At 39.8% G+C, this 72,089-nt stretch overlaps 2 protein-coding genes across 5 annotated transcripts; both read left to right on the forward strand.

The window, feature by feature from the left end:
- Window positions 1–5,896: 5,896 nt before the first annotated feature.
- Window positions 5,897–28,291, forward strand: LOC124279185 (apolipoprotein(a)-like). Of its 3 annotated transcripts, none has more exons than XM_046714984.1 (5): window positions 5,897–6,233; window positions 7,306–7,368; window positions 11,728–11,790; window positions 12,040–12,249; window positions 27,960–28,291. In XM_046714984.1, exons 1-5 carry the CDS (start codon window positions 6,113–6,115, stop codon window positions 28,220–28,222), a joined length of 720 nt encoding a protein of 239 aa, XP_046570940.1. In that variant the 5' UTR covers window positions 5,897–6,112; the 3' UTR covers window positions 28,223–28,291. The 3 variants fall into 3 exon arrangements, with proteins under 3 accessions (XP_046570940.1, XP_046570939.1, XP_046570941.1); XM_046714983.1 differs by lacking the exon at window positions 27,960–28,291 and adding an exon at window positions 12,720–14,076 and having other exon boundaries at window positions 5,915–6,233; XM_046714985.1 differs by lacking the exons at window positions 7,306–7,368; window positions 27,960–28,291 and adding an exon at window positions 12,720–14,076 and having other exon boundaries at window positions 5,915–6,233.
- Window positions 28,292–33,580: 5,289 nt separating this feature from the next.
- On the forward strand, window positions 33,581–37,583 carry LOC124279181 (fibrinogen-like protein A). 2 transcript variants are annotated; one of them, XM_046714980.1, is made up of 6 exons: window positions 33,592–33,843; window positions 34,622–34,746; window positions 34,856–34,952; window positions 35,599–35,763; window positions 36,130–36,238; window positions 37,533–37,583. In XM_046714980.1, the coding sequence occupies exons 1-6, from the start codon at window positions 33,675–33,677 to the stop codon at window positions 37,537–37,539; spliced, it is 672 nt and encodes a 223-aa protein (XP_046570936.1). In that variant the 5' UTR covers window positions 33,592–33,674; the 3' UTR covers window positions 37,540–37,583. The 2 variants fall into 2 exon arrangements, with proteins under 2 accessions (XP_046570935.1, XP_046570936.1); XM_046714979.1 differs by lacking the exon at window positions 37,533–37,583 and having other exon boundaries at window positions 33,581–33,843; window positions 36,130–36,459.
- The last annotated feature ends 34,506 nt before the right edge of the window (window positions 37,584–72,089 follow it).

A 72,089-nucleotide genomic window follows, 5' to 3' on the forward strand; every position in this document is an offset into this window, starting at 1 on the left:
GGCTAACACCATGGACTGGCGTATATACGTCTGCCCAGAGATTAGAAATGCCCAGAAAAAATCAGGAATTTGGGCTCATCGTTCATACTCCCCGACATCGAGTGTATGAGGTCTGAGACAGGTCTATAGTTGCCCAGCATGTCAGGATCAAGATGAGACTTCTTTAGTAAAGGTTTGACTACTGCTGATTTGAAGCCTCACGGCATCTCTCCGTGTATGAGGCTGAGATTGACTATGTCCATCATAACTGGGAGGAGGACATCCAAGTTGCTCAAAACCAATGATGTTGGTATGGGTCCGAGTGCACATGAAGTTGGCTTTGAGTTTTTAATCAACTTCAGAATATCAGACGTGGTGAGATTCCCTGAAAGTAGTGAGGTTCTCACAGAGGTCACTCGGATTTACATCTTTGAAACAAGAGGAGCTTGAGTCTTCCTGTTGTTTGGTATCACGTTGAGCAACATGCCGATCCATTTGTGGCTGCTTTGTCAGATATAGAGGGAGCGAACTTTGGAGATCTTATCTGTGAAAATATTACAAATCACCAAGTACCACTAATTAGTCTGGAGCGTGTTGTACATTTAGAGTCTAAGAATGATGAAACTCATCAAGGAATTGAGGGAAAGAGAGCTGGTTCCTTTTGGATGGTGGTGGTCTATATAAGGCTACGATGTTTGATGAATTTTTTCCAACTGTCAACAAGAAGTCAAGCGTTTCAAATGAGGGAAACAGTCTTCGGACTGCCATCAAGCTTAAAATGGGGAGGTGCAGCAATTCCCAAAACCACCGTCTCTCCGCCATAAGCAAGGTCGTTGACTGGGGATGACGTCATCAACGTCAGAACCTGTAATCAGTAGTCGTCAGATCTGTTGTGTGTGGGGTATGCTCGATCTGGCGGGTCTTGGGCAGCATTGGCGCCACGACCAAGAGAGTTAGGGCAGCATTTTTATTATTTTGTGTTTCTCATCGCCCCTTCTAATTTTATTGCCCATCCCCCTGACTCTTCCCACCCCTTTTCATTCCAACACCGCTGACTCGAACCTAAAACGTACCGCCTCATCATATAAAATCTTTATCCAGCCACAATGTTTTAATTCAGTCGATGCCACAAGTCCAAAGAACGCAAGAAATTGTAATGAGAATTACAATCAATGAGAATCAAAACATTATTCGGATAATTAGGTCTTTATTAAGTTTTAGTTTTCCCCGGCCGACCGACCCATGTTCAGAATTAGGTGGCTATGTGAAACACATAAAAAATCATGCCCTTACATCGTATGACTTGTATTGGGAATGTCGCCGCACAATGTGAAAACAATGACACGTTGGCTTCATTTATGATATGGATTTCGGCACTCCCGTGATGAGCCACCTCCTCGTAGTGGGTGCTGGGTAACGCTAAGCGCCCCTTCAACCCCCGTTGTGGACCCGGGGTATATTTGGTCCACCAACCGGTTGCGCCCCTGTGTCGGTGGAGGACGGGAGTCTGGTGGTTGAGGGCCAACACACCACTTCGGCCCTTTACTTCACCTAGATGGGTGGTTGAATGGGCCAGTTCCAATAATAGAGCAATGGATTTAGTGCTCAGGGCTCGGTACGACCAGCCGGTGGCTTATTTTACAAGGACACAATATTGACATGTTTTGTTTTGTGTATCTACTATGTGACATGAATTTTCAAATTTTGTGAAAATTTGCCTTTGATGCCGGTGCCAGAAGGCGGTGGCTCATGGGCCAATCTGGTAGAATGATTGATTTTTCATTTGTCTGCTGGAGTATGTCATCCGGGTATCCATGGTGCTGCAAGTCGGAGATCCACTTGTTATTAGCATCTGTCTCTTTGTGATAATTCGTGGTGGGAAGCTCGGATGTTATCTTAATCACAACTAAACACATTGTTTAATAATTGAGTTTAATAAATCCTATCAAGATGGGGGAGGGGGGTCACTTTTTAGTTTTAATGGGGCAGTTGTCCTTGGGGCATTTAGCCTAGGGGCAGCTTGTCCGGGGCACACAATGGACGGGGGGCAGATAGCCAGGGGCAGTTGTCGGGGGCAGTTGTCCGGGGGCAGTTAGCCTGATACCGCTCGGATGATGAAACAAGTACTAACTCAATATGGCTTGCACCAAACTCCCTCGAAAAAGACCAAACGACAACTCGACAATGACAATGAAGAGAATGATATATACTGAGTCAAAAAGAAACTTCACAAAATGTAATTTGAAAAATAATGAATAATTTTTCTCTGATGATACATCTATGTATCCGAAATGGGATCCCTATCTTTCGACTCTAGAAAACGTTAGCAAAACCCACTCAAACCCATCCATTCGTCGTGCAAATGACGTTAGTGCCAAATCAGGTTTTGCACGTGCAGTCGATCACGTGATCTTCGCATCGAAGTTTCTTCATATGCACGTGTTTGCATTGGCCTCAAGAATTGAAAAAACACTTTTAAACCACAGTTCTAACGGTACTTGAAATGCCACGATTGTCAAATGTGCAACGTGAACGTGCCGTTGGCATGTTGCAAGCGGGAAGATCAGTTATTGACGTCGCAAGAGCAATGGGATGCAGCCGTCGTACTGTGTATGACTTGCGAGGTCGTCTACAACAAACTGGCACCACTTCTGATCGCCCAAGGTCGGGTCGTCCACGTGTGACGTCACGAGCAGAAGACCGTCAAATCGTCCTACGTCACCTACGTGACAGATTTCTGCCGGCTACACGAACCAGGGCTGAGATGTTTAGAGGTCGACTGTCCTCACAGACCATTCGAAATCGGTTGCGGGCTGCCAATCTCCATTCTCGACGTCCATATCGTGGGCCAATATTGACGCTGTTTCATCAACGTCAACGTCTGCTGTGGGCCCAACGTCACCTCCGATGGACCCAGAGAGACTGGAATCGAGTCGTCTTTAGCGATGAATCCAGGTTTACCCTCAGATTCGCGGACGGCAGGCATAGAGTCTGAGACGACGTCGTGAACGGTATGCCCAATGTTGTGTACAGGAAGTCGACAGATTCGGGGGCGGAAGTTGCATGGTGTGGGTGCTTTCTGTGGGAACAACCGTTCCCGACTTCTGGTCATCCGTGGAAACCTCACAGCTGCTGCTTACCGCGACCAGGTGCTCACCCCTGAACTCGTTCCTTTCATGGCGGCTCATGGCCCAGGTCTACAGTTCCAGCATGATAATGCTCGGCCGCATACCGCGATGTTGACACGAAATTTCCTTCAAAACGCTGGAATCAACGTCATGGACTGGCCATCGAGGTCCCCTGACCTTAATCCAATAGAGCACGTTTGGGATGCACTTGGGAGAAGGCTTCGTGGTCTTAGGAACCAACCTCAGAATTTGCAGGAACTTGGCGCTGCCTTGCAAGAGCAATGGCGCAGAATCCCCAACCACGTGTTCACAAGCATCAGGCAGTCGATGAGGAGACGGTGTTTGGCAGTGGTGAATGCGCGGGCGGCCATACACGATATTGAACTGAGAAATTTCTGCATTTTTATTCTTGTGACTTGACATTCTGTATACCCATGTTTTGGAACGGCGGTGTAGCCTAATGGAACTGATTATGGCACTGTCAGTGTATCGAGTACATCACACAGATCTCAGCAATGAAATAATAACAATTTAACCATCTTACCATCTCTTGTTCTTTATAGTGCCCTGAAGAAAGAATGTGAAGTTTCTTTTTGACTCAGTATAGATTTATACTGATTAAAATTAAATTATAAACACCTGTCAACGAAGGACAGTAAACAGCCAGGATTATCATATATATATATATACCCGTGATAATCTAGATGTTTACTATCTGTGATAATCTAGCTGTTTACTGTTCTTCGTTGACAGGTGTTTATAATTTAATTTTTAATCTGTATAAATCTATATCTTGTTTTAGTCACGATATGGTTGAAAACATTGCCGATGTGACTTTAAATCTTAACTCACTCACCATGATATAATTTCAACACAGCATCGTAGATAGGTACAGTAGGTGTCCTCCCATTTGTGAGAACTCCCAGTTGTGAGACACATTAATTAATGGTTCAGTGCACATTCCTACAATGAAAGTACTGACAGGAGGCATAGTTCATTGATAAGTTGATTAATGAAATAGATTATCAAAGATTATATTTACACAGAAGAAATAGTTCATTGAATATTTTATTTATTCAGAAGAATATGTAATTATGATAACACATTTTCATTGACTATTAAGAAGTTTGAAAGTCAAATTTTGGTTTAAACATATTTTATTATTATTTATGAAAATGAATTGGGATTGCTGGAAGTATTACAACTGCTTATGTTAACACCCGCTCCCATGCAATATAAAATATAAAATGAAATGGAGGATGAGACGTCATCGATATTGACTATTGCATAAATATATTGGCGTTTGGGTCGCTAGGATCCGAGCCTGAGGCAGCAATGAACGATTTGACAAAAACAAGAGCCATAATTAAGATCAATATAAATCTTTGTTTTCGGTGTTTGTAATTAGGTTTTAGAATTCTTTGAGACTGCATGACTCTTTTGGTATTTGGTAGGGCATTCCATAAATTTATTGTGTCGGGTAGAAAGGGTTTGGCATAAGGGGCATTTCGACTGTAAATTTCATAGTTATTTCAGAGTTATTTCTTAAACTATTGCTTGTAGTTTCGGAGACGGAGTAAATCTGAGTACTAGGTAAATTAATTTCTCTTTGATCACGAAGTTACCTACACAAAGTGTTTAATTATTAAAGACATTTACCTGAGTATGTTAATGAATGTATCTTATAACGTTTCATTGACCGCCTCCGTGGTGTAGTGGTTAGCTAGAGCGTCCGCCCGGAGAGCGGAAGGTCGCGGGTTCGACCACCGACCACGTCATACCAAAAGACGTTAAAATATGGTACTTGTTGGTCCCTGCCTGGCGCTTGGCATTATTGAGTACAACAAGGACTGGTAGGCTCGGAGTCAGTATAATGTTTCTGGAGTGGGGTATTCATATGCTTCACTGCGGCATGGTATCTCAGTGGGCTAGCACTACAAAACCAGCTTAAGTCTTGGCTTGCCGCTAGCAGCCGCACATACACACGTATGCACATCGTCATATGAGCGAAATATTCTCACCTCACCTATAACGTTTCATTAAGTTACCTCCACAAGATTCAGTTACATAGCAAATCAGTAATTAGCTAGGTGAATCCATTCCATCAGACAGGGGTATGGTGTGTGTTTCGTTGTTAATTACCTACTCCACTGTCTCATAACTGGGAGTCTCACAACTGGGAGTTCTCACAAATGGGAGTGAACCGTACAGTATGTACATGACCATCACTCTGAGTGTATATTCCTACCCACAACGTATATTCCTACCCACAACGTATATTCCTACCCACAACGTATATTCCTACAACAACGTATATTCCTACAACAACGTATATTCCTACACAACAACGTATATTCCTACAACAACGTATATTCCTACAACAACGTATATTCCTACCCACAACGTATATTCCTACCCACAACGTATATTCCTACCCACAACGTATATTCCTACCCACAACGTATATTCCTACAACAACAACACCCGCACACTCACAAGAAGTGACACAAGCGCTCAAACCCAATATTTATTGACTGGTGAATTGTAAATAAGAGCAAGCGACCTTTAAACATTTTGTTAGATGTTAGTCAATGATTATACAAGTGTTAGACAAATGTTCACAAAGTATAGTTAGACAAGTTGGTAGACAAGTGCGTGGGCCATGAGGAGAAGGATACCAGAGAGGGCCGGGCGGATGGCCTACTTCAGTTACAGCGGAGGTCCACTTCACTTAGTATTTTATTTGTCAGCTCAAAGTACAAGTACCACTTCGCGTGTAATGCAGCATATGGCACGACAAGAGTTAACACTGTGTTGAGTCATATTCCTGTAACAGATGCAGAGTATTTTGATTGACAGAGAAGTTTGTCTATAAATGTATGAGTACTCCACACGCAAGCACACATTCACCCGGATGACATACAGTCCGTGCAGAAGAAGGGACTCTTTCCACAATATGGTGTTCCGACTCTGTCTGTGTGTAGTGTTGCTTATTTCTTGTGGACATGCTAACATATCTGGCGACTACTGTCGAGTTTGGGACAACTACGACACATTTAAGACATCCATGGACCAGTATCTGGCTTCCAGGGATAAGGTCTGTGGGGAACAAAGACATGGACATTGGTGAGTATGTAGCAGTTGTTACTTAGTCACCCAACACACAATCTTCATACTTTTGTTTCCTGGTTTATGTTCTAGTTTGTCACCCATGCTTGTCGTAAGAGGCGACTAACGGTATCGGATGGTCAGGCTCGCTGACTTGGTTGACACATGTCATCGGTTCCCAATTGCGCAGATTGATGCTCATGCTGTTGATTACTGGATTGTGTGGTCCAGACTCGATGATTTACAGACCGTCGCCAATAGCTGGGATATTGCTGAGTGCGGCGTAAAAATAAACTCACTCACTCACTCTAGTTTGTCAACCATTTGTTTGTCCAGACCTGTGTACTCACAACCAAAGTGCAATGGGACTGAGTGTCTTTTCAGAATGAGTTAAAACACACACAGTTAAATGACAATAATAATAGCTCGAGTACTTATTTAATTCAGGACCGCCTCCGCGGTGTAGTGGTTAGAGCGTCCGCCCGGAGATCGGAAGGTCGCGGTTTCGATACCGACCGCGTCATACCAAAATACGTTAAAGTATGGTACTTGTTGGTCCCTGCCTGGCGTTCGGCATTAATGGGTACAACAAGGACTGGTCGGCTCGGAATCAGTCTAATGTGTCTGAGTGGGCTATTCATGCTTCACTGCGGCATGGTATCTCAGTGGGCTAGCACTATAAAACCAGCTTAGGTCTGGGCTAGTACAAGCAGCCGCACATACACATACACACGCATGCACGTCGTCGTATGAGCGAAATATTCTCAAGCACGACGTTAATCCCAATTTCACCTCACCTCACCTCACCTCACCTCACTTATTTAATTCACGTGATCTGTGAGTTGGTGTATACATTTTGGACAAGTGGTTGGTTCGTTGGTTGGTTGGTTGGTTGTGTTACGCCGCATATTGAATTAATATGCTATTTTGTCAGCTCTTGTACATATTTGATTTATTCTATTCATGAGCACAGGCTTAATCGCTGCCTCAGTTATTGCAAGTGTGGATTGTTTGGAACCAATTCTAATCCTGAATCTCCAGTAATTATCAAGGTTTTGCTGGTTTATTGCACTGTGAATTGTTTTTTCAGAGAGCAGAGCAGCAAACCTAACAAGTATGGACAAGCGTATAAATAACCTCGAGAAACAAATCGGTACGCAATACTTCTCTCAAACAGCATTATGTTGTTCGTTCCTACTGGTCTACGATCGTCACAGTAGTGTAGTGGACAGAGTGGAACCACTGCTGTTCAGGGTCGTTTGTCTGGGCGTTGGGGTTCGCTATATACTGGAACTTAACAATAATGACTACCTCTTGAGTATGTCTCTTTGATGGGCATTTTAGAAGTTGAGTTGATGAAGAATGATGATAATTTTATGCATATACGACTTCTTTTATTGTGAAAGGACACGTTTCGACATAGAATCTAATGCCGTTGTCAAACAAGTGATACATGAGAAACAAATTGAAAGAATACATATATGAGTTGTTATTACAATAGATATGGAATGAGTTGTTACAACGCTTGTATAGGAGATTGAGTGAGTTGCTTGGAAGCCAGTTGGCTGACATACAAGGACTGAATTAAAGCTTATACAAGTGACAGAAAGTCAGATGAATGTTTACACAATAAATGGGGTTGATGTACATATACTCAGCAGCATAAACAAACGTCAGTACGAATTCAAAATTAGATAGCCACTGTAATCAAACCATTACAGAAATGGACATAATACGCGGATCAAAAACATCTTTTCGCGTACAATATCTTGACACATCAATGAATAACTCAGCACAATTTCAAGACATTTAAAGAACGTTTGCAGTCCATTCAGACTCTTGCCTTTAGTATCTAGTGTGACCACCACGAGCGACAATAACTGCAGTACAGCGTCTATGCATGGATTGATGAAGACCATTGGCACCTGGAACCACACTCTGAGAGAAAGGCCTGGCTCAATAAATCGGCTGTGTTCGGCCTTGGTATGACATTATTCAGTCTCCCCACAATTTCATGCCAAAGATGTTCAGTTGGGTTTAAATCAGGACTAAATGCTGGCCACTGCATAATGTCGACACTGTCCCGTGTTGCTCTTGCAGTATGGGCCCGAACGTTAACATGCTGGAAAATGTTGTTCCGGTGACGCGAAATGTGGTATGACGTGGGGTCTGAGAGCTTGGTCGATGTAGCGCACCGCCTCTCCCTGGACCAAGGTTCTGGAACACCACAGGACCTACTCTCTGATTCAGGCCTATTCCACCCCATACCATGATGCTTGCACCTCCCCATAAGTCTCTTTCCATAACACACTGGTCTGAGTAACGCTGGCCACATCGTCGCCATATTCTTGTTCTGTCATCTGCAGTTGATGCGCAGTACCGACTCTCATCTGTGAACAGAACAGGTCTCCATTGCCTGTATCGCCAGTTTTGGTGTTGTAGGGCAAACTGTAGACGTTCACGCCGATGACGAGGGGTGAGGATAGGTCCACGGTAAGGTCTACGACAATGAAGGTTCCCTGCTGTTAAGACGTCTTCGTACTGTATCAGTACTGATTGGTCTTCCGTGTGTTCCCACTTCGTCTGGCGTGCCGTTTCGGATGTCTGCATGAAGGGATTCTGTATATGCTGTCGCACAAAATGGCGGTCTTGTCGTCTTGTGGTCACCCCTTGGTCTGCCAGTACGGGGATCATTTGTGGTGTTGGTAGCCCAGAAACGTTGCTGCAGTCTGTAGATGGTCCGAAGTGATTGGCAACGGCTTCCTAGCGCCTGATTCCTCTGAGCTGTCGTGACTCACGGCATCCTGTTGACGTTGTAATGTGAATGTTTCAACCAGGTTTGGGGTGCATTTTATAGAGCTGGTCCTTGTGAACAGCACGTGCAGCATGAGTTGCATGAAAACATGGAGAACACCGTACCATCGATCTCCGAGGTCAGGGTTGTGTTTTTGAGACCACATCCTGGGTTCAGTTCTGAGTTTGGGAAGGAATGTCTTTGCTCAGGTACAGTTGAAGATGTTGTAAAAATATCCAATCAACACATTAAACGAGTTTACAGTTATCTGTTTCTGCGAAGGAAAATTCCAAACTGACGTTTCTTTTGCTGCTTAGTATAGTTTGTATGACATGTTGCGAAAGGTTGTATTGAAACAGATAATGTTCACAAGAAATATGATTGATGATTACTTTATCAAGTGATGAAAGATGAAGGGTACGACATTCCTAATGCCTACCGTCACGTGATAAGCTCTAATTCAGTCCTTGTATATCACCCAACTGGCTTCCAACCAACTTACTCAATCTCCTATACAAGCGTTGTACATCAAGATGTTTGTAAATGTAGTATTTTGTCAGTTAAAATTTGGCTAAATGTGACTACAATCGCCAGCTGTTGAAGGGTTGATGCAAAAATCCGTCTAGGGTCCATGCAGGTAAAAGTACTGTAAGTCCCCGTGGTCCCTAGTATGGTGATCTACCTTCAGTTGCTTATGATCTATAGCCCGCTTTTATATTGTATTGTTGTCTATAGTGATATATGTTTATGATAGCGTACTAGTTTTGAATAAGAGCTGTGATACTCTAGTAGTTTTACTGTCCTTCGATGACTGGCCTTTACGTTTTAAATTTATGGATTTTGATATTGATGTAAATTAGATTGTTCTCGTCACGATATGGCTGAAATATTGCCAATGTGAAGCTAATTATTAACTCACTGACTCACTCACTAATTCTGCTTTGTACCACACATGATACGGTGGTTTAAGGTGAACACCGACTTGATGTTACATGTGTTTGTGTCTCCGGAAGGGCAGGACATCTTCTCCTTTGTGTGAATACAGGATATCATAGTGTTATCATATTTGGTAGTGATTCACAAAGTCAGAATCGAAAAAAATGGTATCTACCGTTTGCAAATATTTCAAAAGATTATTTATCTAAATCTAGAGTCCATATATACTGAGTCAAAAAGAAACTTCACAAAATGTAATTTGAAAATAATGAATATTGTTTCTCTGGTGATACATATATGTGTCAGAAATGGGATCCCTATCTTTCGACTCTAGAAAAACGTTAGCAAAACCCACTCAAACCCATCCATTCGTCGTGCAAATGACGTTAGTGCCAAATCAGGTTTTGCACGTGCAGTCGATCACGTGATCTTCGCATCGAAGTTTTCTTCATATGCACGTGTTTGCATTTGGCCTCAAGAATTGAAAAACATTTTTAAACCACAGTTCTAACGGTACTTGAAATGCCACGATTGTCAAATGTGCAACGTAAAGGTGCCGTTGGCATGTTGCAAGCGGGAAGATCAGTTATTGACGTCGCAAGAGCAATGGGATGCAGCCGTCGTACTATGTATGATTTGCGAGGTCGTCTACAACAAACTGGCACCACTTCTGATCGCCCAAGGTCGGGTCGTCCACGTGTGAGGTCACGAGCAGAAGACCGTCAAATCGTCCTACGTCACCTACGTGACAGATTTTTGCCGGCTACACGAACCAGGGCTGAGATGTTTAGAGGTCGACTGTCCTCACAGACCATTCGAAATCGGTTGCGGGCTGCCAATCTTCCATTCTCGACGTCCATATTGTGGGCCAATATTGACGCCGTTTCATCAACGTCAACGTCTGCTGTGGGCCCAACGTCACCTCCTATGGACCCAGAGAGACTGGAATCGAGTCGTCTCTTTAGCGATGAATCCAGGTTTACCCTCAGATTCGCGGACGGCAGGCATAGAGTCTGGAGACGACGTCGTGAACGGTATGCCCAATGTTGTGTACAGGAAGTCGACAGATTCGGGGTGGAAGTTGCATGGTGTGGGGTGCTTTCTGTGGGAACAACCGTTCCCGTCTTCTGGTCATCCGTTGAAACCTCACAGCTGCTGCTTACCGCGACCAGGTGTTCACCCTGAACTCGTTCCTTTCATGGTGGCTCATGGCCCTGGTCTACAGTTCCAGCATGATAATGCTCGGCCGCATACCGCGATATTTGACACGAAATTTCCTTCAAAACGCTGGAATCAACGTCATGGACTGGCCATCGAGGTCCCCTGACCTTAATCCAATAGAGCACGTTTGGGATGCACTTGGGAGAAGGCTTCGTGGTCAGGAGCCAACCTCAGAATTTGCAGGAACTTGGCGCTGCCTTGCAAGAGCAATGGCGCAGAATCCCCAACCACGTGTTCACAAGCATCAGGCAGTCGATGAGGAGACGGTGGTTGGCAGTGGTGAATGAAGCGGGGCGGCCATACACGATATTGAACTGAGAAATTTCGCATTTTTATTCTTGTGACTTGACATTTTTGTATACCCATGTTTTGGAACGGCGGTGTAGCCTAATGGAACTGATTATGGCACTGTCAGTGTATCGAGTACATCACACAGATCTCAGCAATGAAATAATAACAATTTAACCATCTTACCATCTCTTGTTCTTTTAAAGTGCCCTGAAGAAAGAATGTGAAGTTTCTTTTGACTCAGTATATGTAAAGTCATTGGTTTTGTTGCAGAGAAGCTGTTAAATGACAACGAAAACAGAGAGGATCGTCTCGGTCACATGGAGACTGCACTAGGTAATGCTTCTTTACATCAAATAATGCTGATTTCACTTCATATGTAATGCTTACTGGGGTTGGGACGGAAGGACATTTTGGAGCCTTCATCAGCAGTTTTAGACGTACAGACATTACTAATACGAACTGAAGAAAAGAAACGTGCAAATCTAGTAACACCATTTGTACTCATATCGATAATCCTAACAGGTGCTCGTTGTCAAAGCAGCGCATGCCTTTATAACGTCTATATGTATAATTACATTACAGCCAACCTGACGTCGGTACTGACTGTGGATTGTGGTTCTCCAACTCCTGTAGAAGGCACAGACGTTGTCTACACTTCAACAGGTCTTCATGCCATCGCCAGCTACAGATGCGAGAAGGGTTTTTATAACACCATCCATCCTGGTCAACGGATAATGAGCGTGTGTGAGAAAGACGGGTTCTGGACCATGGTCAACGAAAAGTGTGTCAACAGTAAGGGTGCAACCTAGTTCAATATCAAAATGAAAACTTCTTGAACTTCTGTTCTAAGCATCTCTTTTCCTCTTGATGTATCAGTTTCCCTTTTCGGTCTCTTCTAATAAACATAATTGCAAACTGAACGTCTTAAAGTCTGGTCCTTTTACTACTACTACAGCTACTACTTCTACAACTAGAGTTGGATGTCTTCTATAAAAGGCCGGGGCGGTGGGGTAGCCTAATGGTTAAAGCGTTGGCTCGTCACGCCGATGACCAGGGTTCGAATCCCAACATGGGCACAATGTGTGAAGCCCATTTCTGGTGTCCCCGCCGTGATGTTGCTGAAATATTGCTAAAAGTGGCGTAAAACCAAACTCAGTCAGTCTTAAAGGCCCTATTCCTCTTCACGCATCAATTCCCTTCCTCAGTTAAACTCGTGATGATTGACACGTCTGTATTCACTGTTTCACGTTTTCCTTTGACAGTATCTGGCTGTTGGACGTCACATGCTGGAAGTGTGTTCTATTCCGGAACTCGATCAACAACCAAAACCGGCAAGGTCTGTCAGCGATGGGATTCTCAAGAGCCACATGGACACCCCAATACGAACGACATGAGGTTCTTCATCCCAGGATTTGACACACCCCAAACTGTCACTGGATCTGCTAACTACTGCCGTGACCCAGATCGTACAGGGTCTGTATGGTGTTACACAACGGATCAATCTACACGCTGGGAAAGGTGTGATGTCCCCAAGTGTAACATCTAGAGTTGATTTGGTTTCAGACATGAAACTGGCCTAACTGTTCTGGTCCACTCTCCTACTAACGGAATCAGTTTTGTCAATACTGCCAGCCGTCAGGTCTATCAGCTCAACACTCCAGCTCTTTGTTTTCCCATCTTCTTCTTCTCTAGGGTTTCACAAATATTTTGTAAATCTCAGACCTGTAAATTCGACCCGTGAAGATCCGGGTTAGAATTGATCATTAGTAACCCATGCTGGTCGTAAGCGGCGACTAACGGGATCGGCTGATTAGGCTCGCTGACATGGTACACACATGTCATCGTATCCAAATTGCGTAGATCGATGCTCATGCTGTTGATCACTTGATTTTTGGTCCAGGCTCGATTACTTACAGACAGGTGCCAACATACTAGTAGCTGGAATATTTCAGAGTGCGGCATTAGACTAAACTCAATCACTCTCTCACTCACCTGTAACTTCAAGTTTCTTCGCACATTGAGGTCATAACCTGTGATATAACTAGAAAACAGTTCAAAGGGGGTGTAAACTCTGTCTTTTAATGGTAATGCTTACTTTGAGATTAGTTGATGCTATATTATCCCATGGGAAGTTGGTTTGATGCACTAAGAAGCAAACAAATGTCAGTGGGGATTACAGGTGAGAACAGTTGTAGGGAACCACTCCAACCTGGCCTGTACTAAAGAGTTGATATCCAGAATTGGGTGAGAGCAGCTCCTCTTACCTCTATATAAGATACTGTTGCTCACAATGTGAGTCACCGGATTCTCTAGTTCAGCTCGATTGTTCACAGGCCTCGGTCGTATAGCTGATTCATTAACATATAAATGAATGTATACTCATGAAATTAATAGGGGAACACATGAAAGTACATATGTTCCTTTATATATTTCCAGAATCTTATACACTGTGCAATACATACCCTGTGAAGAAACTTAGGTAAAGAACAAAGGAACCCTTGTACTTTCATGTGTTCCCCTGAGAGAATGAGAATATATAATGCGATGATGTCACACATACTGTGATGGAAAGACTGTCTGTCAATCATTGCTTGATGAATAAATAGTATCGAAATACGGTATCATGTTAAAAATTGTTGTGTTCAATATTACTACAAATTCAAAAGTTCAAAATTTCCACTTTTGTTAAAAAATCATTCTCAACACTGTCATCCCTTTTGCTGTCTCCTGGCAGATAGACGTGTAGCCAGAGATGGGATGGTCGGTTGTTCTATCCCTTTTGCTGTTACAATGCATATGGGATGGCAGATAGACGTCTAGCCAGAGCTTGGACGGTCGGTTGATCTGTCCCTTTTGCTGTTACCATGGGATGGCAGACAGACGTCTGCCCAGAGATTGGACGGTCTGTGTCGGATATATTGCCTATCTTTCTGCACAATATGTTCCCAACATCAGATCAGTTACTGGTAATGTGTTACACAGGTTCCACGACAATAAGTAACATATAATAATTGTACGTAATTGAGTGATGTACCCATAGTTGCAAGACTCGCCCGTAAGTAATAGAGTGAAGTACCAATAGGAGCATGACTCAATGTAACAGAGTATGTAGATTGTGTGAAAGGAGTTTCCTGTGAGCAGGTCTTAGATGCCTACCACTTTTATGAAAGCCATTAACCTAAGTATAATGCTGACATACGAAGAAACAGAATCAACGCGAAGTGGAACTGGAACCAATGGTCAAAGGTTTATAATATTCAAACATTCTAATATTGCAGCTCAACACCGAGGGGGAAAAAGCGTTACAGACATAAATCTACAATGACTACAAAGGACCAGTCAGTGACGATACCTTCTCACTCATGATGGATTTACCAGCATTCTCTGTGATTCTAACAGCATCACCGTAACTTTCAGACTCCAATTGTTCTGTGATCTCTTGAACAGTTTTACTCTCAAACAACATGTTTCCGCTGTTACCCATAAATCAGGTCACATCTTGGTCTTGGTTCTCACCAAAGAAGACTGTGGATTAGTTAAGAGTCCGACAGCTGCTGATGAGAATATTTCTGATCACTTTGTTATTAGATGTATTTTTGATCCGAGTAAGCCAATGCCACCACGCAAGGTAATCTCATATCGAAAGACTAGAAACATTAATATCGATGATTTTGCATTTGATATTGACACCTCGGAAGTGTTTGACTGCGTTTCTGAAGCAACAGATGTGAATGACAAAGTGTTTGATGAAACACTTGAGCAGATTCTTGACAGTCATGCACCTCTGAAATCCAGAGTAGTTGTTAAACGCCCCAAAACAGGATGGTATAATGACAATATCAGTGACTTGAAAAGAAGCGCCGTACCGCTGAAAAGATATGGCGAAAAACACACCTAGAAATTCATCGTCAAACGGATTGTAATGCTCGCAATATGGTGAACAGTGAATTACGTTCGGCAAAGCAGGCATTCATCTCGAAAACATTAAGCAGAGTAAAACAATCCGCGGCAACTACACCTTCTCCTCAGTACCCTCCTCAAGCGAAATTCTAACTGTTGTCTTCCTGAACACAGTGATCTGAAGAACTTAGCAGTAAAATTGAAGACATTCGCAGTGATTTGCAAAGTAGACAGGAACTGTGCACCATGGTCTTTGTTGAGGTTGATTTCACCGGAAAAACACTCACCACATTTAGAACTCTTACAAGTCCTGATTTGAAGCTGGTCGTTTATGCAGCAAACGTGAAAACATCATCTCTTGATGTTCTGCGAACCTGGCTCACAAAATCCACGCTTTCTCATCTACTTCCAGTTGTGTTGGACATTTGCAACTCTTCTCTCTCAGTTGTGGTGAAGTACCCAGTGTCTATAAGCAGGCTGTGATCACACCACTGTTGAAGAAACCAACACTTGATGCAGACAATTTCAGAAACTACAGCCCAGTGTCAAATTTGTCCTTTCTGTCTAAATGTCTCGAGAAGATAGTTGCAAACAGAATTGTGGAACACCTTCAACAATATGACTTGATGGAGCCCTACCAATCAGCGTACAGGTCAAAGCACAGTACAGAGACTGCGCTAGTCCAAGTACACAATGACATCATGACTGCCATGGACCAACGTTAGGTGACTCTCCTTGTTTTTGCATCTCTCCAGTGCTTTTGATACTGTTGATCACCAAATTCTTCTGCAGCGTCTGAGGGTCAGAGTCGGTATTGATGGAATTGTCCTTGAGTGGATACGTTCTTACCTATCTGATAGGTCTCAGTCCGTTAAAGTGGAATCATACTCTCCAGTCCATTACCACCTTCTCTATGGCGTTCCCCAAGGATCTGTCCTCGGACCTTTACTGTTTATTTTGTATATTCTTCCCATTGGTGACCTTGTCCGAAAGCACTCACTGAAATTTCATCTCTATGCTGATGACAATCAGTTATATCTGTCAGCGGAGCCTAACCTTGCTGAGGATTGTGCACTGAAGATACAACAATGTATTGCTGAATTAAGAGACTGGATGACCTTGAACTTTCTGAAATTGAATGACACCAAGACTGAGTTTTTGACCATCGGATCCAGGCATCAACTTTCCAAAGTGCCTGACAGTTTATCTCTTGAAATTGGACAAGATGTTATCACGCAGTCTGACTCTGCAAAAAATCTTGGTGTCATCTTTCAATCAACAATATCATTAGAAAATCAAATCAAATGACTCAACAAAAGATGCTTCTACCACATCTTCAATATTAGCAAGATCCGAAACCACTTAGACTTCAACACCGTCCAGCTTCTAACGACCAGCCTTCTTCTCTCTAAACTTGATTACTGCAACTCCTCTATTACAACATTCCTCAACAGCTCAAACTACAACGGATTCAGAATTCAGCCGCCCGTGTTGTTGCCCGTGCACCACGCTACCAAACTGTGACACCTATCCTCCAAACTCTTCACAGGCTTCCTGTATCAAGCAGAATTCAATACAAACTTCTTACACACAGCTGCATCTATGAAAACATGTTTTCTCAATATCTTAAAAGCCTCTGATTATACATATTGCTCCGTTTATCAACATCCTACTGCTTACACCCTTCAATAATAGCGTTGATCATACATATTTACTGATCATACATTAATACATTTACTGATTATACATATCTACTGATTACACATATTTACTGATCATACATATTTACTGATTATACATATTTACTGATCAAAATATTTACATATACATACTGATTACATTATATTTACTGATCATACATATTTACTGATCATACATATTTACTGATCATACATATTTACTGATTATACATATTTACTGATTATACATATTTACTGATCATACATATTTACTGATCATACATATTTACTGATTATTTTTACTGATTATATACATATTTACTGATTATACATATTTTCTGATCATACATATTTACTGATTATACATATTTACTGATCATATATATTAACTGATCATACATATTTACTGTAGCATATATACGTAACATAGTTTTAATGTTTTTGTATGTTTGTTGTTTAACGCCACTTTCAGCAATATTCCATTCAGCTAATATATTAGCTTTTATGTCGGCGGTCTGTAAATAACCGAGTCAGAAATGACAACGTGGTTAAGAGACCATCTGACAAACTACTGGCACGTCTTCACAGCACGCATGTGATTCGTTCAAAGAGGAAAGCGAAGTGGAATAGTCTTCTTACAAGAAAGAACTAATATCATCTTAAGAAATACCTTGATGACTACGATCACAGAGGCTGTAGCATGATCGAATCCATTAGTTTATTGTTTTGTTGAAGTTGGCAACACATTTATGCTACAGAACCTTGAAGATAAACAAAAGATATTTTACAACGCATGACCAGAACTAATATCGGCGGGTAACTCTGCCTTTACCGGACATTCTCAACGTGATTCATGCAGATATGAACAAAGCCCACAACGATAGAAGTACAATATTGGATGATCTTATCTTCAGTTCTCAGAGACATGGTGTGTTTTTAACAAAAGTTTATGAATCCACAAACCTATCACTTCACGTGAAATGAAATGTATAAATACCCCAATGACTCGTTTTCGATTTCTGTTGATTCTTGAAGACATGAAGAAGATATTGCTCTGCGTGCTCATGGCCACTGAGTGGGCGTTTGCCTTTGAAATACCTGACCTGTCTGCGAAGTTCCAGGCACCATCTTTACCAAAACAGACCAATGTCTTCTCCAGGATTGGGGGACTCCTGCTAGGTAATATTTGGCTGAAGTACTCATCCAACAATTCAAACGCAATTAACGGGTCTTCACTTCATCTTATAGAATTTCTCATACTTGTCAAAGTCATCTTAAATGCTCTCTGCTATTGTGAAAAACAAAGTAAATACTTAGTGCACGAAAAGTACTTGTTCCAGGAGCGGCGTCACATTATATTATTGCTTATAGACCTTGTTAATATACCCAGGTATATGGACAAGCTTTTTTGAAATGCCACTTAGACTATGCATATTTTCGCATTTAGACACACCAGGATCTGCCTTTGATAAGATGAACTCATCTGTATCAAACTTGACAAAGCGTGTCAACGAACTTGAAAAAGACAGAGAAGATGAAAGTAGGTGTTTCAAATATTTTATTTCAAATTTTGACTGTTAAGACACAATAAATTGTTCACAATTTTTGTTGTTGCCATATCACCTTTTTACGCACAACACTAAATATATAGTACACATATAGCACTCATGGGACGGTCACGTTTTCAATGTAAATTTGAGTGAATGAGTGTGTTTAGTTTTACGCCGCACTCAGCAATATTCCAGCTATATGGCGGAGGTCTGTAAATAATCGAGTCTGGACCAGACGATCTAGTGATCAACAGCAGTGAGCATTGATCTGCACAAATGGTAACCGATGACATGTGTCAACCAAGTCAGCGAGCCTGACCACCCAATCCCGTTAGTCGCCTCTTACGACCAGCATGGGTTTCTGAAGATCGATATCCTAACGGGTAATATAATGTACAGGAAGGTGAAACGAAAACACCATTTTAATACATTTGATGGATTGCGGGGGACGGATTAAAGACGTTCTGGTGGAACAGAAATAACCAGTCAATATGTCCCTTGTGGCACATTTGTTTGGTGTCCGCATAGAAATATCATGAAGTCTAGGTCGCATATTTGGGTGGCGTCCACATAGAAATATCATGAAGTCTAGGTCGCACATTTGGGTGGGCGTCCGCATAGGAATATCATGAAATCTAGGTCGCACATTTGGGTGGCGTCCGCATAGAAATATCATGAAGTCTAGGCCACACATTTGGGTAGCGTCCGCATAGAAATAGCCTGAAGTCTAGGTCGCACATTTGGGTGGCGTCCACATAGAAATATCCTGAAGTCTCTGTCGCACATTTTGGTGGCATCTGAATAGAAATAACCTGAAGTCTAGGTCGCCCATTTGGGTAGCTTCTACAGAGGAATGGCCTTTGGTCTGGCTGTCACATTTGGATGGCGTCCACATAGAAATATCCTGAAGTTTAGGTCGCACATTTAGGTGGCGTCCACAGAGGCCTGAAGTCTAGGCCGCACATTTGGGAGGCGTCCACATAGCAATAGCCTGAAGTCTTTGTCGCACATTTAGGTGGCTTCCACACAGAAATGACCTGAGGTCTGGCTGTCACTTTTGGGTGGCGTCCACATAAAAATATGCTGAAGTCTTTGTCGCACATTTGGGTGGCGTCCGCATAGACATAGCCTGAAGTCTAGGTCGCACATTTGCGTGGCGTCCACATAGAAATAGCATGAAGTCTTTGTCGCACATTTGGGTAGCGTCTACAGAGGAATGGCCTTTGGTCTGGCTGTCACATTTAGATGGCGTCCACATAGAAATATCCTGAAGTTTAGGTCGCACATTTAGGTGGCGTCCACAGAGGCCTGAAATCAAGGTCGCACATTTGGGTGGCGTCCGCATAGAAATAGCCTGAAGTCTAGGTCGCACATTTGGGTGGCGGCCACATAGAAATAGCCTGAAGTCTTTGTCGCACATTTGGGTGGCGTCCGCATAGACATAGCCTGAAGTCTAGGTCGCACATTTGGGTGGCGTCCACATAGAAATAGCATGAAGTCTTTGTCGCACATTTGGGTGGCGTCTACATAGCAATATCCCGAAGTCTAGGTCGCACATTTGGGTGGCGTCCACAGAGGCCTGAAATCAAGGTCGCACATTTGGGTAGCTTCCAGAAAGAAATGGCCTGAGGTCTGGCTGTCACATTTGGGTGGCGTCCACATAGAAATATCCTGAAGTCTAGGTCGCACATTTGGGTGGCGTCCGCATAGAAATAGCCTGAAGTCTTTGTCGCACATTTGGGTGGCGTCTACAGAGGAATGGCCTGGGGTCTGGCTGTCACTTTTGGATGGCGTCCACATAGAAATATACTGAAGTCTAGGTCGCACATTTAGGTAGCGTCCACAGAGGCCTGAAATCAAGGTCGCACATTTGGGTGGCGTCCACATAGAAATATCCTGAAGTCTGGGTCGCACATTTGGGTGGCGTCCACATAGAAATATCCTGAAGTCTAGGTCGCACATTTGGGTGTCGTCCACAGAGGAATAGCCTGAAGTCTAGATTGCACATTTGGGTGGCGTCCACATAGAAATATCCTGAAGTCTGGGTCGCACATTTGGGTGTCGTCCACAGAGGAATAGCCTGAAGTCTAGGTCGCACATTTTGGTGGCTTCCACAAAGAAATATCCTGAAGTCTGGGTCGCACATTTGGGAGGCTGTCATTTTTGCATCGAAATAATGTTGGCAATATCTTCTTCCCTATCAATTATGCCAAATATATAAAGTAAAAAGCTTCGCTTCCTACCCCCTTCAAAGTTTATACATAGGTACTTTACAACATGGGTTCACATCGTGTCAGTTTCAGTAATGAATGACAGTGAATGTGTTTAGAAATGTTTTTATCATGAATTGTTTTGACCCTTGAGGGAAGTAATAAAATTTGAAAATGAGTTTTGAACCTGTGGTCCTGTGGTATTGTAGTCACATTTCGGTTTGTGAGTGCATGCAGATATTTTCTGTGCGAAAGGCCTCAAACTCAACACTCATTATGGAAACGTACGAACCGACGACTTCTTTTTTCTGAGTTACCACAAATGAGGCCTGGGTTGCATTATTGCGCTGCGTGAAGTCACTAATGTCGTATGGTTGATTTCAGGTACATAATGTTAACAAGTTACTATGTAAACTAACTCTCTCTCTCTCTCTCTCTCTCTCTCTCTCTCTCTCTCTCTCTCTCTCTCTCTCTCTCTCTCTCTCTCTCTCTCTCTCTCTCTCTCTCTCTCTCTCTCTCTCTCGCTCTCGCTCTCTCTCTCTCTGTGACCTCTTCAATACATTTGATATGATATCTCTGATCTCGGCAATATATTTAATACGTTTTCTGTGAGTTCACCAAAATATTTCAACGTTATCTGTGAGCTCTTCAATACATTTGATATGATATCTCTGATCTCGGCAATATATTTAATACGTTTTCTGTGAGTTCACCAAAATATTTCAACGTTATCTGTGAGCTCTTCAATACATTTGATATGATATCTCTGATCTCGGCAATATATTTAATACGTTTTCTGTGAGTTCACCAATATATTTCAACGTTATCTGTCAGCTCTTCAATATATTTGATATGATATCTGTGAGTTCGTCAATATATTTAATACGTTATCTGTGAATTTGTCAATATACTTGATATGTCATCTGTGAAACTCGTCAATATATTTAATACTTTATCTGAGAGCTCATTTTATTTGTCATCTTTCATGACATCCGTATTTTATATTGTTTGGTATGTTATCTCTTAGATCGTGTGTATATTTAACACATTAATTATATGTGAACTCGTCAATATATATTATAATTTTTTCTATGAGTGCGTGTACACGTATTAGACCTTTTCTCTGTTAGCACGTGTATATGCTTTATACATTTTCTCTGTGACCAAACATACCAGCATGACAATGAGCAACATCAATTCTTGGGCTATGAAAATGATGGGTTTTTAATTTCTCATCATATCTGTACAAGTGAAAACTGAAAACATGCCACAACTGACAGATATGGAATACTGTACGGGACATTCTCACGATCTCGCATTCTCGCGTTCTTTTGACAAAAAGTGCTATGTACCAAAAACACGAGAATGCGAGATCACGAGAATGCGAGATTTTGGCCAAATCTCGCGTTCTCGCGATCTCGCATTCTCGCACTTTTGGCATTTTAGCTTGTTTCCAAAGGTCGAGATCGCGAGAATGTCCCTTACAGCATTCCATAGATAGAAGCTCAACGCAACAACACCATCGGCTGACTGCAGGCGAGTGCGAGTGAGTTTAGTTTTACGCCACACTCAGCTATATTCCAGCTATATGGCGGCGGTCTGTAAATAATCGAGTCTGGACAAGACAATCCAGGGATCAACAGCATGAGCATCGATCTGAACAATTGGGAACCGATGACATGTGTCAACCAAGCCAGCGAGCCTGACCACCCGATCCCGTTAGTCGCCTCTTACGACAAGTATGGGTTACTGAAGGTTTATTCTAACCCGGACCTTCACGGGTGCCGACTGCAAGCAGGCGACTTGGTATTATAGCTTGGTATTATAGCTTGGTATTATAGCTTGGTATTATAGCAGCTTTATGTGCACAGTTAAAACAAATGTGACAAAACGGCTTCGGTGTGATTAAGTTTATTCGATGGTCGAGTAAATACTTGTATGCATTCTGTGAGTGACTCTCTGTGGTGAATGAGGTTCAAGTGAGGGTTAAAATGCATGCAAGCAAAGAAGAACAAAAGGGTCAGCCACTCAACCAGAACATTTGTCCTGGGTGAAACAAAGGAAGTGACAGGGTAGTGACTGACCCAAGCATAACCAAATTAAAATCTTTAAGGTGAAGCATCAAATAGTGATATTAGTATTAATACTTGTAACTTATACTAATACACTGTTATCAAGTGCTACCCTTGAAGGTCCGGGTTAGAATGAATCTTCAGTAACCTTTGTTTTTCGTAAGAGGTGACTAACGGGATCGGGTGGTCAGGCTCCCTGGCTTGGTTGACCCACATGTCAACGTATCCCGATTGTGGAGATCGATGCTCATGCTGCTGATCACTGCATTGTCTGGTCCAGACTTGATTTTTTTATAAACCGGCTGGAATATTGCTTACAACTAACTTCACTCACTCATTATAACCAAGTGCTAATATTAATATTAAAACTAATAACTAAGCTAAACTATTACTAACTACACTGAGTAGTTTATCGTTTAGTTTAGTTGACAGTGACATAATTATATGTGACTGCCACTGTATATCTACGTATCGCAAGGCACCATTATAATACTATCGGTCCTGTATCAGACGCAAATGTCAACACGTGACCTACCCACGTCCGGTCGAGCATGTGTCAGAACTGAAGCGCAGGGTAGGTTCATATAGGTACGATAGCATTTGTCAACCACGTCAGCCAGACTGAAACCCCGATCCCGTCAGTCGCCTCTTACGACAAGCATGGGTTGCTGAAGACAAAAACTACCATTTACAAAGATGTGATCAACGAACATGAAAGAGAAATCTTTCCTCTTTACCGTAAACTACGTGAGAGACTCACCTCGGCCACCAGGATTAGCAGGATTTGTATGAAGCCCATGTCTGGTGTCCCCCGTCATGTTATTGCTGGAATATTGCAAAAAGCGGCGTAAAATCCAACTCACTCACAAGTCGATTTCATAAACACTTACTACTTGGAAATATCAAAATCTTACAAGGTTTTGGACTCACTCTCTACCGGGATCGACTGTCTATCGTGGAAATAGTAGTTGATGATGGCAAACTTCCGGTTGAGCATAGACAGGGCTTATCCCATGTCATTCAGTGTTACCTGGTTGTGTCGCTCATGTGGTTTTCTGATGCTGCCTCGGTGTTGACAGCTGCATAATATCTCAAATAAGCTATTTTCTCGGCCTTTCCACAAGCATATTAATAGAATCAATTTTGAACACCTTCCACACTGGGCATATGGAGACGGTGGCTGTAATGGAATGAAGGGGTGTCCCCGCCATGATATTTCTAGTCACGTTGGTTATGTTTTGTTTCCCTGTAAAGACGTAAAGATGTCATGAGGAACGTGATGCTCGAAACTGCATACAAGAGGTGGACAATTTTAATGTCGAGAGTGTCATGATGTGGGCCACAATCTACCATACCAGTAAAAAAGACTCGGTACACATGCAGGGCAATTTGATGGCACAACATTACACAGATGAAAATCTGTGGCCACACGTCCTTCCCATTTTGAAACAATCATTTTTTCAGCCCGACAATGCCCGACCTCACGGCTAGACTAACGAAGGCCTTTTCAGGAACTGCTACGCACTACCATGTCCCTCTAGGTCTCAAGGTCTAAACCTCAGCGAACATTTATGAGATGCTCTTGATCAACATATGCAATCACCTCGGCAACAGCCACTCAACCTCCAACAGGTGGCACAAGCACTGCAGGAAGAGTGGGTGAATATTCTCCAGGCCAGAATTCGTATTCGACGTTGCCAGGCAGCTATGGACTCGCATGGCGTCTATACAAGATATTGAGAACAGATGTCTAAACCTTCAAATTTGATCAGCATTAAAGAACAGGCTTAATTGTTATTTATTATAGGATATTTATGTAGTCCACATATCCACGCAATTGGTACATGCTCAAGGCGCTGGTATTTTTCCCTTGATCACTGGATGTCAATCTCAACGGCTCATCGTAATGTCAATCTCAACTCCCTGGGGATCATACGATCCTTGTCACTAGGCGCACCGAGTTATTGCGGCTTTCTCATCCTAACGAGGTACCCATTCACAGCTGAGTGGACTGGGACACATAGTCACAGTACTGTCCAAGTTTACTGCATAGGTGTTTGCACGTCTTTATGTGGCCGCCATCTGGCCAAATACCAACGGATTCGTGGGTTCTTTTAAGAGCACACGGTTGTGTAATCTATACTAGGGGTTGTGACAACACTGAAAGAGTCTGCACACAAAGTTGACTCCAAGGTTTTTACTACCGGTCACAGGTGGGCTCGATCCCGACACATCAAGCTTGCTGAATCACTAGCCTGGCGCCTCAGAAAGATCGCCCACCATGGCCCCCAATCCAACGGGAAAGCAATCAACATGATTCTTCTTGCTTTACTGCATTGTAAATTCTATTTTCAGAAAGCAAAGACAAGCATGTTAATGACCTCGAGATTAAAGTCGGTAAGTACTTGCAACGTTTCCTCAAATAAAATTATGTTATTCGTTCATACTACTCTACGGTCGTTGCAGTGATATAATGGTTAGAATGGCAGTGCTGTGCACCCGTCCACTGGTTATTTCATCCCAATGGACTTTAAGGTGGAACGGTATCAGTCTGGCACTAAAACAATACCAAACGGAATATTACACGGAGCCATTGTTCTGCTCTCACCTTCCTGCAACTGCACAAAGTTTACAACATGACCTCGAACGATGACATTCTGGTGGCGTAGGTCTTTCAGTTTGCCATTAACAATGTTGAGTTTTGTTATCGAATCAGCTGTGATGCCAGCCTGAAAGACTGCACACTCACCCGTTAACTCCATATTTATTCCGCCATATAACTGGAGTATACAGCAAAACATATTATTATTTGCACCATACGGTAAGGTGTTTTCGGGTAATAATTGACTTGCCGTTGTATGTATTTGTGACGGATGCCACCAGTTGAGCAGGATACCTTTTCCTTTGTGTTAACACATGATATCATAGTGTTATCACATTACTTAATGATTCATAAGGACCTGTAAATGATATCGTCGACATAGAAGAATAGTATCCACCTTATAAGATGTTTCCAAAGATGAAATAATGTTTTTCTTGTTTATTTACATGAAAATAGAGAGTCCATAGATCGTTTTTGTTGCAGAGAAACTGTTAAATGACAACAAAAACAGAGAAAGTCGTCTCAGGGACATAGAGGCAGCTCAAGGTAATGCATCTTTAAAATATAGTTTACAGTCTTACCTACACATTTAGTTACTACTCCTTAATACTTTGGGTTGGACGTGTGCTCGAGCTTGTATGGTTGTGGGAAAATTTGCCCTTGGGCCCGTGGAGTAGGATGGATTTTCATCACTAGGAACTAGACATTTCTTGACACGTCAACTTTTGTAAATATTTATATTTTATAAGTAGTCATTACATCCGTAATGGCTTGTTTTCAATTTATGAGTGAAATGTGAAACAGCTATGTTTTCGTGTGAACGACCAAGAATACTTTACAAATGGGTTTTTAACCTACCTTTGGGACATGCAATTGAAGCTACAAATCTTTTATAATTTGTTGTGATGCTGATATTGAAGGCTCTGTCCAGGAGGTTAATGTTATGTAGGATCAGTAGTGGTTGTATCAGCAGCAATTGGTCTGACATATGGTACACACATATCGATAATCATAACAGATCCTCGTTGTCAAAAGCAAACCCGTACCTTCGTAATGTCTATATGTAAAATTACATTACAGCCAAAATAACGTCTGAGGCGAGTGTAGATTGTGGTTCTCCAATTCCTGCAGAAGGCACAGATGTTGTCTACAGCTCAACAGGTCTTCAGGCCATGGCCGACTACAGATGCAAGAAGGGTGTTCTTGACATCCACCCTGGTCAACAGATGATGAGCTTGTGTCAGAAGGATGGGAACTGGACCATGGTCAAGGTGAAGTGCGTCAACAGTAAGGATGCAACCTAGTTTAATGTAAAAATGAAACCTTCTTGAACTGTTGAAATTGTACGGTCTATCCTCTTGGTGTATCGATTTCACTTGCTCATTCTCGTCCAATAATCACGATTGTAAATTTACGCTGTGACTATGTCTGGTATATAATATTAACATTTGTAATAATGATTACTACTACTACTACTACTACTACTACTACTACTACTACTACTACTACTACTACTACTACTACTACTACTACTACTACTACTACCTACTGCTACTACTACTACTCCTGCACTACTGTTGTTGCTACTCTTACTGTTACTAAAACAAATATTACTACAGCTACCACGATTACTGACTGACTGAGTTTGGTATTACGCCACTTTTAGCAATATTTCAGCAATATCACGGCGGGGGACACCAGAAATGGGCTTCACTCATTGTACCCATGTGGGGATTCGAACCCGGGTCTTCGGCGTGACGAGCCAACGCTTTAATCACTAGACTACCCCACCGCCCCACCACGATTACTACTACTGCTAATGCTACTACTACTACTACGACTACTACGCTTAATACTACTACCATGACTACCACTAATCCTAATAACATTTAGTTTATTGTTTGTTGTTTTCTCACCTTCACAGATTTCGAAAATAGAAACGTAACATACTACAACTACTTCTACTGCATTTTAGACCTGTGAAGATCCGGGTTAGACTTGGTCTCAGTAACCAATGCTTTTCGTAAAAGGCGACTAGCGGGATCGTGTGGTCAGGATCGTTGACTTGGTTGACAGATACCACCGGTTCCCAATTACGTAGATCGATGATCATGTTGTTGATCACTGGATTGTCCGGTCCAGACTCGGTTATTTCGCCGCCATATAGCTGGAATATTGCTGAGTACGGTGTTAAACAACAAACCAATCAACCAACCAATTTCTACTAACTCTACTTCTATCATTTACTATTACTACTACTACTACTACTACTACTACTACTACTACTACTACTACTACTACTACACGATAAGGCTGAAACATTGCCGATGTGACGTTAAATAATAACTCACTCACTCACTACTACTACTACGATGACTACTGCGACTACGATATCATCTATTGGAAATTAAGAAGAAGAGCAGGATACCTCCTAAAAGACCCGTAATGATTTGCATGTCTCAATTCACTGCTTCATCTTTTCTTGGCAGTCTCTGGCTGCTGGACGGCACCTGCTGGAAAAGTGGTATACACCGGTACACGATCAACAACCACAACCGGCAAGGTCTGTCAGCGATGGGATTCTCAGACGCCACACACCCACACTAAAACTGAAGATGTGAAGTTCTGGATCCCAGGATTTGATACACCCCAAACTGTCACAGGATCTGCTAACTACTGCCGTGACCCAGATCGTGACGGTTTTTTTATGGTGTTACACAACGGATCGAAGTTCACGCTGGGAAAAGTGTGATGTCCCCAAGTGTAACGTCTAGGGTTGATAGGGTTTCAATACGAAACTGACCCAGTTGATTTCTGTCCTCGTCCAATCTCCCATTAAACAGTATTGTCTTTACTATGAGATGTGTCTATGTTGTGGGTTAGGAGGAATTCGTGATTTTGCAACATTAAAATCGGTCATTGTGAAACAAATAATAGTTCTTCTGTCCTTTTTAAATGTTTTTGTATCGGTTTCATTAATTTAGCCAAAGATGGTGAGTGTCGACCTGATTGTAGGTTCACGGATCTGACAGCAATACTCAATTTACATCACTGTGTCTTGAAAAAAATCACGTTTTGGTTACGTCTTATTACCTGTTCACATAGGTATTATGTTATGCTTGTGACAAAAAAATCAGAGTAATGGTTCATTATAGTTCTTGGTGCAATACATAGTTTAAAACAGACGAATGTGAAAAATAATCTTCGACAGTACTCTGACGTAACACGCAAACAATTGGCGTTCACACAGTAAGATGGAATCGGATACCAAGTTCAAAATCAGTACTGTTCATTACCTTTAGAAACATATTTTATAACTATCAAGTGTTATCAGTTCCATCGTTTTTGCATATTACTTTGCTGTGCACTCTTGAGAAATATGACCCGTGAAGGTCCGAGTTAGAATTGATCTTCAGTAACACATGCTTGTCGTAAGAGGCGACTAACGAGATCGGGTGGTCATACTCGCTGACTGGGTTGACACATGTCATCGGTTCCCAATTGAGTAGATCGATGTTCATGCTGTTGATCCCTGGATTGTCTGGTCCAGACTCGAGTATTTACAGACGGCGCAACATAGCTGGAATATTGCTGAGTGTGGCGTAAAACTAAACTCACTCACTAACGTTTGAAATATGATAACTACACATACTTACATGCAGAATCGTTGATCTGTTTACAACACTATTAAGTTTATTAATACCTCTTTGTTATCACTTGACTGTAAGTATTTTAATATAAGTCCAAAACATCTACTGCGTGTTGTTTGTTGATGGCTTAACTGATGACAATTCAACAACAGAAAAAGACAAGTGTGTCTACTTGCATATGTGTGTGAGTCTCCTAAAATTACCTCTGTAATAACGTAACGTGACGGGTGCATCTTTTCCGTGTCACACGCGACTGCGAACACATACATACACATAATTTCCGTGAGTGGCACTTAAGAAGTTGGGAAGTGCAATAATGACAAGTTCTTTTATTTGGCGAATTTGCAGCGTTTTGTAACAGATGCGCGTACGCTGTCGAGCTGGAATGGTACAATAACTGTACAAGAATCTGTATCGAAACGTCGCACTCACGAAAGGTGTCAATAAAATATGTCATTATTGCTTAAATTGTGACTTCTAAATCAGTACCAACGACCTTTAACTGTGATCTGATTGTGTTGTAATGATAGCCAATGGCAATACAAGTGATAAATAAGTAACACTATGGATATGCAAGTAGTAGAGAAGTAGTGGGCAAGTGCGTGCACCACGAGGAGAACAAATACAAGAGAGCGTCTTCTTAAAGGCCTACTTCTGTTACAGCGTACAGCGTGGTATTTGCACGACGACGGGTACATCATTTCCATGTTCGGCGAACACATACTTACACATTAGATCTTCCATAAACAAACAAACTGTAACCGTTGATGTACGGGTGTAGATATACTATGATACTTATTCACCATCACGATGTTTAGAAATTGCTTAAATGATTTCTTTGAGTGTCACCTTAGAAGTTGGGACGTGCAATAATAATATGGTTAACAAGTTCTTGTATTTGGCGAGTGCGACGTTTTGATGCAGATTCATGTGCGTTGTCGAGCTGGAATGGTACAGTGACTGTACAAAAATCTGTACTGAAACGTTGCATTTAAATCACACCGACCTCTAACTGATCTAATTGTGTTGAAATATTAGCCAATGACAATATAAGTGATACATAACTATTACACAATGGATATACAAGTGGTAGGGAAGCCGTGCACCATGAGGAGGATACAAGAGAGGGCGGTTCTAATATCCTACTTCACTCATGTACAAGTACCGATGTACGACGACTCATCGATATCTCAATATGTGCCGTCAAGCTAATCATGTTCATGTTCAAAGTCAGCGTTTTGCGGTTGACAGTCAAATCTGCCTATAAAGATAATGTGCACCAAACTGAACCACACATCCTCTTTGATGAGATTCACTCCATGAATACTATTACATGAACAGAGTATCGTGATTGCCGGTCACGTTGTAGCTATACAACGGGGCTTCACGCCCAATCTCACACTGACTCGGATGACATGTGAGAAACTGCCATTTACCTGCCCCATAAATGCGTCACTCGTTTCTTGTTCCCTCGATCTTTCAAGGGGTGCCGTCAAGCAAATCTTATACATATTCCATGTCAACGTTTTGTGATTGGTAGCCAGATCTGCCTATAAAGATAAGGTACACCAAATGTACCCACACATCCTCTGTGATGAGATTCACTCAGTATTTTGATTGACAGTCACATTATAGACTGGGCTTCACGCCAAAGCCATCACTGACTTGGTAACAAACAGTATGTGCAGTTAAAGGCTCTGTCGACAACATGGTGTTCTGACTTTGTGTGAAACCTTGCTGTTTGCTGGTGGATATGCCAAAAACTCCAATGACTGGCTGGTTCTGGTCAACTACGACAACTGAAAGACATCCTTGGACCAATTTCTCGCTTCATGGAATGAGACTGATAGGGGCACGGGTATGGGCAGCGGTGAGTATGTGGTAGCCGTTAGCCACCCAACACACAACGTTCATACGTTGTTAGTATTGTTTCCTGGTTTGCGTTCCAGCTTGTCAACCATTGCTTTGTCTAGACCTGTTTTACAAATTGTATACATTTTGCGGTAAATATAAACCACATAAAGACCCAGAACTATTTTAAATGGGTCAACTTTGAATCAGCACAATATAACACAGACAAGTCTAAAGTATTGAATAATACATTGAACAAACAATATGCAAGCTACAATGAATGACTATACAGATATCTAGTACAATGCATTTGAATCACAAATCTAAAATATTGGGTCACAAATATCAAATATTAACTCATCAGAGTCCTGACATTTACAGTGAGAACAGATATACTGATTTAAGGTTGCTTACAATGACAGCAGTTGAATAGACAAGCATGGTCGGTTTTGAAACGTTGATCAGTTTGATGATGGCAGACAGATGTGAATAAATCCAGTCGTGTGAAATTTCCGTGCACAACTCAACAGCCAGGCCAGGCTCCATCATTATTCTCTCATAACGAGTTGAGAATTTTCTCGAACACACGACATGATGAAAGCCAGAAGTCAAAGCAAATACTTGCCAAGGGAGGCAACTCTGAAGCACTATGAAAAAGTCGTGCCGCTACAAATACTATTGCCAATGAACATATATGAAGCGAAATGTGAGCCACAACCCACACTCAACATTGTCACCTCCAATAATTATCACTGATTTAATGTGTTATTAATTTTTTTGACAAAAACCCACTCTCATAACAATGTTTTTAGGTTACCCAGGTATACAAGGAGCACCTAGTACATTAGAAGGGGGATGAAATATAAGAGTTGCATTACCGAATGCCGATTGTCGAAATCTGCAAAAAACACCGAATATTAAAAATAATTCAGATAAAGGATTCGAATCCCGAATGTGAAAAAAATATTCAAACCCCGAAACCCGAACGTTAAAAAACTCAGATTTGAGGTTCAAATATCGAAAACTGTGGTTCGGTTGTTTATGTGCGTTTAAGTTACCCAGGTATACAACGAGCACCCAGTACATTAGATTGGGGATGAAATATAAGAGTTTAAATACCGAATGCCGAATGTCGAATCTGCAAAAATACCAAATATGAAAAAAATTCAGATTCGGTAATATCCCGAAACTTGAATGTTAAAAAACTCAGATTTGAGGTTCAAATATCGAAAGCTGTAGTTTGGTTGTTTATGTTTTTAAGTTATTCAGCCAGGTATACAACGAGCACCTAGTACATTAGAAGGGGGATGAAATATAAGTGTTTAAATACCGAATGCCGAGTGTCGAATCTGCAAAAATACCGAATATGAAAAGAAATCAGATTCGGGATTTGAATTCTACGGACATTTCTGAGTATACCCGAAACCGATGACCACAGCATCCTTGTTGCCAGATCAAGAGTAATGTCACAGTGCAGTGTTCAAAATGTGTCCTCTACAAACACATGACTCTAAAATCATCCCGCTCTGTATTAACTATGCACTGCTGTTCCTATGTACTACAGCCTGGACTTTCATCCAGAAAATCAACACATCATCGTGACAACATTGTCGTGACAATCGTCATAACCATCTCGTTCATGTTGTTTAACTTATAGAAATGGACTTTTAATCAAGACCATTAATTTTTAATTCAATTCATATGAAGCTTCACATTTCTTTCCACATATGTAAACATGTGCGCCAAATTTCATTGATATGTCTGTCAGCCTGTACCCTAAAACTTACATAAACTCCAGGTACGTCATTACCTTGACCTTTGTAAGGTATTACGTCCCACAATAAGCTACCTGCATTCTCCGCCAACAGCGTCAGAATGAACATCAGTAGTGTTAATTTCTAATGTGACAGAGCATTGAACATTGTGAAGAGGTTGCTATAGTGGAACATAACCGATCTGGCGGGTCTGGTGCGGCATGGAGGCTACGGCCACGTCAGTCAGATTGGTGTTGCGAATGTCGCCGCACGATGTGAAAACGATGAGGTGTTAGTTCAGTTATGACTGATTTAAACATGTTTACGCAACGAAAAACATACAATACATAACCTTTCACTGAGTGTAGATTGTGATGCACATAAAAACACCGGCACGCAAACACGCATACACACATGCACAGACGCATGAGATAATACATTTAGGTGTGTTCTTAGATAAAAAAATAAAATGTACGAGTGTTGATATGTTATGATAGTTATATTGTGCCACACTGTTTAGATATTACTTAACGTTTGGGATATAAATTAGGACAAGCGACCTTTAAACATGTTGTAAAATGTTAGACAATGATTATACAAGTACTTGACAACTGTTAGACAAGTGAAGTTAGACAAGTGGTAGACAAGTGTGACTACCATGAGGAGAAGGATACCAGAGAGGACCGGGATGATGACTTACTTCAGTTACAGCGGAGGTCCACTTCACTTGGTATTGTTTGTCAGTTCAATGTACAAGTACCACTATGCGTGTAATGCAGCCAGTGAACACCACAAGAATTATCATTGTGGGACTCGTATTCCTATTGCATATGCTGAGTGTTTTGACTGACAGTGAAGCTTGCCTATAAATATATAGTACTCCACACTCAAGCACACATTTACTTGGATGACATAGAGGCCGTGCACAAGAAGAGACTGTATACACACTATGGTGTTCCGACTGTGTCTGTGTGTAGTGTTGCTGGTGGCGTGTGGATATGCTAACATATCCGGCGACTACTGTCAGGTTCTGGACAACTACGACACTTTCAAGACATCCATGGATAACTTCCTGGCTTCCAGGGATGAAACTTGTGGGAACACGGACATGCGCAGTGGTGAGTACCGAGGAGGATAGGAAGTTAAGGCACTGTTGACTTTGAAGCCTTGCCGATACTCAGGCCTGTCTACCACGTGTTTTTCTGATCCAGATACACTCACCTCCAACATGTCATAATCTTTGTGTACTGCACAGTAAACCATAGAAAAACGTACCATTCCACGCTCTTTCGTATTTCTAAAACATAAAATACATGTTGCATTTGTGTTTTCTATGTATTTACGCACATGCTCTTTGAGTACAATTTTAAGGAGCCTCATATTCCTCTTGATGTGTTTCTTGATGAGCGTTACAACGTTCAATGTAAAACGCCATTCAGCTTTCTCGTATTCCAAACCTTAACATCCACTTCTCACGTCGATATCTATATGGTTTCTATGTTTTTAATGTAGCATCAACAACAGTTACTCATTTTGTAGCCCACGTTTGAACAAATCATTACTTAAAAATCCCTACCAATACCAAACCATTTGGGTAGGAGGTATTTTTTCTTGGAATATTAGATCCTGTTTCCGCCCAAACTGTCGTTTCAATCAAACGTGTATTTCACGCTTGTGATGCTAATTCGAGTAGGTTAGAAATATTGTTAAAATAATGAATACTTGAGGATACTGCGCCGATGATAATATTCAGTCAAGATACAACTTAAGAAAGATTGATTCCCTATTCAACGTAGTTGACATATGTTGATACTAATAGAGACATTAAATAAATCATACATTAACTACATTATCATTTTTTCCGAAATAATCCCGGATACACTTTATATTGAACAGATTGTAGGAGCATCCTGGATGAGTTTCCCGAAGCTGAGGACGGAGTTTACCGAATCAAACCGAACGATGGGAAGGGTTCATTTCTGGCCTACTGTGACATGACTCAACATGGCGGAGGATGGCTGGTAAGTTTCAGAAATATCTGTTGCAGGATAATTCTTCTTTCAATGTATAATGTTAATGTGTCATACATCTCAATATCAGCACTATGTGACATTGAATTTCAATGTTCAGGTGTTTCAAAGGCGACTGGACGGGTCAGAAGATTTCTATCGAACTTGGTTTGAATACATGGACGGATTTGGAAACCTCACCCGAGAATTCTGGCTTGGTGCGTATAAACATCAATTCTTCCTCAAAATCATCAATATTTGTTTATGCATGACATCTTACTCATTCCATCGTTTAAATGTCGAGTATATGACAACAAATGGAAAGGCGTGCGTCTATCATTAGTCTGTGTTAGTGATATCTTGGCATCTCATATTTTGTGTATCACAATTGGTATGTATGTGTCTGCAACTGATATGGAAAGAAACTATAGATATGGATGTATAAAAGAAATAAGTATCCAGTATGTGAGGGGGAAGAGATAGTCAAGTGATTGCGGAAAACAGACTTCGAAAAAGAAAGTTGCTGTAATAGATATAAAAGAAAGGAAACCATTCACGCAATAAGTATGCATGCACGCCTGTGTTGGTGTGTGTGTAGGGGTGTGAAAAGCCAGACCGTTTTTGTCGTCACGTTGTACACTTGGACTAGATTCCCCACATGGAACAATTGATAAAACGTAGCATGACCATTCTGGTGTTGCTGTAATACTGCTATACACAGTGTGTTTTGCTGTACTCGTTCACTTGCCTCATTGACACGAGCATGTCACTTTCTTAGCAATGATGGTTGAGTTTTGATATCATACAATGTGTGATTGGTGTCCCAAAGACTTCGGGATAATGTACGCAGTGGTCATATTTCAGGAAATGAGAAGATACATAGACTGACGAAACAGAAAACCTATGAACTGAGGATCGACCTGGTGAACAAATCAGGAGGCCAATTCTATGCCGAGTACAACAGTTTCCATCTGGGCAGCATGTCAGAGTTCTACACTCTGTTCATAGGGAACTACTCAGGAACAGCTGGTGAGTATGTTGGAAATATTAATTTGTGTTTGTGAACTTTATATAATCTTTCTATGCTCATTTAAGCATTGTTCCATTCAACTTCATGATCAGAATACTTCGACTGAAGGTATGTGATTCAAGGAAAGAAGGTATGTGATTCAAGGAGAGAAGAGAACATATGATCATATCGGTCAATTTCGGCAGAAATCCGTTTGTACACAGCACTCATTGGCATACTCTTCACCATTTGGCTCTTCACCATTTGGCTCTGACTCTTATGCAAGCACAAAGTGTTTTCAAACACTCAACCAGGACCAAACACTATGTTACAGTTCACAATGGAGTCTTAAAGTGTGTAATATGCTTGTGTCTGTGTATTTTAAGGAGATAAGATGCTGTATCACAACAACTACAGATTCAGTGCAAAGAATCTGGATCTGGACACATACTCCCTGAACTGTGCTGTGGAGCGTAAAGGGGCGTGGTGGTTCAAATCATGCTCAACCTCACACCTGAACAAACTGTACAGTATGGGACTTCGATGGGATGGTTTGTCAGGCCTAACATCTTCCTCCATGAAGATCCGACCTCTCAACTAAATGACTGCATGTTGCGTGTCGGTCTCACCGAATATCATATTTTCAAAGAACGTGAATGTTTCATGTAGTTTTCAAGAAACTATAAAAAATAATTAATAAAATTCTTCATGCCATACTATCTGTGTTCTTTAAAAGCGCGTGGTGGTTATTATCCTGCTACAACTCAGACCTAAATAAATGTACAGAAAGAGACCTTAGTAGGCTGGTTTGTTAGGCTTTGCATGTTCCTACATGAAGATCAGACCACCCATCTAAAACATGAATTCTTGTGTTACATGTTTGGTCACCATCGCAGCAATAAAGACATTTTTAGTTCCAATGAGGAGCATGAATATGATTTGTAATTTATCAGCAAACCATAAAGAACGTTTGTTTCATACCATACTGCATCTTTTACGTGTTATTCTTCGTAAATTGAAACAATGTGAAGAACGGGTCAAATGTTACAACTGGTCCTTGAGAAACATGGTTGAGAGGGTTCTGGCAATATATTAGGTATAATGCTATCGTTTCCTACTGTAGTCATATCTTCACTGCTAGAAATCTAACATCTCTTCCAGCTGATGATTTCTGTTCTTATGTTCAGATAAACAGATGTAGACAGACATATATACACTCACAGAGAAACAGGGAACTTAAATCTGTATATTTGGGAAAAGAACATTTCATATACTGTTCACATTGACCGATTAAAGATTCAATTCCAGTTTTTAAGGGGACGCACAGCATTCTCTGAAAGTGCATCAAGAGAAATGTTTCGTCTAACATCTTTCTCCATAAAGATCCAACCCGTGAAGGTCCGGGTTAGAATATTGATCTTCAGTAACCCATGCTTGTCGTAAGAGGCAACTACCAGGATCGGGTGTTCAGGCTCGCTGACTTGGTTGACACATATCTTCGGTTCCCAATTGCGCAGATCGATGCTCATACTGTTGATCCCTGGATTGTCTGGTCCAGACTCGATTATTTACAGACCGCCGCCATACAACGGGAATATTGCGTAAAACTAAACTTCACTCACCCATGAAGATCCGACCTCTCAACTAAATGACTGCATGTTGCGTGTCTCACCGAATATCACTATCTCAGCAATAGTATATTTTCAAAGAACATGTATGTTTTATGTAGTTTTAAAGAAACTATAAAAAATGAAATAAAAATGTATCTGCGTGGTGTGTGGTGGGTCAGATCCTGATACAACTCAGACCTGAATAAACTGTAAAGTAAGAGACCTAAATGGGCTGGTTTGTCAGGCTTTACCTATTCCTGGATGAAGATTAGACCACTCATCTAAATAATGATTCCTGGTGGCATGTTACATGTATGGTCTCCATCGCAGCGCAGCAAAACACACAGTTTTAGTTTCAAGAAGAACGTGGATATTTTTTGTAATTTATTATCAAACCGTAAAGAACATTTGTTTCATATCTTCCTCCATGTTTTACGTGTTCGTCATCTCATCTTAACAACACATTCATAAAGTGAAACCATGTTATGTCAAATATTCACTCTTCAATGCATTGTTAGTAGTGTTAAGGACAGGTCAAATGTTACAACTGGTCTCCTATATAATTGAAAAAGGAAAACGCGTTTATGTTTCAGAAACATGGCTGTGTGTGTGTTTGTGTGTGTTCTTGAGTTGTAATTACATAGATTTCTATCATTAAAAGAAAACAATATTTGTTTTTTCTGTAGTCACATCTTCACAGATAGAAATCCAACATCTCTACCAACTGATGATTTTTGATCTTATGTTCATAAGACATGTCCATCTTCAGGCAGCCATAAGATACACATCTTGACAAAATATTTTCTTTGAACAACGTCAGCTCAAAATACATCCACATGACTGAACCTGAATAGACCTTGATACGCCACCAGTTGTACTTATAGATTTATAAATAGTGAGTGAGTGAGTTAAGATTTATAGTCACTTTGGCAATATTTCGGCCATAACGTGACTACAATACGTCATATTTAAATGATTTATAATGTTATATCTTAAACGCTGTCTGCAAAGGACAGTTAAAGAACTAGAATATCACAGATAAATATTGAAACCTAGCATGTGACTAAAAAGTATACACTATTTAGGACATTACAGCATGGGAATGGGTTGTAGATCGCCAGGAACTGAAGGTAGATCACCATGCTAGGGACCATGGGGACTTACAGTGCCTTTGCTACCTGCATGGCCCCTAGCTGGATTTACACCATCCCCCCAGCCGCTGGCGATGTAAGGGAAATTTAGCCATAATAACAAACATTCTACGTTTAAAAGGATGGTTGAGCTAAATTCTCAGGGAGACAATACTTTTTAGATACTTTAACCGGCTTTGAGCATCATCCTTCCCTATTGGCTACAAATAGTTTTAAAAAATGCACGTGTATAAAGAGTTGTACAGCCCAGCTTGGTGTATTGATACGAACAAATAGAAAAGGTATCACCGTAAAATAATGGAAAACACTTTCACTGCAAACTAGGAACTATAGAAGAGTGTGCCACTGTGAGTGAGTGAATATTCTTTTATGTCTTACCAGTTTTATGTCTCCGCTACAATTTGTGATACTGAGCTTTGTTTTTATCAGTAATTGAATGGACACCTCCTAATTTCAATCTATAATTTCACGAAATATGCTGGCACGGACATTTCTGAGCATACATGAACCCGATGACCACAACATCCTTGTTGTCAGACTGATGTCACAGTGCAGTGTTTCAAATGTGTGTTTTGAAACTCTATTATAAAACACGGCATGTGGTATTATACGTTTTTCAGGTTTCCTGCACTCTATTCTAAAACTAGCCCCAAAGCACATATCAGTAGTGGTGTGGCCTGACAGCTTTCAGGGAGTGTTGAACGTGTTGATTCTTTCATCACAGATACTAGGCAATGTATTAAGGGTGGCCCCGTTTTTTGTAACATAAACGGGTCATATTCTCTGACCATTATCATCCAATGGACGTTGTGAGGAACTATGTGGTTTACTATATAAACTATACTATATTACTTAGGGTTTACTATGTGGTTTACTATATACACTATACACTATACTATATTCCTTAGGGTTTACTATATAGTTCACTATAGACGCTATACGCTATATTATATTACGTAGGGTTTACTATGTGGTTTACTATATACACTATACAATATACTATATGGCTTAGGGTTTACTATATCGTTTACTATATACACTATACATTATACTATATTACTTAGGGTTTACTTTGTGGTTTACTATATACACTGTGCACTATACTATATTACTTAGGGTTTACTATGTGGTTTCCTATATACACTATACACTATGCTATATTATTAAGGGTTTCCTATGTGGTTTACTATATACACTATACACTATACTATTTTACTTACGGTTTACTATGTGGTTTACTATATACACTATACACTATACTATATTACTTAGAGTTTACTGTGTGGTTTACTATATACACTATACTATATTACTTAGGGTTTACTATATGGTTTACTATATACATTATACACTATACTATATTACTTAGAGTTTACTATATAGTTTACACTATATTATATTACTTAGGGTTTACTATGTGGTTTACTATATACACTATACTATATTACTTAGGGTTTACTACATAGTTTACTATATACACTATACACAATACTATATTACTTAGGGTTTACTATGTGGTTTTGCTATATACTCTATACGCTATACGTTATTACGTAGGGTTTACTATGAGGTTTACACTATACACTATACTATATTATTTAGGGTTTACTATGTGGTTTACTATATACACTATACTATATTACTTAGGGTTTACTATATAGTTTACTATATACACTATACTATATTATTTAGGGTTTACTATGTGGTTTACTATATACACTATACTCTATTACTTAGGGTTTACTATATGGTTTACTATATACACTATACACTGTACTATATTACTTAGAGTTTACTATATAGTTTACTATAGACACTATACGCTATACTATATTTGTAGGGTTTACTATGTGGTTTACTATATACACTATACTATATTATTTAGGGTTTACTATATAGTTTACTATATACACTGTACACTATACTATATTACTTAGGGTTTATTATGTGGCTTACTATATACACTATACACTATACTATATTACTTAGGGTTTACTATGTGGTTTACTATATACACTAAACAATATACTATATGACATATGGTTTACTTTATGGTTTACTATATACACTCAACACTATACATTATACACTATACTATATTACTTAGGGTTTACTATGTGGTTTTGCTATATACACTATACGCTATACTATATTACTTAGGGTTTACTATGTGGTTTACTATATACACTATACACTATACTATATTATTTAGGGTTTACTATGTGATTTACTATATACACTATACACTATACTATGTTACTTAGGGTTTACTATTTAGTTTACTATATACACTATACTATATTACTTAGGGTTTACTATGTGGTTTACAATATGCACTATACTATATTACTTAGGGTTTACTATATAGTTTACTCTATACACTATACACTATACTATATTATTTAGGGTTTACTATGTGGTTTTGCTATATACACTATACGCTATACTATATTACTTAGGGTTTACTATGTGGTTTACTATATACACTGTACACTATACTATATTACTTAGGGTTTACTATGTGGTTTACTATATACACTATACTATATTACTTAGGGTTTACTATACAGTTTACTCTATACACTATACACTATACTATATTACTCAGGGTTTACTATGTGGTTTTGCTATATACACTATACGCTATATATTACATTACTTAGGGTTTACTATGTGGTTTACTATACATACTGTACACTATACTATATTACTTAGGGTTTACTATATGGTTTACTATATACACTGTACACTATACTATATCACTTAGAGTTTACTATATAGTTTATACTATATTATATTACTTAGGGTTTACTATGTGGTTTACTACATACACTATACTATATTACTTAGGGTTTACTACATAGTTTACTATATTCACTATACACAATACTATATTACTTAGGGTTTACTATGTGGTTTTGCTATATACACTATACGCTATACTATATTACGTAGGGTTTACTATGTGGTTTACTATATACACTATACACTATACTATATTACTTAGGGTTTACTATATAGTTTACTATATACACTATACTATATTACTTAGGGTTTACTATGTGGTTTACTATATACACTATACCCTATTACTTAGGGTTTACTATATGGTTTGCTATATACACTATACACTGTACTATATTACTTAGAGTTTACTATATAGTTTACTATAGACACTACACTATATTATATTACGTAGGGTTTACTATGTGGTTTACTATATACACTATACTATATTACTTAGGGTTTACTATATAGTTTACTATATACACTATACACTATACTATGTTACTTAGGGTTTACTATATAGTTTACTATAGACACTACACACTATACTATATTACGTAGGGTTTACTATGTGGTTTACTATATACACTATACTATATTATTTAGGGTTTACTATGTGGTTTACTATATACACTATATACTATACTATATTACTTAGGGTTTATTATGTGGTTTACTATATACACTATACACCATACTATATTACTTAGGGTTTACTATGTGGTTTACTATATACACTAAACAATATACTATATGACATATGGTTTACTTTATGGTTTACTATATACACTCTACACTATACATTATACGCTATACTATATTACTTAGGGTTTACTATGTGGTTTTGCTATATACACTATACGCTATACTATATTACTTAGGGTTTACTATGTGGTTTACTATATACACTATACACTATACTATATTACTTAGGGTTAACTATGTGATTTACTATATACACTATACACTATACTATATTACTTAGGGTTTACTATTTAGTTTACTATATACACTATACTATATTACTTAGGGTTTACTATGTGGTTTACTATATACACTATACTATATTACTTAGGGTGTACTATATAGTTTACTATATACACTATACACTATACTATATTATTTAGGGTTTACTATGTGGTTTTGCTATATACACTATACGCTATACTATATTACTTAGGGTTTACTATGTGGTTTACTATATACACTGTACACTATACTATATTACTTAGGGTTTACTATGTGGTTTACTATATACACTATACTATATTACTTAGGGTTTACTATATAGTTTACTCTATACACTATACACTATACTATATTACTCAGGGTTTACTATGTGGTTTTGCTATATACACTATACGCTATATATTATATTACTTAGGGTTTACTATGTGGTTTACTATATTTACTGTACACTATACTATATTACTTAGGGGTTCATATTTGGTTTACTATATACACTGTACACTATACTATATTACTTAGGGTTTACTATGTGGTTTACTATATACACTATACACTATACTATATTAGTTAGGGTTTACTATATAGTTTACTATATACACTATACTATATTACGTAGGGTTTACTATGTGGTTTACTATATACACTATACTAGTGAGTGAGTGAGTTATTATTTAACGTCACATCGGCAATATTTCAGCCATATCGTGACGAGAACATTTGATATTGAAATGTAATATGAGTATAATATAAAACACCTGCCAACGAAGGGCAGTTAAACAACTAGAATATCACAATTAGATTTAAAACTAGTATGGAAGGTTAAAACTAATAGCAGTATTAGGACAATACAAGAAAAAAACAGGCTATAGATCGCCAACAACTGAAGGTCGATCACCATACTAGTGACCATGGGGACTTACAGTACCTTGGCTACCTGCATGGACCCTAGTTGGATTTACACCATCCCTTCAGCTGCTGACGATTGTAAGAAATGTTAGCTACAATTAAAATGACAAAAATGCTACGTTTAAAAATCCTGGTAAGTTTAAATTGACTTTCGAAGTTTTGGGACTTACGTACCCTCTCAGGGGGACAATAATTTTACAATACTTCAACCCCCCTTGAGAGTACAGCCACTAACAATCGAAGTTACTAATCAAACTACCAATCATTAAAACACAGCTATATACAGAATATATTAATCAAAATTCATTAATGAAATCAATTTCTTTTAAAAAACCAAGAATTAAATGAAGATGAACAGAATTAAAAAGATCCTTAACAGTTTTAACATTGAAATATTTATCCCTTATGATGGAGAATTCAACACAGTCAAGCAAGAGATGCTTGACTGTGACTCTCTCATCACAAGGGATACAAAACGGAGGATCTTCACCATTGAACAAATATTTGTGAGTATACCTTGTATGGCCAATGCGACATCGTCGCATGATGACCTCTTCAAATCTGGACTGACCACCCAAGTAAGTGTAACCGATATTGGGTTGTATTTCATGCAATTTATTAATACCTACTTGGGTGTCCCACTTCTTCTGCATCAGATCACGGATGAAAGTTCTAATGCTAGCTTTGTAATCAGAGTATGGAATAAGAAGTGGTGTCACAGATTTGTTAAGTGCTGCCTTAGCAGCAAGATCGGCCATTGTATTCCCAGAAATGCCAACATGGCTGGGTCACCAACAAAAGACGATGTCGCATTGGCCGGTAGCAAGCTCATTATATAATTCAATAATTTCTAATAAAAGTGGATGTTTACAAGAAATATTTTTAATAGCCTGAAGGCAAGAAAGAGAGTCAGAAAAGATGATATATTGTTGATATTTAGGGTGTTTCTTAATATATTTTAAGGCTGTTAATATAGCGTTTGCTTCAGCTGTAAAAATAGAGCTGTTATCTGGTAAACGAGAGGAGATTGTTCTGGATCCAATGACAGTGGCACATGCCACCGCGCTACCATCCTTGGACCCATCCGTAAACAAGGATTTGTATGTATTATATTTAATTGTTTAATTGATTATATTCTTGTTTATATTGTAATTCATTAGTTTGAGATTTATTAAACCTTGTCAGAGTGAGGTCAACTTCAGGCCTCACCAATTGCCAAGGAGGAGAAGAAAGATGACGGGAAGGAGCTATATTTTCCAGCTCAATGCCGGCAGCAAACAGAAATGGCTTAATTCTTAAACCAAGAGGTGGAACAAGAGAAGGCTTTTTGTTGTACAAATCCTCATAGAGAGGAGTAAAGACGCAGTTAAATGCAGGATTAGACTCGTTAGAATAAAGTTTTGTTATATATTGCAAGGGCAATTTTATACGGCGTTGTTTAGGAGATGGCTCATCAGCCTCGACGTAGATACTGTCGACAGGAGAGGTTCTAAAGGACTCAAGACAAAGTCGTAGACCTTGGTGGTGGACAGAATCAAGTAATTTTAGGTTGCTTTTGCAGGCGCCACCATATACGATAGAACCATAATCAAGCTTTGAGCGAACCAATGATCGATATAGGTGGAGGAGGGTAGTTTGATCCCCTCCCCACTTTAAGTTTGAAACAACTTTCAACAAATCGAGTGCCTTCAGGCCTTTGGCTTTAAGGGATTTAATATGCGGCAAAAAAGTTAAATGTGAGTCAAAAATAAGGCCCAAGAACTTGGCCTCCTTTACAACTTTGATTGGGGTGCCATTTAAAGATAGTTTTGGATCCTTATGAGGCTTATATTTTCTACAAAAGTGTAGACAATTGGTTTTTGACTTGGAAAATTTAAAGCCGTTTTCAAGACACCATTTATTTATTTTATTTAAACACAACTGTAGTTGCCGTTCAATGGTATGCATATTCTTACCGCGACAAGAAATATTAAAATCATCCACAAAAAGTGATCCATCGATAGAATCATTTAAAACCTTGGATAAACTGTTGATCTTGATGCTAAACAATGTGACAGACAAAATACTGCCTTGTGGTACACCCTGATCCTGATTAAAAACTGTGATATAAAAAGAGGTAAACGACCCCTCAAACCAAAATCATGTAAATCTTTCAAAATGCCATGCTTCCAGGTGGTATCGTATGCTTTCTCAAGATCAAAGAAAATCGATACAGCATGTTGTTTATTAACTATTGCATTTTTTACAAAGGATTCTAAACGTACCAAATGATCAATGGTACTACGATTTTTCCTGAAACCACATTGAATATTTGTTATAAGGTTATTGGTTTCAAGATACCATGTTAATCTATTATTCACCATACGTTCCATGGTTTTACAGACACAGCTAGTTAGAGATATTGGTCTGTAATTCGACGGATCTGTATGATCCTTGCCAGGTTTTGGAATGGGGACTACAATGGCATTACGCCACGAGGGAGGGAAATTTCCCGACGTCCATATTTTGTCAAATAAATCTAAAAGTGTGATCAGACATGGCTCAGGCAAGTGTTTCAGTAGCTGGTAATGAATGTTGTCATCACCCGCTGCAGTGTCATGAGCTTGCTCAAGAGCTGTATATAGCTCATGTAATGAAAACAGTTCATTATAGTCTTCACCATTATTTGATTCAAAATTAACTTTGGTCTTTTCCTGTTGTTTCTGATATCTCTGAAACTCAGGGACATATTTTGCCGATGAAGAATTTTTGGCAAGAGTTTTGCCAAGTTTATCTGCAATTTGAGACTTGTCAGTAATTAAATTATCACCATCTTTAAGATGGTGAACAGCAGATTTTGATCCTTTGCCTTTAATTCTTTGAACCATGTTCCATACCTTAGACATTGGCGTACGTGAGTTAATTTTGGAGACATAGTTCCTCCAAGATTGCCGTTTATTTTGTTTGAAGGTGCGACGTGCCTTCGCATTGCGCATTTTAAATTGATTTAAGTTGTGGACAGTTGGGTGATGGCGGAAATATTTCTCTGCCTTTTTCCTCGCTTTTCTAGCATTTTTACAGTCTGCATTAAACCATAGCTTTCGCACATGTGGAGTTGTAGAGGACTTAGGTATACACGCATCAGCTATTACATTTAAAACGTCAGAAAATACCTGAAAAGGATCAGCAATATCACTGAATCATTCGGGTCTTAGTTTAGATGTGCATAAAGTTTGAAATAAAGGCCTGTCTGCCTTCGAATAATTCCATCTTGTAATAGATGGAGAATCAGTTGGATAAGTTTCTGGTAGTGTCGTGGGAAAGTGATCACTGCCACAGAGGTCGTTGTGTACTGACCAATCAAATTCATTAAGTAGATTTGAGTCTGAAAGAGACGAATCCAGAGAAGAGTAGGTGCCTGTTGCAGGATGCAGATACGTGCTTGAATCATCATTAAATATGCACATGTCATTATTAGAGATAAAATCTTCCAGGATTTTGCCTTTAGTGTTAGTATTTGTACCACCCCAGAGCGGATTATGGCCATTAAGATCACCCATGATAATGCAGGGTTTCGGAAGTTGATCATAGAGAGCTTGAAGATCAGTCAGGTGAAGTGTTGAAGAAGGCGGAATGTACAGTGAGCATAATGTAAAGACAACATGAAGTGTAAGTCTCACTGCAATGACTTGAAGATTAGTTGTAAGTGGGACAGGGCTGTGAATAACATTCTGCTTAACAAGGATTGATGATCCACCAGTGGCTCTATCACCCGGAGGTGAGAAGGAATGATATGCAACGTACTGACGTAGATTAAACGTATCTGTCTGTTTCAGATATGTTTCCTGCAGACAAAATGCTCGTGGTGACAAATCTTGGACTAAAAGCTGCAATTCATTAAAGTTAGTCCTTAACCCTCTACAATTCCACTGTAATATGTTTTGTGAATGATTTATGATTTGGGTGCACTTACTGGCGATCTACCACGCCTTGATTTAGAAGGAGATGAACTCCCTGGCCGATGATGGATAAGTTCGGACGTATCCATATCTTCGAGAGACCCATACTTGTTAAAAAGCTGGATGTCATCTTTTGAACCTTTAGCGATTCTATCGCTATGGTTGATTCTATTTAGTTTTTTATTTCCTTTCACAGTTTGCGTAACTTGAGTTCCATGGACAGATTTAGATGGACACGAATCTGATTTGGACTTTGAATGAACGGTTGTACCGGAGGACTTCCCTTTATCTGGTTGAGTCTTTGGACAAGAAGAATCCTTCTTTGAAGAAGGTTTACTGTCGACCACGTGCAGTGGAGTACGTCCAGTAGGAGTTACCCCTGCTCAACCATGACCGATCCCCCGCCAAATCGGTTATGTATGACTACAGTTGCATCTGTGATTCGCTCTCCAATGCGACGACCAATCCTCTGTTTTTATCTGTGACGAGCACACGAGATGATGGGAACACGAGAGATTTGTCTCGGACCGGCCGTCCACGCGTGACATCACGTCAGCAAGACAACCACATTCGGCTGACCCATCTAAAGAATCGATTCCAGACTGCCAGTTTGACTGCTTGGATCATTTCTGGATTACGGTAAGTCAGTTCCAGGACTGATCGGAACCGACTGAGGGAGCACAACATCTGGCCCTGGCGGCCTGCAATACTTTCAATTTTGCTCCAATGTCACCGATGGGCACGTGTTGCTTTGTGCATAGATTTGGATGTTGTTCTCCTCACTGACCAGTCGAGTTTTCATCTGGACAGCTCAGATGGCAGGCAAGGGTGAACGGTATGCTGACGTTTTCAGTTGGGTGTCGAAAGCGTTATGGTATGTGGGGACAAGGGGAATACAACTTGTTATTGTCAATGGCAATCGGACAGGTATGCGATACAGGGATGAGAGAGCCTCATGTGCAGCCGTTCATTCAAGGACAGAGACGTAACTTTACGCTTCAGCAAGATAATGCCCGTCCAAATGTCGCTCGTATTGTGACAGATTTCCTGAGACAGCAGAACATTCCGGTACTCTGGATCTATGACCTATCGAGAACGCTTGGGATGAAATGGAGCGACGTTTACGTCAAGCCCCGAATCAGCCATTGTCGTTAGTTGAATTGGGACAAGCCTTAGTTCAGACATGGAACAGCATTTCCCAAGCTTTCTTCAATGGCTTAGTATCGTCTATGCATTATAATTGTCATGCCTGCATCAACGCCAATGGTCGACAAACCCGATATTGAATTTGTGAACTGACATTTGACACGAAATCTCTTCAAGGGCGTGTCTCAATGCCTTGTGTCAAATCATACACACTTCGATATAATACTCTCAACAGGTAAACGGCGATTGAGGAAAACCCCACAAATCATGTTATTATTGTTTTGCATTTAAGAAATTGACACAACATCAAATTAGTTACTTCATTCCAGTAGTTTATCTTTTTAGCTGCACGAAAACAGTTTATTCACACAGTGTTGCCGTCAAGAGAATGGATAACTACTAACCATCGTTATCAGCTCGGTCATATGCTCTTGACTAATAGAAACAACCACGTGTATGTCTGGGAAGAGAGCTTCGTGGATTGTCTGTAAAGTGTGTCCACGACACTGAGGTCAAACACGAGCAACTGGGGACTGTTGGTGAATGACTGGGGAACAGCAGATACTGAACAATAATCTTCTGCAAATAACCAAAACGTACTCTGTATATCTCTGTTGCTGCTAAATTTGTTGATCGTGTGACTAATATTCTTGTTATTTTATTGCTATTTTAATGATACTGATTTCGTTTTGATTTTATGTTATGTGGTCTCATTTTCAGCCGTTCACGTATCTGGAAACAGACAAATATCACTTCCTTTATTGAAATGCATTCGCGTGCATTAGTCAGGTACTTTGGTGTGTCCAGATAAACAGTTAAGAAGAAACCCCAGGTGTTTACTAGGAGACCCAATTACCGTTCTTTCCATGAAGTAAAATAGCAACTCTTTTCCACTGAAGTCTTTGCAGGAAATTGTGAAAGGGTTCACCGTTCTCCGGAGTCATAATTGTTGAAAGACCTGAGACAATGAGAGAATTCAGCAGTTATTGCTTGAAGTATTTCGAGGTATCTATGTGAGTGAGTGAGTTACAATTTTAAGTACATTTGGCAATATTTCAGCCATATCGTGACTAAATCAAGGTAAATATTAATAATGTGTAGAGGTAAATTATAAAAATCTGTCAACGAAGGACGATAAAACAACTAGAGTGAGTGAGTGAGTGAGTTGAGTTTAACGCCGCACCCAGCAATATTCCAGCTATATGGCGGCGGTCTGTAAATAATCGAGTCTGGACCAGACAATCCAGTGATCAACAGCATGAGCATCGATCTGCGCAATTGGGAACCGATGACATGTGTCAACCAAGTCAGCGAAACTGACCACCCGATCCCGTTAGTCGCCTCTTACGACAAGATAGTCGCCTTTTTATAGCAAGCACATGGGTTGCTGAAGACCTATTCTACCCCGGATCTTCACGGGTCTAAAACAACTAGAATATCACAGATATAAATGTAAAACTAGTTATAAAATCTTAAACATTTTAACTATACATGACAAGACAACATAAAACACGGGCTATAGATCGCAAACAACTGAAGGTAGATCACCACACAGGGGACCATGGGGACTTACAGTACTTTTGCTACCTGCATGGACCCTAGCTGGATTTACACCATCCCTTCAGCTGCGAGCCGTTTCGACAAATCTAGCCATACCTTAAAAAAAAGACATTTATTCTACGATTAAAAATATGGTGATGTTAAATATACTTTGAAAGACGTGGTCAGAGGACAATATATTTACACCAATGGTCTCTATGTAGCATACCTTTCTGTAAGGGTATGTTCTGCTACCATGACAACGAACTTTAAACAGTCAAGTTCTTACTGATGATATGGGCAAAATATCACTTTGTCATGGTGACGTGACGTCATGAAGAATGTTATGACGTCACGTTTCTCCTTTGCGGCGTCCCACATGCGGCGACAGCGGGTGGCCAGCCTGTGTTTGAAAGTCAAGTTGGGTTTATTTTCTTAAATTTGATGACTTCGGTAATACATAGAATATTATATTTGTTCCCATATCGCTCGTTAAATACCAACATTTAGGCACTCATGTCGTAAACATAGTATGTCATGGGCACTCATATAATATCTTCTATTTAATCATACACTCGGTGTTTTAGCATCAATTGTGAAATGTCTGTTTGACTGTAAGTCTGCCACAATCTACATTTGCCTTTTTTATCTTGGTAACATATCTATCTATAATCGCCCACGTAAGCAGTGATTACTATCACTTGTAATTACCACAGGTTCATGAACAGCTTTTGCAATGTCTCATTGTGACGACGCTCTGTATTTGGTGACTAAGTACTGACTACATTGTAATGATACTAACTGAATCCAATTATCAGAGATGTTATTACAGACGATTTTTGTTATTCATACACTCCTGTATAAACGAATATGTGAAAGAAGTTTTTATCGATAGAATTTAGTCTTTCTTCGCTGTGTACCGAGAATTGAAGCCAGTGAGCTACAACATGCCGACTTGAAACTTAACTACAAATCTACTGTACTAATACTGACACTAATAACACTTATTTGACTTAAAATGAAGTGGCAGCATAGGTAACTTATCTTCTACATGTAGGTTTTCAGTTGTCACAACACTTAGCGAATGTAATCAGCTGTTGAAAATATACCGGGCTCAGTCTCAAAAACTAAGCTGCCGCCATATTGGCTACACTGGTCACGTGACGAGCCAAGGCATACGCTAAGGGGATTTTCGAGGAGTGACCACTCCCCGTTATATAGTCTCTCTGGGTATTCATACACTCCTGTGAGGCACAATTATATTCCGAGATAATCTGTGGCAGTGGGTTACTAACGTCCACCGTCCTACTCATACATGAAATCGAGGGTTGACTGAAAACATATGGATGCACGACCCGCTTCTATCACAATCGTGTAGGTACCCTAGCAAGTTTCTGTCATGCCACAGACTCTCTTTTCCATGGACCATTGTTCATTCACAAACATGAAATGTCTACTAGTTACTGTGGCACGTGCCCATCATGCCAAATGCTGATAGTTTTAAGGCGACAAAATATGCATGGTCGAATTGTGTGGATCATTGAAAATAAATCGAGACCCTGTGGTAGAAAACTATTTTCTGTGACTTATATGAATATTGGTACGAACCATCCCCACATAAATATTGCAGTATTTATTTCAAAGAGAGTGAACCATCCCTATACTAAACATTTCAAGTGTTTATCACGAACTAATCCTTTCAGCTGGTTTGCGATGTATTTATTATGAAAAATTTCTGATCCTTTACTCGTTGCATTTTATCTCGAATAACTACTCTACTGCAGAGAGCAGTTTCAATCTGAGTCTAGGAATTTCGAAAAGCCTCAAGTGTTTTGATCTAGCGTTCGAGGAGAAACACATTCACCTGCAAGGGCAACAGGCTCACTTGAACTGCTAAATGGACACAGTTGTAAGTTAAGAAATTGATCCCATTACCATTTCCGAATAATCCCATATTAATTGCATAGACATGTTCTAAATTTAGAACTTACCATGATAAATCCCGTCTTCAGTGATGAAAATAAAAGCGATGGTCAGAAGAACCTGCCTCAACATGGCGCAATGCTCACTTTCATGTATCCTCAGCAGAGAGAGAGAGACTTTCAATGTGTTATTGGGTATGAGCGAGATTTGACTGAATGGCATCTAAACTGGAGACTAAGCCTTTTACTTCTGTACATATTTCACTATCGCTTTCGTAGTCTTTCTGTACATCGTGTGTGTTTATAGATCGATACTCGGATCAATTTTACTGATAAGTGTACACTCATAATGACAAACCTAATGTAGTTTCTTATATAGAATAACAATGGTTTGTGTGATTTTATCTCCACAAGATTTGCATCAAGTATGAATATTTTACAAACAAATCATTGTACACTGGCTGCTGCCTGGAATCTCATTCCAAAAACGCTTAGTGGGAACACATGGTCTATGCATGTAAAGGTCAATAAACAGTTCTTTGTGAGTGTGTTGGCATATTGACCCGCACTTACATGCTCCTTATGGTAAATACCCAACCCGTATCACTTTGTCAATCAATTGCTTTCACAGTTTGAAATCCACCCATTTCATGCTGGTATGTTCCTTCGAATCGACCTTCCATCGCCAGTGAATAATCAATTTCGAATAGTATCACAGAACACATGCATTAAATTATTGGATGTGGGAAGATGACGTTTGGCACAAGGTGTAGAGCAATGTCCAGCTCTAACAGTAGTATGGCCTGCTTACTATTTTTGCCACGTTTGTTCACCGAAATGGAGCCTCAATACATTGTCAAATTATGACTGCGCCGTATGGTGATCTCCCTTCTGTTGTTGGCGATAATAATTGTCCAAATAATGCTATTAGTCTTAACCTTCCACGCTAGTTTTAATTCTAATTGTGATTATTCTAGTTGTTTTACTGTCCTTCGTCGACAGGTTTTTATAATATACATATATTCCATTTCAATGTCAAATATTTTCTCGTCACGTTATGGCTGAAATATTGCCGATGTGACATTAAATTTAACTCACCCATACCTCTCCTGTAGAGGCCCCTGTCGAAGTCCATAACTCCTTTGGTCATCTGGATCTGGAGGTAACTCCATCTCCACCTGACACCAATAGGAGTACTTCAAACGCTTCCTCACGGTCACGTGACATGTCACCAGTGGAAGCACCATGAATCCACAAAACATGATTCAATGGAATTGCAGAGGACTTAAGAATAATTTTAATGAACTACTGTTATTGATCCCAAACATTAAACCATCCGCGTTTTGTCTCCAAGAAACCTACCTGAAAAGAACTGATAAATTTGACATCCGTCAGTACAGTTCCTACCACTCCTTTCCTCCTCCCGGCGTAAAAGCTACAGGAGGCACTTCTGTCCTTGTGAGGCAGGGCATCCTCCATAGCCCTGTTCCACTTAACACCAACCTACAAACTGTTGCTGTCCGCATGACTCTGAACATAGGGTTTACACTATGTTCACTCTATCTTCCTATCCCTCTACTGTCCACCTATCAGAACTTGTATGATCAAGTCCCAAAGCCCTGCATAATCATGGGCGACTTGAACGCCCATAACCCTCTATGGGGGAGTACTGATGCAAATACTAAGGGAAAGGTCCGTTAAGATTTTCTCTCCAATAATGATCAATGCATCTTCAACGTTGGATCAAACAGTTATCTCCATCCTGCCACTTGAACATACTCTGCACTTGATCTATCGCTTAAGGATTCTAATCTCTTAAACAAGTTTGAATGGTCGGTCCACGAATACCTTTGTGGAAATGACCACTTCCCAACTATTCTTACTCCTATCAATCCCGCGGATGAAACACCTTCAACAAGATGGAATTTTACTAAGGCCAATTGGCCATTATTCCAAAATCTCTGCTATGAAAAGCTTATACCGGACAACTTCAGGAATGTTCCTGATCCCATGGAACTATTTTCTGATATCTTAAATACTATTGGAGACGAAACCATTCCTAAGTCCTCTGCAAACCCTCACATACGCAAATTATGGTCTGATACAAACTGTAAACAAGCTAGGAAATATAGGAAGAAGGCGGGAAAATACTTCCGAAAACATTCCGACTGTGCATAACCTAAATGCCGCTAAACTGACAAATGCCAGGGCAAGACGTACATTTAAACAACCTAAAGGCCGATCATCGAAGAAATATGTGTCCAAATTCAACTCCCGCACATCCATGTCCAACGTGTGGAACATGATTCAAGAGATTAATTAAGGGCAAAGGATCCAAATCTGGTGTTCGCCATCTCAAAGATGGTGACTCTCTTTTTAACAAATAAATTTGAAATTGCAAATAAACTTTAGCAAACCACTCCTCTTCGACAAATTATAACCCCAAGTTCCAGAAATACCAAACGCAACAAGAAAAGAAATCAGTCAATTTTAACTCTGATAATGGTGAGGATTACAATGAAACGTTTTCTCTCCATGAATTGGGGGCGGTGGGGTATCCTAGTGGTTAAAGCGTTGGCTCGTCACGCCGAAGGCCCGGGTTCGATTCCCCACATGGGCACAATGTGTTAAGCCCATTTCTGGTGTCCCCCCGCTGTGATATTGCTGGAATATTGCTAAAAGCGGCGTAAAACTAAACTCAGTCAGTCTCCATGAATTGCGTACTGTCTTGGGGCAGGCTCACGACACTGCGGCAAGAGCTGATGATATTCTTTATCAGCTTCTGAAACACCTCCCTGATTCAAACTGATCCCTCAAACTACCGTCCTATATCACTAACTAGCTGTGTTTGTAAAACCATGGAGCGCATGGTCAACAATGAGATTAGTCTGGTACTTGGAGACCAATCACCTCCTTAGTGACCTCCAATGTGGTTTCCGAAAGAACCGAAGTACCATTGACCATCTGGTGCGTCTGGAATATTTTATAAAAAATTCCTTTGTCAACAAACAGCATACAATATATACCTTTTTTGATTTAGAAAAGGCATACGATACAACTTGGAAACATGGTATCTTAAAAGATTTACATGAATTTGGATTGAGGGGCAGATTACCTCAGTTCAAATCTCAGTTTTTAAACAACAGACAATTTCAAGTACTGGTAGGTTCCACATTGTCTTATTATTTCCACCAAGATCAGGGCGTCCCTCAAGGCAGCACCCCGTTTGTCACCCTTTTTAGCATCAAAATGCCTCACTAACGTCTTGGACAGTTGTGTTGATGGGTCCCTTTTCGTGGACGATTTCAATATTTCATGTCGTGGTAAGAACATGCACGCAACAGAAAGGCAACTACAACTTTGTGTTAACAAAATCCCAAAATGGGGCAATGAAAATGGCTTTAGGTTTTTAAAATCCGAAACAAATTGCATTCACACTTGTCGTAAATGCAAACCACACAAGGATCCAGACCTATCTGTAGGTAGTAAAAGAGGCCAAATTCCTGGGACTCATATTCGACAGTCACCTAGACATGTCTTGAAATCTCAAAAACACAAGCGGATTCTTACCACACATAAAATATTTGAAAACCAAGTGCTTGAAGGCTTTGGACTTACTAAAAGTAGTTTCAAATACAGAGTGTGGAGGGGATCAGACTACCCTCCTTCACTTGTACAGATCTTTGGTTCACTCGAAACTAGACTACTGCTTCATTGTTTATGGTGGAGCCTGCAAAAGCAGTTTAGAAAAAATAGATTCTATCCACCACCAAGGCCTGAGGCTCTGCCTGGGAGCTTTTAGGACCTCTCCGGTAGACAGTCTATATGCGGAGGCTAAGAAACCTTCCTTGAACAACGCCGCATTAAACTTTCACTGCAGCATATCACTAAATTACGTTCAAATCAGTCCAATCAACCATACAATTGTGTTCTCAACCCTTTCTATGAAAACCTAAACTGCCAAGCCTGGTTCCACCACTTGGAATCAGAATTCAACCACACATATCTGCAGCTAAAATGAATCTCAGTATCATAGCACCTTACCGACTCCTGTCTTCGTCATCCTGGCAGATGGTGAAATCACAGGTCGATCTTACCCTCACTAAACTCAAAACGTCCGAATCAAATCATTTGGTGTTCCAGCAACCAGTTACGTTCCAAATATGACACCCATAGATCCATTTTCACAGACGGATCCAAGGATGAGGGCCAAGTTGCCAGTGCTACAGTCATTGGATCCAATACTGCCTCCTCTAGGATTCCCGACAACAGTTCCATTTTCACTGCCGAGGCCAAAGCTATCTTTTCAGCTTTGACCCACATTAAACAGAAGAATCATTCCAAAAACTTCATCGTTTTCACAGATTCATTATCTTGCCTTCAAGCACTGTAAAATGTTACTTCAAGTCACCCAATCATTCTGGACATTTTAGAACTTTACAACGACCTTTCTACTGGCCAATGTGACATCGTCCTCTGCTGGTTGCCGGGTCACGCCGGCATAGCAGGTAACACAAAAGCCGATGCCGCAGCTAAGCAGCTCTTGACAAGCCATTATCTCCACTACTGATCCCGTACAGTGATTTCAAACCCCTATCAAAAGCTATACTCGGGACCTCATGCAAATAAGGTGGGACACTCAAATAGGAAGAAATAAACTGTATGAATTGAAGCCAACAATTCGTTATACCTACTTGGGTTGCCAGTCAAGACGTGATGAGGTAATTTTACGACGATGTCGTATTGGCCACAGTCGGTTTACACATGACTATTTGCCTGAAAACGGATGGGGATTGACCTCCCAAGTGTGTCTCTTGTGATGAGCTTTTCACCATCAAGCATATTCTGCTTAACTGTGTGGACTTATCGCTTGCAAGGGACTCACATTACGATGAAACAAACCTGAAAGATCTGTTCTCCCGCGTGCACGCGCGTCTGATAGTGAACTACCTGAAGGAAGTTGATCTGTATCATACATTGTGACTCTATAATGTGAGTAACAAATTGCATGCCTTTAAATTTAGTGCTATGACTCTTTCTGTTTTTAAATGATAATGTAATGAATATATATTTTTGAAATAAAACTCATTTGGACTCTGTACTTACAATGTTAATGTAGACTCGTTCTCGTCACTATGTGGCTGGAATAACGCCGATGTGACGTAATGCCCAACTCAACTCAACTGAATATATTATTGAAGGGGATTCTTAAAACTTTTGTGACGGCAATTTGTTAACCGTAACAGTAACACCCTCAATCAAACGTTTCCATAATTGTTTTACTTCCATATATTTTTTATGTAACATTACTTTCAGTGATGTGGACTGAAGGTATTTGTGACATTTTGTGGTATTTCAGTTGAGTGAGCATGTCGATATATACATCTCATAATCTAGAAACTATTTGGATGTCCATTAGGTTGTAATAAACGTAATCAAACAACACTATTGTTTCAATTCATCATTTAACATTCCGAAAAGGACAAGGCTCCACAAATGGTGCTTACGTGTACCGGGGTTGTTTCAAATACGGAACTGCCGTTAAACTGTGTTTACTTCGGATAATCGTCAACAGCCCTACTGATATACATTGTAGAGCCAGGGTATGCAGATGTTCCATGGGCTTTTTACCACCAACTCCACATGTCAGGTGTTAGAACGGACACGGCAAGATAATGATGTCAAACACTGATGGTACAAACGTGTTGCAATTACAAGGCAACTTAACGGTCTAACGCAATTCCTTTACGAACACGTAGCGCCTCCATTTAGTAAGAGAATGATAAATGAAATGACTGCATTCACTTACAATGTCAGCATTCGTCACTCGTACTCCCAAAACGCTTTCATTTTCAAATAATCACTCCATTAAACACATAATTTAATCAAGCTTCATTTGCATTTTATTAACGTGTCTATCTCTTTCTTTCCCTTTCAAAGCCTCTGTTCAATGAAACAAGAAGACAAAGTCATCAATATGCCCCGCAATGGCAAAATACTCTTCATGATTATGTCTACGAGTTATGATTATGTCAAATACTTAGGTGTGTATATAGAAAAGTGGAAGGAGAGTATTGAAAGGTTTTTAAAGTTCTGCTCCAGAAAATAGCACTATCACCAATTTCAGTCTAAGTCGAAATCGTTGCCATGGAAACGCCAATAATATTTTATTCAGAATTCCAAAACTACCAAAATATATCATTACACCACCGGATCTATCTATGTGCCAAGTTTGGTGAAGAAATAGTGAACGGTTTTAGAGTTCTGCTCCGGAAAAGACCAAAGTGCACGGACGGACGGACGCACGCACGGACGGAGTCCATTTTAATACCACCCGCAAAACGCGTTGCCGGGGATAATAAAGAGCTTTAGTTACTTTACTGTTTTCTTCTTCTGATTCATAATAAGAACAGCTTTTTTATTTATTTTTTATTATTGGTTACATTTCCATGCATTTTATAACGACAATACATATACGTACATATCGATGTGCATATAGATGTACACAGGATTGGGGTTCGTTTAAATGTCATATCTAGGTCATTATCTTGTTCTTGAGTGTGTTAGTTTTTCAAGACACAGCACAATGATGCTCAGTGCAGTCCCAGCACACACGATGATGAAGCCACCTCCGACCTGGTTTAGTGTGATTGACTTCAATATTCGTTTTTGTGGACAATGTGTCAGGTTTCTCTTGACGGTCCATTTTTCCCACAATCGATCCAGAAGGCCGATCGCACTCATCTGAGACATTCTGCCAAAAGACAGTACAATCTATGAAAACTTTACCTGACTACAAACATCCACCTCTGACATCATTTCTTGTTGCATTTAGAACGTATTTTAGTTTATGCACAACATCTGTAACTATCCTCAACGAAATGCAACCAAGTAAAGACAACCTAAATATGTTTCAGACATATGTGCCAGATTGAATAGAAGTTTAACTTATTATTTACCGATAACCAATTTCCATAGTTTTATTTTTGTCTAAAAATCACTTTCTATTAGGTTCTGTCACAGCTTACACTTTCTCTATATCCGCTTTTAGAGGAGACCCTTTGGGCAATCCAAATGCTAGTTGTAAGTATAACAGTCTCTCTCCCAGAACCTGTAATTGGCAGTCATCAGCCATGCTCTTCTCTAGTTCTGATGAGTACATCAGCAAGGCATATTTCTCACGTTCCACTCGTTTCAGATAAGTTTCAGTCGAGGATTCCAAGAACACTGGGTCGTTGGCTTTTATCTTTGACCACAGTCTTCCGTACAAACTTGATGGGTCACTTGTCTGATGATTAAAAGGAAAAGTGGCAGACAATGAACAAATTACAGCAAAAATATGTTCTTTCTGCCTATTCCAGATATGTTATAAAGTAGGGAATGAAGACTGGACCTATTTAACCAGTCGATTACCAGATGTACATGACTGAAATGGTTTTTAATAAATAATTAGTTCTTCCATAACATGAACCAAAAATCTTGTACATTTGCATTTACTGATTTGCTGAATCTTTTGAAAGCATAACTGTCCCAAAATGTATGTTTTGAGCGATACACTTTGAAACTCTCTGTTTTGAAGCAGTGTATAAAGACATAAACTGTTACAAGCAAAACTACCAGAATAATGAACAGTATGTCTCTAGTGTTATGAGGGTGTGCTTTGTTAATTATGTCACATTCATTAACTTTAGTTATTATGGGCCACAACAGTTTCTAAGATATGAAAAGCACTGAGTGTGGATTTGAACCCACATCCAATTTTTTTGAAGGAGTGTATACAGACATATTCTGTCACAAGGAAAACTATTGGAATATTCAACAGTGAGTGAGTGAGATAATATTTAACGTCACATCGGCAATATTTCAGCCATATCGTGACGAGAACATTTAAATAGAATATATATACAGATATTATACAAACCTGCCGACGAAGGACAGTAAAACAACTAGAATATCACAGGTATACATGTAAAACTAGTAATTAAATCTAAAACATTTTAACTTTAGGGGACAGCACAATATAAAAATAGGCAATAGATCGCCAACAACTGAAGGTAGATCACCATACTAGGGACCATGGGGACTTACATTACTTTTGCTACCTGCATGGACCCTAGCTGGATTTACACCATCCCTTCAGCTGCTGGCGATTGGAAGAAATATTAGCCAAAATTAAAAGAACAAGAATACTACGTTTAAAAATCCTGGCAAGTTTAAATTGACTTTGAAAGTTTTGGGACTTACGTACCCTCTCAGGAGGACAATAATTTTACGCTACGTCAACCCCTTTAAGGGTACAGCCACTAACAATCTCGGTTACTAATAGAAACTACCAACAATATAATATTTAACTATTTACAGATCAGTCCACAAATCTAATTCTTTTAAATATTCAACTATTAAATGATAATTAACATTATAAAAAAGATCCTTCAATGTCTTGACATTAAAATACTTATCCCTTGTGATGTGATATTCAATGCAGTCAAGCAAGACATGCTTGACTGTGATTCTTTCATCACAAGGGATGCAAAACGGAGGATCTTCGCCTTTCAGTAAATATTGGTGAGTATATCTAGTGTGGCCAATGCGACATCGTCGCATAATGACCTCTTCAAATCTGGACTGACAACCCAAGTAGGTGTAACCAATGTAGGGTTTTATTGCATGTAATTTATTAATACCTACTTGGGTGTCCCACTTCTTTTGCATCAGATCGCGGATATAAGATCTTATAGCAGCTTTGTAATCAGAGAATGGGATCAGAAGTGGGGTCACAACCTTGTTGAGTGCTGCCTTAGCAGCAATATCAGCCATTGTGTTCCCAGAAAAGCCAACGTGGCTGGGTAACCAACAAAAGACGATGTCGCATTGGCCAGTAGCAAGCTCATTATACAATTCAATAATTTCTAATAAAAGTGGATGTTTACAAGAGAGATTTTTAATAGCCTGAAGACACGAAAGAGAATCGGAAAAGATGATGTATTGCTCATATTTACGGTGTTTATTAATATATTTAAGAGCTGTTAATATGGCGTTAGCTTCTGCTGTAAAAATAGAGCTGTTATCTGGTAAACGAGAAGAGATTGTTCTGGATCCAATGACAGTGGCACAAGCCACCGCGCCACCATCCTTGGACCCATCTGTTAATAAGGATTTATGAGTATTATATTTATTTTTTAATTGATTATATTCTTGTTTATATTGTAATTCATTAGTTTGAGATTTCTTAAACTTTGTCAGATTTAGGTCAACTTCAGGCCTCACCAGTTGCCAAGGAGGAGAAGAAAGAAGACGGGAAGGAGCTATATTTTCCAGCTCAATGCCGGCAGCAGAAATGAAAGGCTTAATTCTGTGCCCAAGAGGCGGAATAAGAGACGGTTTGTTGTTGTATAAATCCTCATAGAGGGGATGAAAGACACAGTTATATGCAGGGTTACACTCATTAGAAAATAGTTTAGTAATATATTGTAAAGATAATTTTATACGGCGTTGTGCAAGAGATGGCTCATCTGCCTCGACGTAGAGACTGTCAACAGGAGAAGTTCGAAAGGACCCAAGACAAAGTCTCAGGCCTTGGTGGTGGACAGAATCTAAAAGTTGTAGGTTGCTTTTGCCGGCTCCACCATATACGATGGAGCCATAATCAAGTTTGGAACGGATCAATGATCGATACAGATGTAAGAGGGTAGCTTGATCCCCTCCCCACTTAGAATTTGAAACGACTTTCATCAAGTCAAGTGCCTTCAGGCATTTAGTTTTTAGGGATTTAATATGTGGCAGAAATGTTAGATGGGAGTCAAAAATTAGACCCAAGAACTTGGCCTCCTTAACAACTTTGATAGGAGTGCCATTTAAAGATAGTTCTGGGTCTTTATGAGGTTTGTATTTACGGCAGAAATGAATACAATTAGTTTTGGATTTAGAGAATTTAAATCCGTTTTCAAGACACCATTTATGTATTTTGTTTAAACACAACTGCAGTTGCCGTTCAAAGGTATGCATATTTTTCCCACGACAAGAAATATTAAAATCATCCACAGATAATGATCCATCGATTGAATCAGTTAAAACCTTGGATAAACTGTTGATCTTAATACTAAACAGGGTGACAGACAAAACACTGCCTTGTGGGACACCCTGATCCTGATTGTAATGGTCAGACAGGGTAGAACCCACTCGGACTTGAAATTGCCTGTCTTTTAAAAAACTGTGATATAAAAAGAGGTAAACGACCCCTTAAACCAAAATCATGTAAATCCTTGAGAATGCCATGCTTCCAGGTGGTATCGTACGCTTTCGCGAGATCAAAGAATATCGATACAGCATGTTGTTTATTTATTATAGCATTTTTAACAAAGGATTCTAAACGTACCAAATGATCAATGGTACTACGATTTTTCCTGAAACCACATTGAATATTTGTTATGAGATTATTGGTTTCAAGATACCATGTTAATCTATTATTTACTATTCGTTCCATGGTTTTACAGACGCAACTCGTTAAAGAGATTGGTCTGTAATTAGACGGATCAGTATGATCCTTGCCAGGTTTTGGAATGGGGACTACAATGGCATTACGCCAGGAAGTCGGGAAATTCCCTGAAGTCCATATTGCATCAAAAACATGTAGCAGCGTTTCCAGAGCTGATAATGGATATCATCAGCCCCTGTTGCTGTATCATGAGCTTGCTCAACGGCAGTGTGGAGCTCATTTAATGAAATAATTCATTATAGTCTTCGCTATTATCCGACGTAAAATTAAGTCGCTTCTTCTCCTGTTGTTTCTGGTAGGTTTGAAATTCAGGGACGTAATTGGACGAAGAAGAATGTTTGGCGAGAGTTTCACCAAGCTTATTTGCAATATCAGCCTTATGCGTCAATAAATTGTCACCATCCTTCAAATGGTGGACAGTAGATTTTGAGCATTTGCCTTTTATTCGTTGAATCATGTTCCACACCTTTGACATTGGTGTGCGAGAATTAATTTTGGAAACATAGTTTCGCCAAGACTAACGCTTATTTTGTTAAAATGCGCGTCGAGCCTTGGCATTTAAAATTTTCACTTTATCTAAATTATGGACTGCAGGATGTCGGCGAAAATACTTTTCTGCCTTCTTCCTATTCTTTAGGGCCTGTTTACAGTCATTATTAAACCATGGTTTACGAATATGTGGAATTGCAGAGGACTTAGTTATAGTTTCATCAGCAATAGTCTTCAGTGTATCAGAGAATAACTGAATTGGATCTAGAGCATTGTAAAAGAATTCAGATTTCAAGTTGTCAGTACACAGTGTTTGAAATAATGGCCAGTTGGCCTTACTAAAATTCCACCTTGTGGCAGGTGGATCAACATTCGGGTTTTTTACCTGAAAGTTATGTTGGGAAATGGTCACTGCCACACAGGTCATCGTGGACTGACCATTCAAATTCGTTATAAATATTGGGATCTGTAAGAGACAGATCAAGTGCAGAATAAGTTCCAAATCCAGGATGCAAATAAGTGGCTGATCCATCGTTAAATATGCATAAATAATTATTAGAAATGAAGTCTTCGAGGATTTTCCCTTTATTGTTAGTATCGGTACTTCCCCACAAAGGGTTGTGTCCGTTAAGATCACGCATGGTAATACAGGGTTTGGGAAGCTGATCGAAGAGATCCTGAAGATCGGACTGCTGAAGAGCCGAAGATGGAGAAATGTATAGTGAGCAAAGCGTGAATGTTATTTGTAAAGAAAGGCGGACAGCAACAGCCTGAAGATTGCTTTAAAGAGGGACAGGGCTATGAATCACGCCCTGCCTCACCAAAATTGAAGTGCCACCTGTGGCTTTCTCACCTGGGGGTGAAAACGAATGAAAGGAATTGTACTGACGAAAATCAAAATTATCGGTACTTTTCAGGTATGTCTCCTGTAAACTAAAGGCTGATGGTTTAAAATCTTGTGATAATAATTGTAGATCATTAAAATTGGTCTTAAGGCCTCTGCAATTCCACTGTATTAGATTAGGATTCTGTCTCATGGTGGTTCTATCGGTGACCTCTCACGAGAACGTGAGAAAGAACTTCTATGTTTGTGTTTTGAAGGTGGAGATACCTCCATATCCAGGGGTTCAAAGGAGTTGTGAACCTCTATTGTTACAGGCGTCTCTACAGTAGAGGGAGTTTTTGATGTTTGCATCCGATTGAAGCGGTTCCGGTGAGTTTTCGACACAGCAACATTTTCCTCAACATTAACAGTTGTCTGAGCAATCGTTTGCTCTGGTTGGCTGACAGTCTGAGAGGGTGATGTCACAGTGGTCTGGCTATTACAAGTAGTTTGCACAGAGATAGGATGTTTGGATTTAGTCTAAGTCAAATCGGTTTGGCATGAAACCGACACTGATGTGGTTTTTCTGGAGACAGCAGCTGAATAACTAACTGTCGAAGATGGCTTCGACTGCATTTGATGTACTTGTTTTTTGGCCTCAAAAAAAGGAAATATTGTTTTCATATTTCAACTTCAGAATTTTTTATTGAATCTGCCATTCAGGGCAGGCTTTTGAAGATGAAACATGATCACTGCCGCAGTTTACACATTTAGGATCTTTGCTGCAGTCAGCATCTTCATGATCCTCACTGCAACGATGACAACGATGAATATTTCGGCAGGATTTGGAGCCATGTCCAAACTTCTGACATGTATACACCTCAACTCCGAAATTGAAATAACCAGCTTTTATTGATTTAGGGACTGTGCTCAATGAAAACGTAAACAGATACGTGTTGCTTGGAACAGTTCTACCATCTTGTTTCTTGACTGTGAAGCGCTTTACAGACGTGACATGTTGATGTTTAAGCTCGTCAACGATTTCCTCCACTGACATGTCCGACAAACAACGGGCTCTGTCCCGAACAATGCCTCTGCTAGAATTGAGTGTTTTATGTTCAGTGACCTTAACGCTGACATTTGCAAATTGTTGTTGTTGTAACAAATTAATTGATTGTTGTTTCCTTGCACATTCTACAAGGAGCTGACCACCTCGGAGACACGAGACGTTTTTGACTTCTCCACATATAGATTGGATAGTCTTAGAAATCAAAAAAGGATTTAATTTGAGGGGTTCACCATTTGTAGCCTCAACGACTATAAATTTTGACCAGTTGTCCTGTTGTTGTGGAACTGAAATATCTTCAGCGAGAAATATCAAGACGCCTTTTCTTGTCATTTCTAGCGGAACCAGAATGTAATTGACTCATGATATATCGAAAATTTTCAGCACCCCTGCTCCCCACCCGCCACCGAGTGTCAACAAGGACAGTGTCTAACTGCAGCGGATATCCAGCATGCAAACACCAGGGATACAAGGGTGATATACTCCAGTAAATACAACATAAATAGCTATATTTGTCTACCAAATGTCAGGCTGGTTCGGTTCTAACAGAAACTTGGAGACATACAGAATTTAGAGGTCATAATCACCAGATTGGCCCATGAGCCATCGCCTTCTGGCATAGGACTCTAGGCAATTTAATATAGCAATCATTTGTAAAAGCCAAATCAAAAATGACCAATACCCAACAATGAAATGTGCAAAAAACAATTTCTATGCACAGGGCATGGCGTGACCAGCCGATTGATAGAATCGGGCCGATTCTACCACCCGTCTAGGTGAAGAAGGGGCCAAAGTGGTGTGTTGGGCAAAAGGAACCCGGTTCCAGGAACCTATTGCCCTCAACCACCAGGCTACCGTCCTCCACCGACACAGGGGCGCAACCCACGGCCAACAGGTTGGTGGACCAAATATTCCCCCGCGTTACCCAGCACCCACCACGAGGAGGTGGCCCTTCATGGGTGCCTATTCAACAGTGGGTCTCATTGACATGGCACATGTAAAGTTTGTCATTTTGCCCTTTTTGAGATAACTCGTTTATGGTTGACTTGGTTCCGGACGATTAACAACTTATGAACCAAGCATCGTGTTCCGCACAGAGCCTCTGTTATGTCTATGATTGTTTACATACGATGTAACTTTAATTGATGACAGTTATATTGTTTTTGGGAGACACACTGATCTCCTTAAAATAGTTGTCAGAGATATTCCATTACTTATATTTTACATAACATTCAACGGCCGAATTCTCATCAAATGTGAAAAATATTATATTAATTATATTTTAACAGTTTATTTTCATCACCAATGTTGAAATACTTCAGATTGGTCTAACCATATATGTGATTTCTTACTTCAGGCCAAAGGTACTCATTTTATTTTACTTCACTTACGAAAGTAAAACTAATCTTTTTATAATTATTGAAGACACTTGATCAAAAGCTATACTCGGGACCTCCTACCAAAAAGGTGTTAGACTCAAGGTGGAAGAAATATACTGTATAAATTGAAGCCAACTATTGGTTATACCTACTTAGGTTGTCAGTCAAGACGTGATGAGGTAATTTTACGACGATGGTATGTTTTGGGGCTTTCACGACAATTGAGATTGAAGCTGTTCATCTAGAAGTATGTAAACGTTTATTACGTATAAAAAGGAAATCTACAAATCATGTTGTATATGGGGAATGTGGACGTTACCCCTTAAGTATCCTTATTCATAAAGAATCATCTGGGTACGAATCGTATCTCTGCAAGAAACTTTATACATGTATGTAGCATATGATACGTTCTTAAAGTTAGCAGATGCCGGCAAAGTAACAGACAAAAAGTTCTTTCCAGAGTTTGATTCTTGTTTAAAATTTTGCTGTGAGCAAATTGTCACTCTTTTATGTTTGAAAGTCATAAAACAAACTTCTACACTCTGTTTAAACCTAGTTTCGGGCGAGAATTGTATCTAAGCTGTGTACAAAAAAACAAGTTTAGGGTCACTGTGGCAAGATTTAGATGTGGATCTCATAACCTTAGGACCGCCTCCGTGGTGTAGTGGTTTGAGCGTCCACCAGAAGAGCGGAAGGTCGCGGGTTCGATCCCCGACCGCGTCATACCAAAAAGACGTTACAAGATGGTACTTGTTGGTCCCTGCCTGGCGCTCGGCATTAATGGGTACAACAAGGACTGGTCTTACACATACATATGCATGCCCGTCGTCATATGAGCGAAATATTCTCAAGCACAACGTAAAACCCAATTTCATCTCACCTCACCTCATAACCTTAGGATTGGAACTGTTAGAGCAGCCTGCTAAGTGAATTTGTGAATGTTGTAACAGACAGTGCATTGAAACCGAATACCAGTTCTTTTATTAGTGTGTGATTATTATAATGACTTAAGGATTAGATACATTGCAAAAAAGGTTTACAAATATCGTTACAAAAATTTAATATGTTAATGTCATCAGCAAATACAGAAGTTATTGGAAATACTACTATGTATATTTACTGTGCACATGTAAAACGTTCCGCAGCCTCCTGATTGTACATCTAACCTGTAGTTACTGTTATCCCGTTCCCCCAAGGGAAAGCCTGTAACCATTGTTCTACTTATGGGCCTATGGCCAACATTACAGTACGGTAAGAAATAAAGAATATTCTGACATTAGTGAAGCCAATGTTAAACTTGCTAACAGGTGCCCAAGTAAAGTTGGCCATGCCCTTAAATCCCCAATGGGGCAAACATGTCAACGTCGGAATAAACTGACAAAATTTTAAATATTAAAAATACAAATAAAAATACCTTCACTATATGCTGGCAGATACCGGATGGTCGCATACCCACAAAACAGTCACTATCCAGGAGCCCCTCTAGGTCCGAGAACGGTTTAACATCCTTCTGTGCAGACAGAGCAGCGACCAGGTTGGCACAGTAGACTGTGGTTATCACCATCAGCAACATCCACAACGACGTCATCAAGACCTTTCCCGACACATTTCTAGGATATCTACTGAAGCCTGCAATATACATTTAGGGATGCTAATTATTAAACTCATTGTTGACTGGTTGTGTACTGCCTACGAACAGTTCACGTCTGTCAAAACATTTGAGTTTTAACTTTGGGAAAACCTGATTTCTTGAGCCAAGGGGCATTTGTCAACGCTCAACTAAGACATATTTAGTTGTCAATCTTAGTTATCAATCTTAGATTGACAAAACATTATCCACAAGGATGTGCGTCAAGTTTATTTATTTATATACTGGAAAATGTTAGTTTCCTTCGTCAATATACATTGGTGTCCCAGTTACTTGTTTTTATAACGTTAAGAGAATCCTTGACCTGTCATGAACTTTATACATGTTTATACATACCCTGCTTAAACAGGGATCCAGTGACTTCCCAGCAAGCATAAAACAGCTTCTGTTTCACTTTCATAAAAAAACATAGACGTGCAACCTCAGACTCTGCAGGCCTTTTGTGCGACATGATATCCACGCTTTCGAAAAGTGCAAAGAGAAGTGGGCACGATGCAGTCATCAGAAAGAGAACGAGGTACACGTTTGGTCTGAGTGGGAGTGCCAAAAGATACAGAGAGCTACTTTGATGCTTGTCATGCCTCTTATACACAACATCATAATATTCCGTGCTCATGGGCGGATATATGTAGTCTATGAACTTAGATCGTCCTTCTTCTATGGCCAAGTCACAAGCAGAAATGTCCACTTCCTGCAAAAGTACAAACGCATTTAGGCAGTGTAACATACATCCATTCTTTCACACATCCATTCACATCCCAAAGAGTCCTTTAGGGAGGGGAGTACTACCCTGTAGCGTTAAAATTATTGCGTCGTCAGAATACTATACTCGGCATATACCTACGGCTTGATCATGGTAGTTATTGTCTGCTATATGGCGGCGGTCTGTAAATAATCGAGTCTGAACTGAGACAACCCAATGATCAACAAGATGAGGATCAATCTACGCAAATGGGATACGATTTCTTGTCAGCCAAGCCTGACCACCCGATCCCGTTAGTCGCCTCTTACATCAAGCATTGGTTACTGAATATCTATGCTAACCCGGATCTTAACTTGTCGAACGTGGCAGTAAGGTCCATCTGGTAAACCATGGCTTGAAAATGTACCACTCTGTCAGGGCACTATGACAAGTAATCGGGCATCTCACCATGGACTACTATCCTTTCTACTTGCTTCTTACAACAAACCAAGACGTGACTGTAAAGATATGACTAACGATCTTTGGTAACACCGGCTACAGATCTAATTACATGGGGAGATATTTTAAGGAGCACCGCTGTCGGTTATACAAGATGGCTATCGGAATAAATGGCTGTTGAACGGGGCATCCTCTTCTTATTATTTTACAGTGACTGAGCATGTTCTAATCTGTGTCAGATGACCTTAAAACCAGAAATCCACCAAATGGTATGATTGGTTTGCATATCCAAATTACCGTTCTGTTCAGCTGCCCCACAATTCCATCATAGGTGTTGTTGACAGGAAGTCCCCACGACTGATCCTGTGGTTCAGTGATACTGTAACTGTAAAAATAACTGCTTTACACGGGGACTACACTACATGGGCACAACGGAAATAAACACAACCTTATAGGAAAGTGAGTGATCTCTGAATAAAAACTATTGACATAGTGTAATGTAACTGACAGATCCTCAGCCTCAGAACTTGAAGCATTTTAAAGTTGAAAATATGTATATTGACCAAACTCTTGCAAAAATGAGGAAATCGGAACCAAACTTGGCACTGCTTCTCTCCTTCAGACAAAAAAGCTTTGTTCCAGTTTGAAAACATTACGACTAATACTTTCCTTATTCCTGCTTGAAGACTTCAGTTTTGTAAATTGCTATAATTGTTAACAAAACTATAATGTTTGTTAAAATTTGCACTACACAAGGGCGTGGTCCCTAAAGTTGGAAACATTTCTAACAATAGTATTGTAAGCTATCGGTTGAAAAAAATGTTTGATTCTTGGTATAACTCCACATCCCTGAACTTTTTAGATCGGGGCTACAGAAATAAGCAATGAATTTGGTCAATATTGTGTTTCAGTGTGGACAGCCTTCCTGACTAAAAACAACCCCATCCATATTGCTACCTTAGCAAGAACGGTGACCAAAAGATGTCGGTTGTTGTAACCATAGGCAACATTAGGAAAATAGCATGCCACGGTCGTTTCTGAAGTACAATCAGCCACTGGTACCAGCTCGGTTTTACCAGAATGATGTTTTAAGGTGAAAACGTTCTGTATCCAACACTAGGAAACGATATTGTGGAAAACATATGCAAGTTAAAGTGAGTGAAAGTATCTACTAGATATTTGAAATTGCAGTAATTCAGTATTAACGTTCACGTGTAATAAGAGGGAGCTTATACTCTGTGATAAACCAGAGATGAGCAAAATGTCCTCCGCTGAACAATGATTTATGTTTGGTACTGAGTCGAACAACTCCCTCAACAGTTTGCATGCATGACCTGCAATAGTTTCAATGCTTGCAGGCTGCATTTTTAACATATACACAACCAAGAAGAAGACACTATTTCTAGAGGCATCAAAGTGACCAGATGGCAGTGTCTTCATAACTCACTTACAACTTCTATTGCAATCTGTTGAATATTTGACTTGCTCAAACACCGGAATGGCTTTGCCTTGATGTTGCATAAAGTATGTATTGAATTGTAGGAATAATGAATATTTAGACACACACCAATAGTTTTCTACTTTTAAAGATATATGCTAGCTAGTTTTAACTCATTTTGTGATAATCTAGTAATTTTACTGTCCTTCGTTGACAGGGTTTTCTGTATTATATGTATGTATTATGAATTTAGAACTAGTTTTAGTCCCGATATGGCTGAAATATTGCCAATGTGACTATAAATTTTAACTCACTCACTCACTCACTCACTGAATATTTAGACACACACCTTAAGGTGAGAAAGCACAACCAGGTTTTCCAAGTCCAGGGTTAGTAGCTCAGGGACATTGATTCTGTCGGCAAAGAGCAGCCACTTTGAATGATGTCGAAAATCAGTCAGTAAGGGTAAATACTAATCATCTTCCATAGTTTGGTCATATGCTCTTGATTCATAGAAACAACCACGTGTATGTCAGGGAAGAGAGCCTCGTGGATTGTTTGTAAAGTATTATTTGCGTCCACGACACTGAGGTAAAACACAAGAATCTGGGGACTGTTGGTGAATGACTGGACAAGAGCAGGTACTGAACAGTCATTCTCTGCAAATAACCAAAGCATACCCTGTATATCTTTGTGGAAAATAGGCTTCTAATATATTTGTTGAAAGTGTCACTAATGTCCTTATTTTATTATTGTTTGTCATTAATGGTCAATATTTTTATCTTTCACGTATCTGTAACAGACAATATTTCCTTAAATTCGAATGAATTTGAAGTGCATCAGTTATTTACTTTTGTGTGCACAGGTAAGTAGTAAAGTGGAACACTAGCATTTTACGAGGCGGGGCCATTACCATTTTTTCCATGAAATAAAATGGCAACCTTTTTCCACTGAAGTCTTTGCAACAAATGTTGAAAGGTTTCACCATTCTCTGGAGTCATAAGACCTGAGAAAATGAAACAAAGCAGTAGTTAATGCTTAATGTATTTTGATATTCGAGAAAGGAGAAAATATCTAATCAATGATTAGAGAATTAGAAACCGTTAGGTATGTTCTGCTGCTATGACAACACACTCTATAAAGTCCCAGTTCTTACTGATCTGTTAGATCCACTAAACCGAAACTAAACCTAAATTGTGAACAAATTATTAAACATTTAGTTAATGATGGGAACAAAAACAGAATTTTATACTAAAATAACCCCAGAAAAGTGATACAGAGAACATGCAGATATATACAAATAAAAACAACAACATTCACATGATATCATTTGAAAAGGCACAAGCAGTGTTTTATAAATTTGGATGATGTAAGGATGAATGGTTGATAATGAAATTTATTTACAGATTGAGGGACTGACACAGAAATATTTTGGTAAAAAGGTTTTTGTTTGTTCAACAAATGATTTCGTCACATACAGCTTGATTACAAAGATTACAATATCGGTTTTCTTTTAAATTATATGGCCACCGCCCTGTGTCTACTGGTAACCTGTGATGTGTTGTCCTAAATTTAGTTAGCCAAATTCTACATTGAAAGGGTAATTAATGATAAGGTAAGTTGATGAAATGTAGTTTCGTATATTTGTTCGACTGACTGACTGAGTTTGGTTTTACGCCGCTTTTAGCAATATTCCAGCAACATCACGGCGGGGGACACAAGAAATGGGCTTCAAACATTTTGCCCATGTGGGGATTCGAACCCGCGTCTTCGGCGTGACGAGCCAACGCTTTAACCATTAGGCTACCCCACCGCCCATATTTGTTCGAAGATGGTGCTGAGTTGTAGGGATGTAATAACCTTGATCTTTGTTGATTTTCCGGTTGAATCGTTAGATGT

Source organism: Haliotis rubra, unplaced genomic scaffold (genome assembly GCF_003918875.1).
Source record: "Haliotis rubra isolate DU_JTF1 unplaced genomic scaffold, ASM391887v1 Scf248, whole genome shotgun sequence".
Classification (NCBI taxonomy): domain Eukaryota; kingdom Metazoa; phylum Mollusca; class Gastropoda; order Lepetellida; family Haliotidae; genus Haliotis; species Haliotis rubra.

Coding starts and splice junctions, on each gene's coding strand:
- LOC124279185 (XM_046714983.1), top strand. CDS start 6,113: ATGCTAACATATCTGGCGACTACTGTCGAGTTTGGGACAACTACGACA. Junction 6,234..7,305: donor GAACAAAGACATGGACATTG/GTGAGTATGTAG, acceptor TTGTTTTTTCAG/AGAGCAGAGCAGCAAACCTA. Junction 12,250..12,719: donor CAACGAAAAGTGTGTCAACA/GTAAGGGTGCAA, acceptor TTCCTTTGACAG/TATCTGGCTGTTGGACGTCA.
- LOC124279181 (XM_046714979.1), top strand. CDS start 33,675: ATGGTGTTCCGACTGTGTCTGTGTGTAGTGTTGCTGGTGGCGTGTGGA. Junction 34,953..35,598: donor CACCCGAGAATTCTGGCTTG/GTGCGTATAAAC, acceptor GTCATATTTCAG/GAAATGAGAAGATACATAGA. Junction 35,764..36,129: donor GAACTACTCAGGAACAGCTG/GTGAGTATGTTG, acceptor GTGTATTTTAAG/GAGATAAGATGCTGTATCAC.